A 72,089-nucleotide genomic window follows, 5' to 3' on the forward strand; every position below is an offset into this window, starting at 1 on the left:
TACCGCCCTATTATGAGTTCCCTTTGCGGGTCCTTCCTTAACGCTTGCTTTTAGCAGGCGTCAAGGACGGGACCCGCAAAGGCACTTTAGTGCTAATAACGGTGCCGTAATTTACAGTGCTATTATTAGCGCCTTCCCCACTCCCATTGAACCCTATGGGGGCTCAAATGGAAATGGGGAAGGGCCCTGGTGAATGGGGAATTACCGGTCCCTCCAACCTTGGAATGGACCAGTAATTACTCCATTCACCAGGGCGGGGTCGGAACGATTTTGGAGGCAGCCATGCCGCAAATAGCGGCGTGGTTACCTCCAAAGTCGGAATGAGGCCCATTGTCCTAGCAGGGCCACTTCCTTGAGACGTTGGACCATTGGAGGGCATGGGATTGGAGTCCATGGGATTGGAGACCACAGGAGGAAACCCCAGGGAAGCCCCCGGATGACTGAAAAATGGGGGTGAAGGCAAAGTTTACAGAAAGAAAGGCAGTGATGGCCAGACCTGAGAAATTAAAATCACAGTAGCACAAGTCATCATTGAGCCCAGCCCGGACCAGCATCTGGAATTGCAGTGAAAGAGGCACCTCGGTTTATCCTGGGAAACAGAAGGCTGGTATATCAGAACATGTATATTAATTTAAACCTGATAATATGGTTGATAAATGTATCAATAAATCAATAATTGTGTTCGGCCAGATAAAAGGATGGTTGGAGCTGCGAAAGGAGGATGCCCGGCAATCAGTCAGAGATATTGCCATGCAGTTTGAGAAAACGTTTGTGAATTCATCAGCTATAAAAAAAAAAGGAGGGGGAAGTGGGTGGCAGTGGTAATGACTATTATTGGGGCTGTAGTGGTCACCACTATGTCTACAACCAACGAAATTTCAGTGGGGACACTGAGTGCTAAAACACAAAAACTAATGATTTGGACATATTTCCAAAGGACCTTAGACGAAATTAGAGGCGGACTGGATGAACAGTTGAAGTTCATAAATGAGACTGCTATCATATTAAATAAGCAGGCTGAAATTATGCAACACAGCACAAGTGTTGTGGTTAAACATGACCAGATGTTAAGTGACATTATAAACATAGTCATTCATCTTGAAAGGTTATTGGAAAAGTATATGGTAGAGGTTCAAACTGCAATTTCGCAACTGATTCTGGGGCATACACCATTGTACTTTGTGTCAAATGAAATCATTAATCAAATGAGGTTGAGAATAACGCAAAGGGAGGTGGAAATGGTACAAATCAAATCGCGTTTGAGATGGGAAGCGCAATGCCATTATATGTGAATTTAGAGAGAATGGATTTGGGTTTTTGTTATGCGTTCCATATATTGCTCCTGAGCTCATATACCAGACTAAACTAGTACACACTGTGGGATTTTGGCAGAATGACAAATATGTAAAGATCAAAACACCAGAGTTGGTAGCATTTCAGTTTTGGGAACCTGATGTTTATTTGATTCCAAATTTGGAAACATTTATAAGGTTTAAAGAGCAAAATGACATGTGTCCAGGTAAACCATTTGCTCACCACGCAGCAGATGCTATCTGTGGGTTGAAACCTGATCCTGGGGTGTCTGGAGGATGTGAACTGGTCATTAGTAATTCAAGGAGTGAGGAAATATCACAGGCTAGGCTAATTAAAAACAGGTGTTTGGTAAGTACTTCTTTGAAAAATTACACAATCACATATCTGAATCATGGAACATTTGTAGTCAAACAGTTGAAATATAATGGCCCTCATTACGGCCCTGGCGGAAAGTGACTGACCGGACCGCCACAGCGTAAATAGCGTTTCCGCCATTGCACGAAGGAGCAAATTGCGGCCCATTCCGACCCATCGGGCACGAGCACCACGGCATGGCGGAAGTGCAAAGTCCGCGATGGCGGAAATGACCCCAAAACGGCCCACACCGCCGCCGTACGGCGCCCTAGGTGCAATACCGCCACCCATCACAGCTGGCACCGCAGAGTGCGCCTACCGGAAAGTACGGTGACCGGAAATATACGGAAACGGAAGTTAAAACATGGGCCCGGAACGGGAAACATCCCGCCGTGCACCCATAAAACCACTAAAACCACACAACCACTAAAATCACTACCCTGAGACACACCCCAACCCGTCATCCACCCTAGCGAAACCAAGAAAAATGGGAAAAGTAGCGAAGAAAGCGTGCGACCGCAAGCGGCAGGTCCACTTCTCCCGTGAGGAACTCACCGTGCTAACAGAGACCCTCCAGGAGAATGCCCCCGCCGTCTTCTCCACGCAAATGACCAGGACGGCACTTGCCAACAAGAAGGCCATATGGGCTCTGGTGGCACAGCGGGTAAGCGCGGTGGGGACCGCACCCCGCAACCCACAGCAATGCAGAAAGCGGTGGGACGACCTGCGGATACGCGTCCGCAGCATACTCTCTGCCAACCGCAACATTGCCACAGCCACCGGGGGAGGTCCTGAATCACCCATCAAGTTGACCCCCTGGGAAGAAATCTGTGCCTCCACCATCGGAATGGAGAGCATAGAGGGAGTCGGAGGGATGGAGAAAGGAGTGCAGACATCAGAAGAATCAGGTAGGTGGCCCAGATAAAACAATGCTAAATCCACAATGTCCAATCATGTGAAGTACCATGTGTCCACATAGTGCTACAGAAACACATGTCCAGGAGAACGTCCACACACATCGCCCTGATAGTGCACCTTAAAACCACAATAAATACATAAATAATTAAAAACCCCTAAAACACCCACCACACGTCCAGCAGGCACACCCTAACTGCAGGCTGCCAAACAACTGCACCCTCACCCCACACACAAATAAAAGCACCTCCAAGGCACCGACCCAAATCACCCTCATGTACCACCCCAATGCATGTGATACAATGCCATTCCAATACCCACAGACCCATTAATAACCCTCGCCCTCCTTTACTCCACCACAGGCTCCGATCCAAACGACGAGCATCAGGACACCCCTACCAGCACACCTGCAAAGAGGGCCAAGACCAACGGCCAAAGACCCTCCACCTCAGCTGCACGCATCAAGACACGGCAGCAGCACAAATCAGGTGGCAGCACAGAGGGGGGAACATCAACAGGCACCCCAGCAGCCAGCATGCCCACAACACCACCACCACAGGTCCCCCCAACGGATGCCACAGAAGGCACTGCCTCTGGTGGCAGCAGCACCATAGGTGACACCCCATTGATGGCAGCATGCTCCGACACAGAAGACGGGGATGTCGAAGTCAGATCCATCCATGACCTGTCCCATTCCCCCTGTCTGTCCCATCCCGTACAACATGAGGATACCACGCAGGGGCACCCACAAGACGACGACTGGCCATCCCCCCCAAGCCCTGTGGCAAGGCAACATGAGGTCAACAGCCCCTCTGTGACACCCCCGCAAATGGCCATGGCCCAGCAGAGGCAACAGTCCCTCGACCAGTTAATCGTGCAACAGCAGCAACTGGCCACGCTCCTCAAGGACCATGCCGATGAATGTGGGGGCACTAAGGCAGACATAGAAACATCAACTGAGACACTTAGGGCAGAAATGGAGAGAAGTACAGAGACACTAAGGGCACAAATGGAGAGTAGCACCGAGTGCCTGAGAGTCCAAATGGAGAGTAGCACCGAGAGCCTGAGAGTCCAAATGGAGAGAAGCACCGAGAGCCTGAGGGGGGAACTGCATGCGACGTCCAAAGACGTATGTGCCGAACTTGCCGCAGTGCGCCGTGTGCTCACTGAGCTCTCACAAACCCTTAGGGACATGCATGGACGTGAGCAGGCAGAGACGTCATCCGTTGCAAGTTCCGTCCAGGGCAGCCCCCAACGTAGATCTGGGAGGAACCTGCGCTCCACAGGCAGGGGTGCCCCTGATACCCGCAGAGGGGGCTTGCAATAGCGACAGCCCACTGACAATGAGCTTCTTTGGACACTGGTGTTCGGGGGGGAGGTAGGAGGGTGGAGGGCGTGTGTTGGGCTCACTTGGGTGGCGGGTCGATAGGGTGTTCTACATGATATCACATATGCCATAAACAGTGCACGATCAACCAATGAGATGTGTGGACAATGATCTTTGTGTACTAGGCCATCATAGGCGTACAGTCCATATTGTGCATGTCCCAGACACACACAGTGCCACGAGTCCCGTGTCCATGTATCAGCCACCAGGCGTGAGTGCTAGAAGCATACATCAATGAGATGCTGACGAATGTCACGGCCCTCCGGTGCCTCGCAGACTCCTTGAGGTGCTGCCACATCCCCACCCTCATCATGACCATCATCAGGTGCTTGCAGTTCAGCGTCAGGGGGCATGGGCACATTTCTACGTACGCACATGTTGTGGAGCATGACACATGCCATGACCATCTTTGCAACCTTCTCATGGCGGTACAGGAGTGCCCCGCCAGACCTGCTGAGGCAGCGGAAACGAGTCTTCAGTAGGCCGAATGCCTGTTCAATGACTACACGGGTACGTGGGTGGGCATGGTTGTAGTCCTCCTCATGCTGGTCCCGTGGGTTCCGGACTGGTGTGAGGAGCCATCTCTTCAGTGGATGCCCAGCATCACCTGTATGTGGACGAGAAACGTATGATGTGGAATGCCATTGCTACGTACGCACCCCCCCCCCCCTTCCTGGCAGTTCATTGCCGCATCACATACCCCACATCATCATGCATGAAATGAGACTCACCGAGTAGCCAGGATCTGTTCCCTGCGTGTCGCTCCATGTAGCGTGGTATAGTAGAGTTCCTCAAGACCATAGAATCATGGGTTGATCCAGGGAATCTGGCACAACAATGTGTAATGATCCTGTTGGAGTCACACACCATTTGTACATTCAGGGAATGAAATTGTTTTCGGTTGCGGTACTGGGCCTCCATGGCATGTGGAACGACCAATTCCACATGGGTGCAGTCGATGGCACCAATGCAACCCGGTATGCCGGCAAGTGCATGGAGTCCCACTTTTGTGTTGGTAATTTCCTGCTCCGAGCGTGGTAGAGAGATGTAGTCGTCTGCGTGCTGCAGGAGAGCATCGAGCACTTGCAATAGTGTCCGTGAGAACAGTGGCTGTGAAATGCCATGCAACTGTCCGACTGTGTGCTGGTAGGTGCCTGTGGCCAGGAAGTGGAGTACAGACACCACCTTCAGTAGGGGTGGGATGGCGGTTGGGCTATCTATCATGCTGACAAGGTCAGCCTGTGTCATGTCCACGATGGCGGCTATGGTGTCCCGGTCCAAACGGTAGAGGGTGTGGATCTGCTCATCAGTGAGGTTGAACGGATGTGCTCGGAGGCGTGGGATTGCGGGCTGCCTGCGTGGTGGTAGTGGCTGTGCTGGCGGCCCTTGCTGGCCCTGCCTTGCCCTCCTCCTGCGTCTCCTCCGTGCGGCCGGTTGTAGTTGGTGTTCGTCTTCTTCTTGGAGTTGGAGTACTTGCAGTGCTATCAGGTCCCCCAGGGCCAACATCGCGAGTCCTGCCGGTAGCATTTCGGAGTGGGTGTGGTTGTGGGAGGAGACTGGGTGTGCAATTCATGTGTTTTCAGGCTGTATGGCCTCCACCTGTGGTGATTCATTCCACCTGTGCAAGCTGCTCTCCCCTTTGGCCGAGCACGTCCCGCACACAACGCTGCAATGTGACGCATGGCATCTTGCTCTTGCATTCATGCATTTGTACCCGATGGACGTGTAACATTTGTTGATATGTACATTCGGCTATGGTCCCATTGTTTCACATACAATCTTTGCAGTCGCGAACAGACTTGTGATGGGTCAGTGGGACGTAGTACTCGAGTAACGGTGGGCCCTCATGCATCACTGTACCGAGTTGCAACGACGGGCGGGGCGTCCCATTCGTGGGTGAAGGCAGTTGCCATTTTCACACACAGCCGCACTCAATGGATTAATTAGTGATTTCAAACGGCCACAGATGCCTTTTCGACGTGATGTTGCAAATGAGGAATTCGAAGGCCGGCGCTTTCGGTTTTCAGCTAGCGCCGGGGAGATGCCCACAGGTCTGACTGCAAATATAACGTTCTTTTGTTCGATGTCCTTGAGACAGGGGCCATGGCGAGGAAGCAATGATTGATATGAATAGTTTTGGTTGCGCAATAGTGACGTGGGCGATGAGGCCGGACTTTCCCAAATACATGTAACTTCACAACACTGGAATTACGGGCTGGGGCACTGTGGATTTTGCAGGCTGCATAACGCACAGACTCAATGGAAAGTTCGAATGTTTTGTGAGTAAATATTCAGGCGTTCTTATGACAGGATGAGGGAATGATGAATGGATGCATGGGCAGGTGATTTGATACAGGGTTTGCCATGTACAGGGCTTCTTGGAATCTATCCGCCTCCCCTGCGCTATGTGATGCAGGGCTGCCATAGTGGGGCCATCGTCTATCTGGCCTTGTTGAGCCCTCCCTGTCTCGACGCGCCTTCAGACACTTGTGTCCATGCACGTTAACATTCCCATCAGATGGAATCTGTTCTGACAGACGCATGCACAGGTACACTCGTTTGTGATGGTGTTTACACCTCGATATAGATAGTTATGAGTCGCAAGTGGTTTCGGGGTGGTGATGATCCTTTGGAGTGGGCTAGCATGCATATGACTGTGGATTTAGTGTGATCATTGAAGTGAGTTGTTGGAATGTAGTTCTGATGGCCATTCTGTTCTTTTTCTTTTCTTTTGGTTGACAGGTATCTCCTCCCCTTTTGCCACTGCCATCTGTATGCCACTCCTGCAGATGGCGTTTACTCCCGACACCTGCTGCTTCGTGTTAATCAGTGGAGCAGCATTACGATCTTATGGGACGATCGCCAATGGGCCACATGCCCTTACGCAGTACTAGTGGCTCGGAGCAACATTTCGGCCTTTCAGCTGGACTAGTGCCTCCCCATTGGGACGGCCCTGCGGGTCTGTGCGCTTCCATGTTGCCTTTTCGTACGTGAATGTGGCTCTGTGTACCATGATGGAACAGGGCGTCACACAAGTAGTAGCTGGTAATTCCTTGCGGATGCAGCCCACAATGGTGATATGTGTTTTGGAGTTCATGGACTAATGGCTGTATGGGCTTGGTGATTTAGTTGTGCATTAAATTTCTATTCTGATATGGGCCGTGTAGCGTTCTTCTTTGCGAGTGATGTGGCATATTCCTATTTGGGGAGCGATGTATTGTGAGGAGATCTGCATTGGGTTACAGCTTCGGAGTTTAGTCGCGTGGTACTGTGCTGGGCGCGTTTGCCTACGGAGCCCAGTGAGGTCAGGGATGGGGGCTGCCAATGTGACTGTTTGCATGTTGTCATGCTCAGGGGCGGGGGAATGGGTTTTGTGTAACAGATGCCGGTCAGCCAGGTGGACTGGTGGCATGTTGTGATTTTCGGAATATTGCTGGTCACAGGTGCCTGTGTTTGCGTGCGTTTCGGGGGGGGGGACTGTGGTCATGTCCATTGGAATGGCTTCTGTATTCGTGCCATCTGTGCCCTGCAGCTCCCATTGGCCCCTCTTGTGTTTCTTTTGTTCGTTGGCATGCATGGGTGACTTGTACATTTCACTGGTTGCATTGTGACTTCATTGCACCTACGGGGAGTTGTACTTTGTGGGCAGGGAGCGGTGTACAGGCACTCAGTGGGGCCGTTTACGGTTGATTCGCGATGTCGTACTTCTCACCATGGCGGATTGGTGCTTTCCGCCATGCTTGATGGCGTTAGGTACATGTCCGCTGGGGTCGGAATTCGCGTACCCTTGCGCCATGGTGGTATTTACGGTTTGGCATGGCGCGCGCGCGCGTACTTGGTGCAGTTAGCGTTGGCGTTCACTACGGTGTCGCTAATGGCTTCGTACTTTGCGGTGACGGGTCATAGTCGCACCGAGCGGTATTCGATGGCGGTTTTGCATTTCCGCCATCGTTTTTCGGATTCCGCCAGGGTCGTAATGAGGGCCAATGTGTTTTACACATCTGTCCCGAAGGACACAATTTTATCAATAGGGGGATCAACTTCATTTCATGTTGCTAATGACATATGGGAAGGCCAAGTGGAACATATCGAGTTTTTTCAGAAGGACTCATTCCCGATTGACCCGGACGTTGAAGTTTTGTTTATCCACAAGAAAAGGTACACCATTAGGATGAATTTAAGAAAGAACAACATTACTTTGAATAGCCTGGGTGAGATGTAAATAAATACATCCAACTGGGGAACCTGGGTATAGAGGAGTATGGTGTGTTTGGCGATCTTGGTAGTTTTAATGGGGGGATGGTTGGTTACCCTGACCATTAAGATAAGTATGTTGATCTAGCTACTGAAAACAATGAGGAAGGAGAAACATCCTGTGACACATACATTTCAGTTGATGGTCTAGTCTCTCCAACGATGACATTGCGAGCAGTCATAATTGTCCGAAAAGGAGGGAATATATGTAGGGATATATGGCATTGATGTGTTATAATTTTAAAAGCAGCCAGTCAAATGGGTGTAAATGCAGATGACCGTGTTTTCAATGGAAGCAACAAAATGGGTGCAAATGCAGATGGCAGTGTTCTCAATGGAAGCAACACAATGGGTGTAAATGCTGATAACAGTGTTTTCAATAGAAGCAGCTAACAAAATGTGTGCAGATAACAGTCATTTAAAGTGCAAGTGGGAGCAGCAGATTAGGGATACATGTCCACACTTTAGTGGGATTAGTCTAAATGCAGAAAAGACATGGGGAATTATATGAAGCAGGTGAAGTGCCACAATGGTTCATTATAATAGTGCTTGTGAGTGACTGGGCAGTGGAATCATGAGTCTAGGGGGTGTTCAGACACGTCAGGGGGGGTCAGCTCTGCTCTTGATTGACAGGCATATTGATTAAATAGGGGTTGAACCGAAAGGCTGGGCTTTTTCTTCTCTGGCGCTGCAGTCTGCAGAAGGGAGTTTGGAGAGGGTCGCCGCCCTGGCGTCGAAGTTTGCCGGGATCCCACAGCTGACTCCGGGTCGCAAACAGGCAGTGTGGGGGTTGTAACACTTCAGCACAGATAAACCACAGCAAACAGAGATTGTGCCAGGCGAAGCGCAGGAGTCTCATAACTCATTGTAAGTAAAGTAAAACATGAGGAGCATGGTTCGAATGCGGTTCTTATCAGTTAGCCCAGGAGGTTATTTTTAAATACGAAAATGTTCTGTGTGTTCTTTTACATGAGCTAATTGAGAAAAGGAATGAATGACACGTTTATAAATGTTTTCCATGTACTGAAATGCTTGTTTATATTTCTTGTTTTTTTAGGTAACTCCAGCAGTGTTGATGTGGGTAAGATTTGGGTAATGCATTGTTGCCAATTGAAGTATGCTTTTATTGCAAATGACATGATATTTAACAGATTTATAAAGTGTATGAAGACTGACTCGGTGTAAGGATTTTTTTTATGTCTCCAATGCTTTTTATCTAACTGAGGGGAGATAAATAGGAGGCTCTGGTGTTTGCACCACAGTGATAAAATATTTACAACTTTATTTACCACAGAAGGTCAGAGAAAAAGGGGAAATATAAATATACAAGCTAGAAAATGTGTGTGTTGGTATGAATGTGTTCCATCCTGCATGCTAAGGGGAAACAGAGCCCTGCAAGGGCATAAGCTGGTGACGTAGATAAGTCATTGGCACAATCTATATGCAATTCTTGACATTATTTATGATCTTACTGGGTTCCTACCAATGTGCTAAATCTGTGTATATGCTTACAGTCAGCCCGAAGTGTATATTAGTTATAAATGGGAAAAGGTTTGTCTTATCCAATGGGGTAGTGTAAATCATTTGCTCACCACTAAGTTACCACCAAAATGAGGTAATGTCAATTTACCACCCAAAATACCACAATACTAAATTACCACCAAATGAGGTAATATCCCCAAAGACAAAACCTCTTACAGGTTACTAGCTGTTCTGTTTGAATGTTTTATATAAAATGATTTAAAGGCACAACTACATGGATTGTTTTTATTTTTATCTGCTCTAGATTTTCTTTTTCTATGGAGTAGGTTTTTAGTAGGCATTCTGTTGTGTCTGTTGGGAAAAAGAAAGGGTGTGTTTTAATGTTGTGAAATGTTTATGCATGTATTATTGTACGAAAATGATGGGCATGTGGGTGACATTGTACAGATGAAATGAGTGCTGTGTGATTGTGTAGTGGGATGATAGGTGTGGTTGGGAAGGTTGTAGAGTAAGATGCTGTACAGATTTGATGGGTTTGGGTAAATATGACATTGACATCGGTCGGTGATTACCCTTCATAGTCAAGTGATGGGGAATGGGTTCTAAAGTATTCAAAGTAGAATGTGTTGAGTAGTACTGCTGTTAGTAAGGGAGTGGTGCTGTGATTCAATAAGTGGAAATATTATGTGTTGAGGAAAACACTGATTGCTTTAATGGTTTTTCTTAGTATGCAGGTATGAGGGTTGTGTCAGTGTAATTGAAAGGGTGTGAGGAAGATTGTGTATGAGTAGTGCTATGTGTTAGTAATTTGGAATGCAATGAGTGTGAACATTGTTAGGTTGGAATTGAGGTTTCGAGGTGGATAGGGCTATGGAAAAATAAATAAATTAAATTGTAGTATAGAAGTTCATGAGAGATGGTTGTGTTGTTAGGCAATAAGAAATTGGTGGTATTTTGAATAAAAAGCAATGTTGGGATTTTATTAGAAAGAGTGTGACTGATGCAATAGAATGAGTAAGAGTGGAAATAAATATTGTTGAGTAGAATAGAATAATTTAGACTAATTTATAGTGAAAGTTTGTTATTACAATTAGAGAGATGCACATGCTATATCAATACACCTATCCTGTAGGATGGGAAGAGTTTTCATTGTTCGGTAGATGTCTTTGTGATCTTCTTTTTCCTGTAATTGTAAAAGAAGGTTCGCAGGTATATGTGCTTAATGGTGAAATTGTTTCAGTAGCAATTGTTGTTATTTGTAAAGGTAGGAGGAGTTATTGGAAAAAGGAGTACATTAAATGGTGTTATGTGTGAGGTGCTAACGTATGTTAGCTCTTTTGTTGGAGTGATTGCAGTATGTGAATTGCAATTTGCATATTATAAGCAGGTTACTCATTGGCATTGTGTGAAAAGGATGCATTTTTAGTGCTTTTCTGGAGCACATGAACGTTTGAAGTAGGGCTAATATAAAATTGGATTAGCTGTACAACAAAGTTTGCCTTGATGAAAAAAAGAAATTACAATTGCAGTAGGTCAATTTCTGTCCTGGTGCTTTTAATATGGAAAGTGCACTTGTTGTGGTGCAATGGATTTGTAATGTGTTGCAGTCTTTTTAATAAGTAGGGCAAACTCTGCGCTACTGTTAATACTGTGGAACTTTGTAGTTATTATCCAATGTGTTGTAGTATTGTTTGGAAAGGACTAGTCTTTTTTTATGCAAGGACATGTATTGCATTTAGGTTTCCATGTTTGTAGTAGGACTTTACTAAAAGGGGAAAATGTGTATATACATTTGCACTCTGCACATATGGTAGTTGGTGAATGGTGGCACTGTGAGGGATGTGATGGCAAAGGTTCGTAAACATGATATGTATTAATAAGGAAACATGCTAATGTATTAAACATGTTTTTTTAGGAGAAAATTGTTTTTTTAAAAGCATATGTGCATGGAGAGGTGCTGTGTTTGTAACTTTTTGGGTATAAGACACATGCAGTTGCAAACGATTTGTACACAACTGATAAATGGAAGCTGGCACGAAAAAGTCCAATATATATGTATGTAACTGCCACTTGTTGTGACCAGGTGTAGACTGTTGTAATGCATAGCATTTGATTGTGGTTAAAAAAGAGAACATACTTATTCAGATGCTTATTACAGGGTACATGGCAGCAATCCTGTATATATATATATTTACAGAGGTGTTGGAAAAAATTACTTAAAAAAAATATAAGCATACCTGTACAATGTGTCTTGTTAGATGTAGATATTGTTGATTCTGCATATAGAAAACTTGGAGAGTTTCACAGTAGTTTTTGATGCAGGAGGCTGTGACTGACAGGAGACATGTACTCTGAGAGTTAAAATGTGCATGTGAAGTGTCGAACTGATATGCCAGGGTTACATGTAGAGTGTTTAGATGTGATTGGTGGATGGATATGCGACTGTTTGAAAGTAGCCAATGAGGGAGTGTTACAAACATGAAACTAAAAAGGTTAAAAGGGCTGCCCTGTGCTACGGTGTGCGCAGACATCCGCAATAGTCCGTGTACTCGCACGTGCCATCCGGGTCTTTTAAGGATGCCCTGCCTGGAGAAGGCTGCAGAGCCTGCGGACAGTCACGAAAGTCCGTGGACTTGAGGGGATTAGCCAATCAGGTTTTGTGATATGATATGATATGGCATTTGTAAAGCGCCTATACACAAGTGTTTCAAGGAGGAGTTGAAGTGTGAAGCAACAGAGGGTAGAAAATGTTTTTGTGCTTGTGTGAATTGAAGTGGTGGAAGGATGGCTCTAGCTATGAAAATGCAGAGCGTTTGGATGCTGGAAGATTCATGGATCCATTCATTGAAGGTTTACACTGAGTGCTGTGGCATTTCTACTAATGTTGGATTGGAAAAAGTGGAGGTTTCCTGGTATGCAGATTGTGGGTTAAACTGGGCAACCATATTACTATTCTGTGAGAATATATTTCAGTTTAAATGTCCAGACATCATTATTATACATTGTGGAGGCAACATTTTGGGGCATGTGACTGCATTATCCTTGCAGTTTGCCATGAAGGATATGTTCAAAAGTCTAATGGAATTGTTTACAGCTTCAAAGATAATTTTCTCACAAACTAATCAAAGGCAAATGTGGAAACATTCAAACTTGTTTTGTCCACAAATGGCAAAAACATTAACAAGACAAAACGATTAAGGCCTTCACGTCACCCCCTTTTCCTTAGATCAGTTTCTCATGAACGACCTTTGGTTATTTAGACAAAATATATTTTTATTCATATAACAAAAAATACATTTTCTAAAACAATTCTTATATACACATTTTCCAAAATCACATTTAGACATTCAAACAGATTTATATAACAAACAATGGCATCTCATTTGATTTTCGGAAACAAAAGACTAAATTGTTCTAGTTGAGGTGCAAGTGGATCTAAGGCACCTGGCCTAAGCTCCAACCACCTGGCGCCTTCCAGGTTGCCATTCTTTTTCCCCACTCAGCAAGCTCCACCCACCTGGTGCCTTCCTGGTTGCCACTCTTTTTCACTACTTAACGAGCCCTCCAGCCTATTTCCTTTGCAGATGGGGAGCAGATACAAGTGGATCTAGGTTATCTGACCTTAGCCCCACTGACCCGGCACCTTCCAGTTTTTTCCCCACTTAGCAAGCCCTGACCAACTGTTGCCTTCCTGGTTGTTGCTCTTTTTCCCTACTTAAGGAGCCCTCCAGCCTCTTTTCTTTGCAGATGGGGAGCAGGTGCAAGTGGATCTAGGTCACCTGGCAAAAGCTCCACCCACCTGACGCCTTCCAGGTTGCCATGCCTTTTCCTCACTTAGCGAGCGCCACCCACCTGGTGCCTTCCTGCTTGCTGCTCTTTTTCCCTACTTAACGAGCCCTCCAGCCTCTTTTCTTTGCAGATGGGGAGCAGGTGCAAGTGGATCTAGGTCACCTGGCCAAAGCACCACCCACCATCTTAGCCCTGGCTCTTTCTGCACCCCTCTCCCTCACCTTTTGTTTTTCTTCGGCTCTACTAGAAATGTCGTCAGGCCTAGTATGACAGTCGCCTGTCTGTTTCCATTTCCTTCCCACTGTCCCCCTCCCTTCCTTATCTATGCCTTAGCTCTTGCACTATTTAAAATATTGTCAGGCTGAATATGATAGTTAATTTCACATCCTTACTGTTCTTGGCCTGTACAAATGTCATTGTATTTCCCCTTGTTCCCGCCCTTGTGTTGAAGTACTTTGAAACACATTGTGTATAGGCGCTATATAAATAAACTATCATATCATATCATATCATATATATCCAGCATACACCCAACATCTATATGCAATATGTTAACGAAAAACCCTGATTTGTTACAGGGTTGTTTCAATACTTGTTCGTGCTTGACCTGCCCTTTGTTTGACGTGTTATTATTGTTTCAAAGAATGTCAACACTGTGTTTTTCAGCCTTCTCAGGAAGCATAATTGTGGTTCCAGGCATTTGTGGCCTTCGTCCGGATGTGACCAATTTTCAATTACAGTAATGTGTATTCTGAGCCGACAATAAAACAACAAATATGTATTTGCATATTAGAGCGTGAGGAGTGACATGTAAATCCTAGAAAGACAACTAAATGCGTCTAGTGTAATTTAAAAAGTCAAAATGTGTACTGCTGCGCTTCCTACCTGAAGCAGTACCCAGACTGCAAGTGGGGGTCCAGCTAGCCCACTCGAATGAATTTGGGGTGAAGACGCAGTAGGCCCAAGCCTATAAATCAATATAGCATATGTGTTAGTAAACTAGAGGCTCTAGATTGTTACAAATGTCTGGATCCCCTTTTGAATCTCGGAGCTCTTACCTGCAACATGCAGGCTGTTCACTACAGTCGCTGACCTCTACTTCTAGGTATGTGCTCCTGCGGTTGTACAAGCAGGGACTTCTCAGTGCATTAATAATGTAAGCAGACACGCCTTTAGCCATGGGGAGACGGCCCAGCCGCACGCAGAATAAGATTGATATCTGTAGTTGCTAGGATACATTTCATTTGTGTAATTCTAAATGTGACCACTACTGAGCCGTTGTGAAATCCACATGGCCTCAAAAGTTATTCAAGGCTCTCAGGTCCCACATGTCTGGATAAACTAGTGTCTGGGACCCTGTGAATATACAAAATGAGATACCGGTCCTTAGAAAAGGCACATCTCCTGTTCCTTACTCTGTACTATACCACTGATGGACTAGTGTCCGGGAACTTGTAGAATTAAAAAGTAGTGAATACGCTTCTGTTGGAAAATGCTGCACATATCCCATTTTATACTGATCTAAACAGAATCATGTCCCACTCACCCAGGGAGCCCAGTATGTAGAAATTAGCAGTTTGGATCTCTAGTAACCTCTACGTATTGTGGGCAGTGGGAGAATGCTTAACTGATCACAGCTCCACCATTCACATTGTGAAAGCCGGCCGCGGCTCATAGACCGTTGCTAAGTAACAAAGGACCAACAAAGCGAGCAGGAGGAAAGGCTGGTCGCGGGGTGGCCATGTTGGAACAGGCAGTACCTAGATCTGAGGGCATGGATGCAATGTGCTGAGACCTAAATATACAATAGAAAACTCCTGCATAAGTCAACACCTCAAGGTAGTGCTCATGTCGCAAACGCTACACAATTAATTACAGCCCAACATCAGTGGGTTTTTAAGTTGTACTCAGAATGACTTGAAACAGTTTTTGTGAAGAAAATGAAAACAGAATATGTAAAACATAAAATATGTAACAAAGTATTTGTTAGTTGCTGCAGTACATAAAAGCAAAAAACAGAAAAAAAATGTGTAAAACTTATTTTTTTTTAAATTAAGTACAATGGAGTATTTATTAGTATATTATGTAAAACACCAAAAAACAAAAAAAAACAACGAAAAGTTTGTTTAAAGATCCACCAGTGCAGAACACCCCCTGTTATTCTCTAGGGAGTCTGCAGACTATTATACTGTCTGCGGACTACATTCTCTAGAAAAGGTGCTTAGGAAGTAATGGTACTTATATGGTACTTATTATATACTAGCGAAAAGTATTTAGGACAGAAAATAGTTTCTGTCCTTTTTTCTTTATTGCTAGTATACAAATCTCCATTATTTCTATCAGCATAGAACAAAATATGCTAGAGAAAATGTTGGAGAAACGTATTGGGTCTAAAAATGTAAAGTAGATGGAGTCTATACGATTACTTTTTCTAGTTCTATTTGTTAACTATAAAAGGTGGCTACCAATGGAACCATTTTTATTTATTTATTTTGTAGCTTTTTTTGTTTTTTCTGGAGAGAGGAAAGGAAGCAAGGTGGGGGAGGGAAAGGAGGGAAGGGGCACCAACCACTGATAAGGAGGGACCGCTGGATAGAGGAAGATGTTGTGCCTGCCTTAAATTTAAGGTAGGGGCAGTGTTTCTCAGGCTCCTTGACTGTAGCCTCAAAGGCACTTCGACAATGCTATGACCTGCAGGTGGGTGTGTCGCAGTACATGCAGAGAACTTTTGTCCTAGGAAGTAAAGGATCAACGGCCTCTTATATGGCCTGCGAGGCGGCCGCTGGAATCCTCTGCCCCACATGATTGGACTGTGTCATGGCCGGAGCGGTTGAGGAAGATGGGGTAGGGGAGGTAAAGCCTACTCCTTGAGAAAGGAACAGCCTTTCTCAGAGCACCCGGGTGGTTTGAGCAGGAGGGACAGTGCATAGAGGTAGTACCAAAGGAGTACTGGCCATGTGACAGCACACTCATTACATTTAACATGGGGAGCCCAAGCCTTTGGAACTCGTCCTACAGTGGTAAAAAAGCCACACCCATGATTCATTATGGGATCTGGAGGTAGGTACCTCCTTTACCACTTTTTCGCCTTCCTCTTGTTTCTCCTCTGCATCAGTGCACTTGTTCCCCTGTCCAGGTCCACAAGGTTGTGGTCGTTAGGTGGTGGTGGCCGCTGGGGAGGGAGGAGAGCCATGATGGATGCCATTGCTTCAGAGAAACAGTTTTCCTGAATCTCCCAAATGTCAGAACCTCTCAGGTTCCCTGCCATATTGAGAATTACTCAAAGTAATCGCTGGGTCCCTCTAGAGAAACTGTCCATGGACTTTTCTCCTGTTGGAAGACTCAGGAGTTCAAAATTGACCTTGGAAAGTTGTGAAAAGTTTAGAGATCAACTAAGAATGGCACTAGGCGCTCTGACAGAGTACACTTTCAACTTCAAACTTCCTAGATCGGCCGGAAATACAGTTTTAAAATGTCTGCGAAGCACGGACACCGTTCATGTATACGTGATTATGCCGCACAGGCACGGTCACATGATGACGTACGGGACATCCGCAATCCGCAATGCCGCAGTAACATCCGTGGACCACGGCGGTAAAAGCCAGGGACGAATGCGCAGAGTCATTCACGATCGGGTGAATACCTTCACAGACTAATTAGAAGTGCATCATTGGCGACTGAACATGTCCGGACTAGGCGTGACGTCCGCGAATGTCGGCCATTGTGTATGCGGACATGAACATTCTTATAGTCTGTACACTATCTATTTTTTTGTACGGAGACAATAATATACAAGGTATTCATGGTTTAAAAAATAAATGTATTTACAAAAGGGATGGGGATTCAGAATGGGAAACATAAGAGTATTTGGAGGTTCTATAAAGTCATCATCAGGGGAGAGAGGGGGGAGAGAAGTTTCATCAAACCGTCTGTCAATTATGTTTACTGGATTTGATTGAGGTGCTTGCTGAGGGCCGGGGGACAGGAACAAGCAGGGCAGCGATAATCAAGATTTCTAATAACATGATTTTTTCATACATTACACATTCTTTAAAGTCATTGCTAGATTCATCTTTTTTTAAAGACGGATCCGGATTTCATTCTGTACAGTTGGGGAATGGGATTGTGTTTGTGGTTCTTGAGGTTCTCCATTTGGTGTGTTTTGTACTATAAAAACAATAATACATTAATATGTCAATAATCTCTTTATACGTTGCATTATGTGTTTACATTCAGGCATATACTGTTTAACATTAGACATTTCATCATCAATCATTTCTAATTTCAGAAAGTACTCTTCTACCCAATCAAGTGTGCTTGACATTTCTCTCAAAATAAAGAACGGTTATATTTTCTTATGATCATTTCTTATATAATAAAGGGTAATAATAGAGAAATAAATCAAGTGTACTTACTGCTTGATAAAATATTGTTTTCTAATGTGCTGTTGCTGTATTTTAGTCCATATTAACAGTTGTACTAAACTGATAATATGAGGTTTGCAGTTGTGTTTTGTGTATGGTACAATCCATAATATTGTGTGCTACATGAAAAAATAATGTTTGCATTTGGAAATGTTGCATTGAATGAGGATACATATTTGTGTGTAGTAAATGTTAGTGATGTTAGTTTATATATAAGTTTGTTTGTTGGTTTGTTTGTTTTTAATGTGCACAAAACCCGTAGGTAACAGGGCGCAGCAGTAAGAAGGTGCACAGCTTACAAAGTTACACATTTGTGCAGGTTACAAGATAATACATAGAAACATTGAATAACAGAATACATTACAAATAACATTACAGGGCAGTGTAGCATGTAAACAACTGCAGTTCTAGGGATTCAGAATATATACAGTTAAGGTAAATGGGGCTAGTGGGCACAGGCATCGTTAGTAACTGGGTGACTAGATGTCATTAGAGTTACTGTGTTTAATAACATTCTTTCTAAGGTGTAGGTAGGGTTGGTCTATTTTCAAGCTATGTGGCAAGGAGTTCCGGAGTTTGGTAGCCTTCACAGGGAAACTGTTGCTACCGATCGTGGTAAGCTTGAATCTAGGTACTGCAATGCAATTGGCATTGCCGGCTCTGGTTGGTCTTAGGGATGTTCTTCTATTTAGTTTATCCGTAAGGTAGCTCTGGGCAGCATTGTTTAGGACTTTGTGGGTCAGGGAGATAATTTTTAGCTGTATTTTGTGGTGGGTGGAGAGCCATTTGTGTTGGTGTCTAATAGAGGAGATATGTACTCATTTGTTTATGCCAAGCACCGCTCTTAAGGCGTTGTTTTGTAAAGTTTGTAACCTCTGGATGGTGACTTTGTTAGCACCACTGTAGAGGGCATTGCAGTAATCAAGTCTGGAGAGTATTAGAGCTCTAGCCAGAATCATGCAGCTGTCATTGGAAAAGAAGGGCTTGCCAGCTCTTATCAGCTTGCAAGTGTAGGCACTGGTTGAAGCCAGGGATTTTACCTGTTTGCTAAAGGACATAGTGGAATCAAGGTAAAAGCCAAAGGTTTTTACTTTCTTGGAAACCTTGATAATGTTGCCATCGATATTAAACGAGGAATATTCCTGGATTAGTTTATTAATGTTAGAGTTCATGCCCAGGATTAACAACTCTGTCTTATCATCATTCAAGCATAGACCATGGGTGGCCATCCATGCCTGGATGATAAAATATGCTCTATTCACCAACTCCAGGTCCTTGCTATGATCCCCAGAAAGCAGGAGGAGAATCTGTGTATCCTCTGCATAGTTAGTGTAGGTGATACCCAGATGGTCCAGATCATCGAACAAGGGTTTGATGAAAATATTGTATAGAGTCGGGGAAACACATGAACCCTGAGGAACGCTGCACAGGATAGGTGTGGGGTCCGCCGCTGCCAAGGGGGAGAATACGCTCATAGTTCTCTCGCTCAGAAATGATTCTATCCATCTGATAGCCTCGGATGAGAAATGAGCTGCAGAGTCCAGGTGTCTGCAAAGGACCTTGTGGTCCACCAAATCGAATGCAGCTGAGAGATCAAGTAAGAGGAGTAGTGCTGTCTTTCCTTTATCTCTCAGCTCATTGAATAGGGTTTTTAGATCAATTAGGGCAGTTTCCGTCCAGGGTAGTGGACGGAAGCCAGATTGTCTAGCTCCTAGAAGTTCATACAGTTCAAGGTGTTTTTGAATCTGGATGTATGCCACTTTATCTAGTATTTCGAGTAGAAATGGTACCATGGTAATAATTAGTGGGGATGAGAGGATCTAGTGTCTGCTTCTTGAAGAGTGGGAGCACCCAGGATTCTTTTAGTTTAGTAGGAATAGTACCTGAGGAGAAGGAAGCAGTGATCAATTTGGAGATGAATGGTGATAGGTCTCTGGCAGCTTCTTTTATTAGTTGTGCTGGGCAGATGTCACCTTTGCAATTGGAAGGTTTACGCAATAGGATGATTTTCTCTACCTCTAGGGTAGAGATTTTGGAGAAGTGAAATTTGTTAGTTTGGACCATTCGTATATCACTAGGTGGTGGGATATTGTACAGATGCTGTAGGTTCAGAGTGTCTTTCTTTTGCTGTATTTTATTCTGGAGCATATTTATTTGGTTTGCTTGCAGATGTTGGATGTCTGCGCACCAGGTCTTATCCTTGGTACATATATCAGGTGTATTTATCGGTGACTCTAGTTCTTTCAATATGGAGAAAAGTTCCTTCATACTGGAATTAGAATTGGCAATACGTTTGTCATAGGAGTTCCGTTTTGCCAGGCAAACTTCATGTTTGTAATGCAGAGAGATGGAGATTAAGTTTACTTTGTTCTCATTGGATGGGCATAGTCTCCAAGTAGTTTCACATTTTCTTTTCATAAGGCGAAGGTCCTTTAATTGTGGCGTAAACCATTTCTTTAGATGGGCTTTTGGTTTACTTGTTCTAAGTTTAAGTGGGGTGATTTTGTCCATTGTAGTGAGCATGATTTTATTATATTTATACACTAGAGTGCTAGGGTCTAGATTATCTGGCAGTGCATTTAGAGTTGGGAGGATAGCAGCGATTACTTTATCCACTGTAATGCACTTTTTGTTTCTGGTTAAGCATGGTTGTGCCATTAGCGGGGGCATAGGAAGTGGTCTTGTGGTTAATATGTTAAAGGACACAAGTGAATGGTCTGTCCAAGGTTGAGGTGAGATGGAGGAGATAGTAGCTGTACAGTTATAATGAGCTATCCAATCTAATATTCTCCCACCTTCATATGAGTAGGTTTATTGACTGTTTGAGACAATCCTAGCGCATTATATTATATAGCTATATCCAAGGCGTGCTTATCCGCTGGATCATTAAAGCCTCGATTAATATGCCCTAGTAAGAGTAATTGTGAAGTCGATTTGAGGTTATTGCTTAGTGTACTATGCAGGTCCTCCTCAAAGGTCCCAAGAGGGCCTGGTGGTCTGTATATTAGATGTGTGGTAAGTGATTGGGAGTTGTTTATCTGGAATTTAGCAGTAAGGATTTCAAATGATGGCAAAGTTTGAGTAGGGGCTAATTTTAGAGATAGGCTCGCTCTAGATATAATAGCGATTCCACCACCTCGGGAGCCATCTCGGTCTTGTCTGGATATTGTGTATATGTCTGGGATAGCTAGCATAAGCGATGGTCCTACAGCATTATGTAGCCAAGTCTCTGTTAATGCAAGGAAATCCAGATTACCTTCTGTAATTAGGTCAGCTATATCTAGTGCGTGGGCCACGAGTGATCTCACATTAAGGAGTGTTCCTTTGAAGGAATATGCCTCCGTTTCAACTTTAACCTGGACAGGGGTAGAGGTATTTGTAGCAGTGGGCTCGGGCTTGTGTCTTAGGTTTTGGAAGGCATTAGTGTTAAAAACTTTTGGTAAGGAGGGCAGGTTATTGTAGTTAGGTTTAGTACTATGCTGGCAATGTGTATTCAGGTTAATTGGAGGTAGTGATCTTCTGAGTGGCTCATGCAATTTACTAAGTCTGGCGCGGAGTTTAGCATTTCTGTCAGTCGTGGTGCATGGAAGAAAGACATGAGCTATTACACTATGACATTCCTGACTACTAGTATCAAGTAGTGTACTGGCAGCCATTATACAGCAAATAATAAATAAACTTAGCATCTTTTGCTTTATTATTGGAAGGGTACAAAATGTTCTGTTGTCCCCTGTGTTTCTGAGTTTTGTTGATGCAACCTGTTGTCCGCTGAGTTTTATAATGTCTGCGGACTCTAGAGCTGGTACAGCGGAGGTGAGTGTGATTTGATGTTTAGGTGTAATCACTAAAAACAACTTGTAAGAAATTAGGGTGCACTGGTAAAAACCTATGAAATTCAGTGAACAAAGGGACATTATTTCCACAAGTAAAATCAAAACTCCCCAGAAATGTGCCAGTTATGTAAGCTAAGCAAACATAACTCGCACCACAACTGTGCACTGCGTGGTGGGCTTCTCTGTATTTCACTGCGTCTCTTCTCTGGATAGATGTCCTGCTTTGCTTTCTTGCTTTCTTGCTTGTGTCCTGTGTTTCTGAAAACAACAGGAAAACATTTGCGAGTATCTGATATTGAAGGTAAAGCTTGAAATAACAGTGGTATGCACATGAAACATGGTGGCACAAGGGGGGGCAGGAATTGGGGCCCTCTCAACTGCCACCGTGCACCTCAGGGGTAGGACTGGCTCTGGATCTCTCCCTGGGAGGCCTCACACCCCCAGCTAAGAGAAGCCTCCACCCCCTCTTTACAAGGCCGGATGTCTGGCCTTCTCACAACATACATATGGATTTTTTATCCAATCATTTTTTAATTTCAGCATTATTTCGACAAATGTGATTAGAGCAACACAAAAATAGAAATACAATAATTGCGAAGCTAGGCTTTATGTACAAAGTGAGCAACAGGTAGAAACATCTTAGCTTCATTTGATGTTTGACAAAAATGTAATGCCTCACTGATACCCTTGATACCATGGATTTTTAACAGGGGAAACAAATAAAAAGCTCTCAAGTCCTTATAAAAGGAACACAAAGATAAGAAAAGATGAAGCAACACTGAAACATCAACACAAATAAGCTACTAAAACTACATACAGTGTTACAGGTAATTTGCACACATCCCAGCCTATCCTCTATCCTATTTATAGATAACTTGCAAAGTGTGGATGTGTGAGGTGTAGATAGGGCTCAAAACAAGGGTGCTTGTCCATAGACCAATACGCACGCGTGAGCCCTGGCTGTTGACAATCTGCAATAATGTGTTTCGAGGCTTTCTCCCACTAAAGGGATTTGATCAAATGTTTTGTTTTACTATTAATACTAGCTAGATTCTTCCAAAGATCAATTTGTTCTAATTTACCCAAATGTGTATAGACCAGGGCAAGGATGGACTTCCATCTTGGTTTATTGTTTGATAATTGTATTTGATCAGCTTTATTCAATGTTATGTACTCATTGTGCATGTATTTAATATCTAAATGTAATAAATACATGTTGTAAAAACAAATATGTATTACATAACACAATATATCACATACTGTAATATATCATACTATGTAGTTCTACATAAAACATTATTTTATGCATAGTAAGTGTATAGACAAACCTTTCTGCCAAACTTCACAGAAGTTTTTAAAGATTTTCCATGAACGTCACGAAGTGTGGAAAGGCAAGGTCTGCACCTGACACAGCTCTAATATACATTGAATGCCACACATTGTTAGATACTCTGTCACATCAATATGCATCTGAAGAAAACGATGTATTTATGAGGCATTGCCGACCTAATTGTGTATGGTCTATAAAGATTACATCGTCTGCATAGGTGAGCCAGCAGACTTTACATCTGGCTATTAGAGAAGAAATGAAAAAGTCCCTTTCACGTCCATTCTGACCCTAACATTAGTATTGTTGTGCAATTGGATCAGGATATTTAGTAAGTTGACAGGGAACTGCCAGTTTTTCAACTTCACCCGTAAACGAGATTGGTTGACCAATCCAACCAAGAATTCATGAAAATACATTGAACCCAAATAGGGACTCAGTATGTGCTCAAATAAAGTAAGCAGCCAGCAGACATGAATGAACGCACACCATAGAAGCCCCTCCCTACTTGCCTCCAAGCACACTTTTGGATCCATCCTCCATATATTGTGGACTACGCACAAACCCCACACCACCCAAATGACCACCTTAGAAAAAAAACTATTCAAAAATTAGAAGGCCACAGCCTATTTCTGACATCTTGTTTCTCTCATATGAGCACACAATAATTAAACAATAACCGACAAAACAAAAAAATAAAACATCAACATGACTCAGCAGCATGACTTAGACTGCAGTGAATACATTGCAATGTGAGACTACCAGCAACTAATTACAACCGGTCACATGCCAATCAATATCTGTGGAACAAACACCACCGCCAACACAGCAATATCTGTTCACATATCTTCAAAAACAACTTCAACAGATCCCAAAAAATGTATGGTCTTAGCTACTTGGATTCAGGCTTCGTTTGAACTGTTAATAGTACACATATTGAAAATAAGTTGCTAAAATAATCTTTATAAATTAAGCGCAATGTATGCATTTGTGTATGTTTGTCCGGCTATACAAATGCACATTGTTGAACTCACGTCTACCAAATTTTTCATGGACTCCTCTTTTGTCTTGGTAAAGATTATAGTCTATGCTTGGATGCAAAAATCTTAAATCCAAACATTTTGGGGGATGTGTGTGTGTGTATATGTTTGTCCGGCTATAAGAATCCACACCGTTGAACCCACGTCTACCAAATTTTGCATGGATTCCTCATTTGTCTGGGGCAAGATTGTACTCTATGTATGGATGCAAAAAATGCACTCCGTCAACACCCTCATTTACTGATGCTCACCCCGATTTAGTACAGTAGGTACTAGAAGGAGGCAACGTTTGGGAAAGTGTATGAAGCAAAATGTTCGGTGTGTTGGTTATTACTACTGTATACAGTTTGAAAGTGTTTATTAAAGCATTTTTAAAGGGAATAAAACATAAATATATATTTGATCACACCCTCCAAATATGGGAAATGGCAAGGTTACAGTTTACTTAAGTTCATTCACCAGAAGACAGCACAATTAATCAATCTTTCTTGGACACTTTCTAAAATGTGCTGAAGCCATTGAGTGACTGAAAGATGCCACACAAAAAACAAACATCACTTGGAAAAGCTCCATCTGATGCAAAGCGAAAATCAATATCAAGAGCTTCTGAAACACAACAACAAACAGCACCGCGACTTGCCAAGCAGAGGACAAGAGCAACTTTGTCCCGGGCACATGAGACACCAGAGCAAACTGAAGCAATACTTGCTGACGTGAGGACACAAGCAAGATCTTGCAGGGCACATGAGACACCAGAGCAAACTGAAACAAGACTTGCCGACTAGAGGACAAGAGCAGCAATCTCCAGGGCACATGAGACACCACTCGATCAGGACATGGGCAACACACGGTACCCCAACTAGTAAGTCCTAAACATATGTTACTAAAACCGTTGCAATGTAATATTATTTAAATGTCACGAGTATCAAAACAATTGAGGACAGTGGGGCATGTAAAAGACATTACATAGATCAGTAGCTGTCAAGAACGGGGTGAGGGGTTCACCTCTGGGAATCTGAATGCCATCACAGGAAATTCCAGACCAACACTGAGACCTATCAGATGTTATAAGTGGCACCTCTATGGTATGTTATGTTATGTGAGCGTAACTGATACAGTGCACCGTTAACCGAAAAAGCATCTTGGCGCTGCTACCCTTATACATCCTCATAGTTGATCGAAACCCATGGGCCATTCTTTAAGTTGCCCATTCAGGCCTGACGGAGGCAGCGACTTAGCAGAAATCTAGTAATATCTTTATATGCCAGTCGACAGGCCTGTGCTAGGGTTTAAAACTGGCATGAAGTTGCCCATAGCTGCAGATGCAATTGGAAGAATGTATGCTTATTTGGAAGCCACTTAAAAAGAAATTGGTTCAAACACAATCTCTCTCGGGCACAGGGGCAGCTAGTTAGAGCCGAACCTATGAACGTGCCTAAGGCGCTGGGAGCAAAACACCTGTGTGAGCTGATAAATGGTGGAAAGGAGTGGGCACCCTGCATGTGTGCCCCACCTTCCGGTATATCTGACGCCACAGCCATGCTGACTATCTTAAATGACACTTGATGTTAAGTGCATTTGGCTGGAGGAAGGCTTTGAAGATCACAGGGGGGAATGAGTAATGATTGCGTTAAGAAAAGGAGGGAAACATAGAAGTTAAACAAGGGGTGCTGTTCTTACTGTTGCAGTGTTGCTTGTTTCATTACAAATGCAGAAATAATATTAGTATAAAAGTCCTAAACTGTGACCCAATGTCATTTGGGATTTTTCCCCTCATGGTTACAAACCTCTTTTCAGCTTTGCGGGAACATGCAGGGCGTCACTGGCAATGCAGCCAAGTAGATGTGCCCGTGGGAGCCCCTATGACACTCAGGCAGGGGAACTGACTTATGAATTTCCCGGGGGGAGGGCCCAAATACAGGAAGTAACATCACTGGCAGTTATATGACCGCAAATTTGCATGTAGTCGCCCACCTGGTGCTACGGCGCGCGAGGGGTTGGAGGGGCGCACGCAGCGCAGAACAGTGGAAACATTGGCTAGCATGCACTGCATACACTAAAGTCAAGTAAGAAGGAGATTTAAGCCATCGAGTTGCATTCCAGTAAGACATCACTGCCCCTACTCCACCGCTCTATAATCGTCCAGGTTGTAGTAGCCCTCCCTCAAAAGGCAGAGCAACACAACTAGGATGGGAGAATGAAATGCTTGCTAAACAGAAGGTACAGCTGCGAGGTGGAGTACCACCACCACCACCAAAAACAAGTTCCCAATTCAAGGGAAACGAGAAGTAAAGACGTTTCCCGATTAAAAACTACCAAGCAAGACGTGTGTGGTGCCAGAGTTCAGCTGTAGATTGGCCAGCCACAAGTGACATTTGCTAAGATGTTACCTCTGGGTAACCAGATAGAGTTAGGGATGTAGCTTAATCTTAAACCTTTCAGTGGACACATCAGATGTGCTGCTGAAGTATAATGCAATCCTGGCTGAAGTATAATGCAATCCTGGCTGAAGTATAATGCAATCAAGTGTGGTTTCAGACGTGGGGGGAAGAGTGTTAACTGCTTTTAACATTGTAGTTTACCAGAAATTCTGGTAAAGTAGTGTACAATGTTAAAAAGCAGTTACCCATGCTCACCCTGCACCCAAGTGATGTTTGGGACTGATGGAAGCACTCGCATCTAAATGTTGTAGCCATGGTTGTCTCTATGTTTTAAAAACTCCCACTTTCCTGGTTTTCAACATTCATTTGAAACACCCCTTATTAAAAAAATGAAGGAGTCAGTAAAAAAAGTACACCCTACTTATGCTTAGTACCGTCTTACCTTCCACGAAACGAGCATACACCTCATTTGTCAGGCACTGCTATTAAAGGCCCTGGTACTCGCACCATTTTGCACCTGCTACAATCAATGGCCAGTTAATACCATTATGGCTGTGCCTGGCAAGTGCCTTTCCCCTGCCTGCACAAAAGCCCAAACGGTTGTCATTGTCAATGCTTTTTTGAGGTTACTGTAGACGGATGAAGAGAGAATTAAAGTGTGCAAAATAAAAAACAGCATTCACTGAAATATTCCAAATTGCGAACACTTGGGCAGTTCCACAGCACTGCTGCCACCCAGGCCCGTTTCTTGGCCCGGGCAAGGTGGGCAGCTGCCCGGGTGGCAATTGCCCCGGGGGCACAATTGCCCCAGTCCCTGCCCTTGGCTGGAGGGGTTCACTTGTCTGGGTTTGTGGCGGCGATTGCCGAGGGCAGAGAGTTGGACAGCGCCGTAGCAGGTGCTGGCGCTGCCTCTTCTGACTGTAATGTCACGTAGTACAGAAGTACTACGTGACATTATGGAAGTCAGAGCAGGCTCCCAGCCCACCCCCACTGGTCCCTGTGCCACAATGTGTGCCCCCACTGGTCCCCGTGCCACAATGTGTGCCCCCACTGGTCCCCATGTCCCACTGTGTCCCAATGTGTGCCCCACTGGTCCCTGTGTCCCAATGTGTGCCCCCACTGGTCCCCATGTCCCACTGTGTCCCAATGTGTGCCCCACTGGTCCATGTGTCCCAATGTGTACCCCCACTGGTCCCCGTCTCCCACTGTGTCCCAATGCGTGTCCCACTGGTCCCTGTGTCCCAATGTGTACCCCCACTGGTCCCCGTCTCCCACTGTGTCCCAATGTGTGCCCCCACTGGTCCCCGTCTCCCACTGTGTCCCAATGTGTGCCCCCACTGGTCCCCGTGTTCCAATGTTGTGCCCCCACTGGTCCCCGTGTCCCACTGTTGTGCCCCCACTGGTCCCTGTGTCCCACTGTTATGCCCCCACTGGTCCCTGTGTCCCAATGTGTGCCCCCACTGGTCCCCATGTCCCAATGTTGTGCAGTGTTATTTTGAGGAGTGGCGCGCGGGGTGCGGTGGTAGTGGGGTGCAGGGGGAGTGGGGCGCGAGATGGGGGAGCTCATTCCTAGTGTTTCACCCTGGGCACCAAATGGGCTAGAAACTACTCTGCTGCCACCACCCATAGTGCGACAGAGGCCGGGCCTTTGTGGGGCCTCAGGCGCCATTAGGAGCCTATTCATGAAGAAAATAAAAAGCACACACCTTCTTTTGTCTTCATAAATAAGCTGTTAATGGAGCCCGAGGCCTCACAAAGGCCCGGCCCCCGTCCCACTAAGCATGTGTGACAGGGGCCGTGGATCGGGCTGCTACTTGTTGATGAAGCAACAGCCCGATCCTTTGGTAATTTATCCTCTTTTTTTTTTCTTTTTTCAAACTCTGGATGCGCGCCCCCAAGGGCATGAGGCTGCGACCCACCAGAGAAGCGTGCCCCACAGTTTGAATACCGCTGCCTAAGCCCTCCCCTCCAGGACCATATACACCAATATGAGTCCTAGAGGGGAGGGCTTAATCGGACATGTTCGCACTTTTACCCGATGGAAAGGGCCATCGATGCTGCATCACTTCTCTCCGGCGGGGGGACTTGATTTGCCAGGGGGGGCTCGGGTGCCGGAGCCCCCCGTACTACACGCCCCTGCACTCAGGTCGGGGCGCCCCAGAATGGCCTACTTCCCTGAATAGACGGCCACACTCCCCGACTCCTAGTGTGCAGTCACTGGCTGAATGCAGCGCAGTTGCTGAACGGTGTTGCAGGTATTTCATGATAAGGGAACAACTGCGTTTGTCCTGCCTCTGTACTTAAATACCCACTTTCAAAAATCATAGAAATCCAGTTATATCAGAAGGCCGCCACATAACGCCACTTTCTACATTAACGCCTCTTTCTACATTAACCATTTTCATTATCGATAGGCTGTATTTCAGATGCAAGGCAGATGGGCATATGTAGTAATAAACTGCTGAACATTTACTTTTAATGTCAACTGTAAAAATGCTTTAAAAAGCCTGATTCATACTGAACAAAGGCAGAGAGGAGAGAGGGGCAGTCCTTGTGTCTGATCAAATCCTACATGGATACTAGTGGACATTGAAAGAGTAAAAAGGACTGGTTCCCAACGATGCCTGCTGGTATCCACACAGTGCACCAGATGAAATGTTGAAGAGGGTGTACTTTACTCTCTATTTTTTAAACTTGGGAGTACATTATTTTTTTAGGGAGTAAAAATGTAAGTCCAGTTCCAAATGGGAGTATTTTATTTCTTCAAAGCGAGTAAAATATCCTTTTACTATATAACACGAATGTTCTTGTAATAATTATTCCTTCGCACCGAGCTGTTCAGGCACATTAAAATATACATGTTTATTTCCAATCAGGCAGTCATAATACTACTTTCTTCCTGCACTACTGCTCCAAACATATCCATGGAGCTGTGTGGGTGAAATAAAGGGTAGAACGTCCTACGTGTTTGTTTCCTATTTTTTCTGGAGTGATTCTACTCCCTATTTTATTTTTTGGGACTATTTGCCTTTTTTTAGGGAGTGAAAGTGGCTGATACACCCCTGATCCATAGGGCTGTATCCACCCAACTTCCTTCATTGTGAACATGCCCTTGGATAGAGTGTGATACGCGTCATAGGCACTTTCATGTTTTGCCTTTTCTAATTATTTTTGTATTCACGACATGGAAGGCCTGGATTTTTTGAGTGCCACCGCACGGTACTGCACTGTGGAGATTTTGGAAATATTGGTTAGCGTTTTGTTGTGCAATGTAGGTCAGCACTCGTTATACAGAGCAGAGTGCAGAACCCCACAAAAAAAGACAGTGGATGATACCTTTGTTGAGCTAACAAAGTCATTTATTTACAAGCTTTTGTAATCTTCAAATTATTTCCTGAGGTAAAGTTAGAATGAAGCTCTTAGAGTAGCAGGAAAGCTACTGGTAGGTCGACTCAAAATTGCCATTCAAATACATAAAAGTCAACGAAAGCACCATTCACAGACTCATATCAAGTATGCCACCGACTAAGAAGGTTCATTATTTCAAAAATATCATGTTAACTTAGAACCATCTTCCATCACAGTGACATCCTGAAGACCTTCGAGGCAATCGTGGCAAACATCCAAACCTCACCCTAACTACCTGCTAATGGCAAGCCCATTGGTCATCCTTCATTCTTTTTATCCAAACAAAGGGAGACCAGCGCACAGGAATCATTCAAAGTGCCTACACTTCAAACAAAAGAATGCCATAAGGACCGCATCTTTGCACAGGCTCCAGATATAAAAATAAAAGTCCTTACACATCTCGCAGACAATTGAAATGGGGCAGAAGGCCTCCAAACAGGCTGCAATTATCCCTTCCTCAAGAAGCCAACAGCTGCCACGAAAGAGTCCACTAACTACTGGCGCATTTCAATCCTCCCTTACAGAAAAACAATTCTGAAAGAAAAGGTTGAATAGCAATTCCATGTGTATGTGGAAACACACCATATGCTTCCATTCACTCAGCTGCTTTTAGTCCTAAAAGAGGAACAGAATCATCCCTAAGCCTGCGTACGCCACAGGTCCACAGAAGACGCAGAATACCAGACCACCACATAACGCGTGTTTGACCCGCCTCCTGCTTAAAAGCAGAGGACTAGACCTTCTGTGGCAAAACCTGTGTAGGCCAAGTGCATGGTGTTGTGCACCGCAGGTGTTAGGTGCTGTTGGTTTGACGATTACCATCTACCATCGCATCCAGGAAACTGAAGTACAACTTCATCGATCTTCGTCAAACTGCATCGCCGTTCCGCCTGTACTGGCCAATGGCCAGTCTGATCTCTCTGGTATACACTTACATCTGCATGCACCTGTACTTTGACTCTCCCCAAGACTCGCTTTGTGATCCTACTCCCTCTTCCACCGGACCCTGCCCAGAGAGCGACGTTGCTTCACCCGTTTCATGCATCGTGGGTCATGCTCATTCCTTAACACTATTATCGCGCACCCCTGACATAGCCCCTGGCCTAACCGGGTGCTGCTTTACCGGCATGTGCCTTGAGACTTTTTACCTTTTTTGTGCTCCTGTTGCTGACTTATCCATTGAAAATGTGTGTCCGTAATATACCTTCATCTTGCTGCGACTGCGTAACCTGCTTTCGTAACTCTGTATCTTTCCGTATTCTTGTAAGCTGCGTATCTGTTGAATTTGTGATGAAATCGAAATTAGCATCTTGCTGAGACTGCGCAACCGTTCTCGCAACACTATATTTTCCGTTAATCTTATACACAGCATATCTGTTGACAATGCGTGATCGTATCCCAAATTACCATCTTGCCGTGACTACACAACCCGCTCTCGCAATACTGTATTTCCGTAATCCTGTACACTACGTATATGTTGTTAATATGTGATCGTAGTTTACCATGATTGCCTAATTCGCTCTCGCATCACTGTACCTTTCCAACCTACAACAGTGTGCATACATTGACATCTGATGTTCTTGTTCCTGCATATTGATGTAGCCACCCCGCACCATTGGCAAGGCTTTTTCATTGTTGCATTCCACAGACGGTACCTGCACTCTTGATGTTGCTCCCTGCACCACAGGGTGAGGCTTTCCCAAATTGTGCACCAATTCCTATGACATTCCTCACGCTAAGCTTTGCGTGGGAATCTGTTTACTTGAACTTATGTATCCTTCTCGTCCCCCCTTTTTCTGTTACTGCACTTGCACGCTCCAAATTGGCGCAAGGCTTAGTAAGAACATTACTGTTTGTCCTCTGCCCTGTTCTTCCTCCTTCACTTCCCCGCCTTTTTTCTGTTACTGCACTTGCACGGTGCAAATTGTTGCAAGACCTACTAAGAACTTTATTGTTAGTCCTCCTCCCTGTTCATGCCCTTCCACTCTCTGCCACCCCCCCTGCATTATTGTATGGCACTTGCACGTTCTGAATGTTTTCAAGACCTAGTAAGAAGGTTATTGTTTTTTCTCCCATGTACCCTCTCTCCTTTGTCTTGATATGCTTTGAAACACCACGTGATGTATGGCCGCATTATAAATGACCAATACTGAATGCCTGATCCAATCATTAGACCAGGGGACTGGAGCAGTACCAATCCTTTGCAACTCATTCACCGCCTATGACACAGCAGATGACGGCCTCATGCTGAATGATCGAAAGCCAGGGTCTCCAACCATTAGATAGCGAGCCACTGGTCCGGGGCTTCCCAGTAGCTCCTTGCATCAGTTACCAACAAGAGGCGTAGCCAGGAGTGTCTCACATGTGGGGCCTGAAGCTAATGTAGTTGGGCCCACCACAGTGACATTAACATCTGTTAATGCCCACACAGCACTGCTGAGTGGGCATTTAAAGATTGTTGTTGGGCCTTGCTCCTCAGCCCTACTCTGTCTACGCCTGAAGTCCCTGTGCCTCTTCCCCTTGCATCTCCCTGCCCTCTTCCTGCAAAGCAGTCAAAGGATATGTTCACAGTGAGAGGAGCTGCTGCAACTGGGCTCATGGCAGTGTCCTGAAGTGGGAGAATGGAAGACCAGGCTCCCGTCCTTCGCCTCTCGCGCTTGGCCTAGAGGGTCACGACCCAAACACCCGCCACGAGAAGAGTTTGTCCATTTGCCAGACGACCAGATACCCTGGTACAGGAACATACGGATGTGTCCATCTGCCTGCCCAGCAGCCCGCACTGGCCATGCCGACACCTGCGGCACGGATCAACTAGACTAAAATCTACACGTCGTTAGAGATGCCATGACGACCTAGACAACGGGAAGCACATCTGTACAAATGTACACACTGGACATTCCCACACCAACCTACACGAAGAATATACTCAGTGCTATGACGTAGGCGACAGGCATATTCACGGACGTGCATCTTTATTATTTTTACATAGGCTTTCAGAATGCAGAAACGCAAGACGCGTCATGAACTCTTCTACTAGCTTGCTCACGCTTCTCTTGAAACCAGTTACCGCCATGAGAAGTATAATGAAGACAATACTGGTCATGAAATTATATGCTCCTATAACCTAAAGCACCTGTGCACCAAACTGACAACTTATGCACCAGGCCCAAGGAGGCCTCAAACAAGAGCTCCCGTGGACATTAACAAGGCAAGAGTCAGTTGCTGATCCTGCAGAATGAGCTCGGCGAAGCAACCAGCCAAGGTCGCAATGTTGCAAACCTACGTTCCAAGAGCAAATCATCAAAGGCACGATGTTGCAACCTCGTACTCCGCGCACCAACGTTAAAGTCACCCCGACAAATTAAACCAGACGCGCAGTAGAAAAACAATATTAATTGTGCAGAATTCTGCCTCTTTCACGGTCCCTCCCCACGTGACCAAGCCGAACCTGACGAGATGCCAAACCCAGGAGAACAGAGGCGTCTGGATCCCTCGCTACGAGACACTGGCAGATACACTTGAAAGGCTCAATGGACATCTGCAACAGTGGGAGCGGTCCCCCGTCCAGCTATGAATAAGTCCTCACATTGTCTGCATGTACCCATAGTGAAACATTGTTACAACTTACAGGTACACCGAGAGCTGGGAACGACGGTGGTCCCAGGCTGGGAAGCTCACGGGCGCACCAATCAGAACATGGGGCTCTTATCACTGACGCCAGCAAATTTAGCCAATCCTCAGGAGTCTTCATGTAACAATTCTCATGTATCTAATTGTAGGGACAACCCAGATATACCACCTGACTACACCTTGTCCACTAATATCATTTTCTATATGTGTGCTATACTAACCCTACCACTCGAACACCCAATTAAGAGTGGCGATAGGTTTTTTGTTAACTTTCTGAAGTGACGCAAGTAGCGCGTCATAATACCGTAAAAAGGGCCTGCGAGCCCCACGATTGTGTGTGTGTCAGGACGAACGCGTACGCTCCTTGACCCATCCCTGCCGTTTTGTCTAATAAACAGCAGAGTCACCTTGCTCCTTGTGTGCGTCTCATACTCTATCTCATCTCATCTGGGATATACACGGGAGGAGTTGGGGCCTCCCTGCCTGGAGGTCCGCGGACGGCCCGGCCGACGTAGGCAGAATTTCCCCCCGACAAGTTGGAGGCACTGCTGAGATCTGTTTAAGATCGACTTTTTATTTTTACTTTTTCCAGGCACTCCCATTGCGAGGAGGCCCGGCGGCGCGGCCCCCTCTGCCGTTGCCCCCTTCTGAGGACTACAGGACCATCGCGGAGCTGCGAGAAGACCGGACAGCGCAATCCGGATATTGGCCCTCGGGAGCCGGTTGAGAAGTATCCCGCCCGCGGTTGGCGAGTGTCCAGACGTGGTCCAGACGAGGGGAGGTGGCGAGCCGCTTGGAGGGGTGCACGCAGTCGAGCGGCCCTGCATCGAGAGAACTTGGTGAGCATGACACGCACAACGAGCAATGCGAAATTGTGAGGGAGGGCGAGGAAGTAAATAAGGGAGGAGGGAGGTATTGTACAGATGCGCGGCGAAGGTTTAACAACTGAGTGTTGCTAATGGAATGAATAGGTGACGAGACAAGTGCGAGAGCAGTCGGCTACGTCACGCAAAAGAGGGGGGCGGAGCACGAAAACATCACGTGTGGCCGCTCGTAGACACTGATTGGCCTAAATCGCGACTAACGTGTAGGGGTGGGTGTGTGTGGTTTCCTACGATTTGACATTTATTGATCAATGAGTAGATGAGGTTCCCTATTGTTCGAGCAAGAAACTCGATAGGTAGATGACGAGGTTCCCTATTGTTCGAGCAAGAAACTCGATAGGTAGATGACGTTTCCCTGTAGGCGGTAGCTAGTTACATAGTTGCCCAATACGGAAGATAATTGGCTGGTTAAGCCCTCCTGTTGAGGGACGTATCACACGCGAGGCGACGCAGCGTGCGCAGTCCGATTATATTATTGATGAGATTACCTTGTTCCAGGAGAGACAGGAAGACAGCTGTAGGGTTAGCGGGGTAGATTGCAAGTGTATTTTGAACTTAAAGAACATAATAAGAATGTACCAGTAGCTCGAAGAAATCGGTGACGTCACCAGTAGGGATTTAATAGGATATCGCGAGCACAAGGAACTTTGGGTTTGAGAGTGGTGGGGAAGAGAAACATGATAAAGGAGCGGATACGGAGATAAACGATAAACGAGTGGATCGAAAGAGGAGAAGGGGAAAGGGGCGTGGCTGCGCACGGAGAACGCCGGCCACGGCAAGTGTAAAAGAGGGAGGAGAACGGGGAAACAGGACGACTGTATAAGATCGTCGTAAGGGGTACGCAGCCGCGGGGGGCTGCGTGCGCTTCGGCCGCAGGGGGCCGTAGGGGAAGGAATATAATATAACATCATACATATATACATATATATTTGTTTTTATTATTATTTTTTTTATTATTATTGCATAAGTTGTCAAAGGATTGTCGTAAGTCCCCACACTTGCGGGGCAAGGTAAGCTATACAAGGTTGTATATTGTAAACTGCTAGTAAAGGGAAGGGTAACAAGGGGAGTGCCACTATGTCATACGGGAGAGGGTCGGGAGGGTGGGGGAACACCCTCACTACCCCACTACAACACATATGCACCACACTGCCACCACATAGGGAGAAATTAATTAAGTACAGCATAGAGTGGACCCAGGGGACGGACAACAAAATGTTAACACCATGGCCGCCTAATGGTAGTTTCGATCCATATGCCCAACATTCACTGCTAAACCATCTGCACAATACATACAAGGGGAAGAAGTTGGCAAACCATGTGGAGGTGTTTAACTTATGGAGGATGTTCCAGGGGTCCCGACCAGGACCAAATGGAATGTTCACTATGGGGGAAACACCGGAAGAAAAGGAGATTAAGAAAGAAGGAACGGATGGGGAAAAGGGGTGTGAAAGGACAAAGAATACGGGGAATGAAGGAGAGGGAGGAGAAAAGATTGATAAATTAGACAACATAAAAAAGGAACCGAGCAACGAGATACCCATAACACCGGGAGTGAAAACAGGGGGAGATGGGTTGTACCCTTTAAGAGAATTAGGAGAAATAGAAGGACAGTTAAGGGCGGCTGAAGGATACTCGAACCCGGCATACAGCCCTCCACCATATGTGGCTCATAGGAAGATGACAGTGGGGGAGGGGAGGATTGGAGAAGAGCAGATTGTAGAGATAGGACATGATGAGTGGGTAGCTGCACAGATATTATTAAAATTACGGGGCTCACTAACGGGAGAAGAGAGGGAGGCAGTAAAGAGAACAGACGAGGATAGTACAAGGGAGAGTGAGATGAAGGGGGAGGAGCTATTACGACAAAGAGAAGAGATTTTGGAGGAAAAATTGGCAAAGCTAAGGGATGAGCAGAATGAATTAATAAAACAGCTTGAGAAGGAGGAAAAAGAGAGAGTGAGGAAAAGGAAAGAGGGTAAAGACGAATTGGACAAATTAAGGGAACGAAATGAGGAGCAAAGGATAGAAGCTGAAAGGGTAAAAGCAGCAGCAGACAGGGTGTCAAGAGTAGTGTTGAGAGAAAAAAAGAAGGAAGAAGAAGATAAAGAAAGGGAAATGGAAATATGGAGGAGGAGGGTAGTATCAGAGGCAGCTAAGAAATATGAAGAGGGGAAAGCACTAGAAAGAGAAAGGGTGAAATGGGAAAGGAAGAAAGAGGATGAAAGAATATTGGAACAGATGAGCAACGAAGTAATGGAGGAACTAAAAAGGAAAAGAGAGGAAAATAGTAGGGAGATGGAGGAGAGGAGTGAAGGGGAAAGAGAAGGGAGTAATAGGGAGAGTGAAAAATGGGGGGATGTATATAGAAGTAGAGAAGTAGCAACAACATCGGGGGGGAGCAGTTGGTAACAAAGGAAGAGGAGAAATGGAGCTAATAGACTTAGAAACAGTAACAGTAAAAGGGAAAAAGGCAGAGTGGGGGATACCATTTATGACTGATTTTTGCAGTGAGGAGGAAGAAGGAGTAGAGAGGGGAGGAAGAAAGAGTGAAAGGGAAAGCTTAGATAAGCTGTACCTCACTAGAACAAACATAGACTCGCCATGGATCAGTAAGAGAAGGGAGGAGCTAGAACGAAGTGAGGAGAGGGTGCACCAACTAGTGGAAAAACAAACCCATGAAGCCACACTATCGCCATCTCCATCACGCCCTCCCCCATCGCACCCTACATGCTCAACCGCCACACGCTCGCTGCGCACAATAAAGCTTGCGCCCTTCATGGACAAATTGACTCCCTATGCATGTCGGCTTAGAGACCTCCCTAGCCGCAGGCAAGACAGACAAATAAACATACCCATATTAAACACAGGAAATGACGAAAAAAGGGGAAAGGAAGAAGAGGGAGGTAGGAGCAGGGGTAGTAAGGAAGAATTTGAAGTGGTAAAGGAAACGGGGGAAGAGGAGGGGTGTGAGGACTCAATATTATGGAGCGTAAAGGGTGACACAAGACACAACTTAATGCCACTGTTGGAGAGAGGAGGGGTTAGACCGCAGTATGTACCTTGGAAGCATACGGATAAAGAAAATATAAAATGTAGGCTCCCATCACTAAGTGGAGGTGCGGGTAAGTGGATATATGAAATGGAAAAACACACCGCAGGACAGAAACTAGCAGTAGGAGATGTGAAGGGCCTGTTAATATCAATATTAGGGGATAGAGCGGACGACATCTGGAAGAGAGCGGGATTCCATGGGGTAACAATAACGAACACATCGCATGATGGGGCGCCATTTGCAAACTGCAGACATGCGCTATGGCAGGCACTGAGAGTACAGTACCCAGACACATCAGACATAGGAGCAATTACTTCCCGTAAGATGCGTGAGAATGAGGATCCTGTTGATTATATCCAGGATATTCAAGAGAAGTGGCGCATGGAAACTAGAGAACAATGGGATAAAACACCAGCCATATTTTATCATATACTAGTACAAGGGCTCCCAGAAGGAGTTCAGAAACAACTAAAGAAAGTAGTGGGAATGGAAGCAAAACCGTGGCCAGAAATACAGCTGACTATAGTACATCACTGCAGGATATGGCAAGGAAAAATGAAACAAAAGGAAGAGGACAGGAAAACAGAAGAGGCCAAACTAGTACAGAAAAAACTTACTAAATACACAATGGAAGGGGCACTAATAACTACGCCCACACCAATGGCCCAAAGCCCCACACAAGTAGTGGCTGCACAAGATCCAGCTCAAATAGCACCCCCACAAAGTATAATACAGCAAGTGCCGCCACTGCAATTACACGCACCAAACGTGGGAGGAGGGTACCCAATGCAAGGAGCTGGGTATTATAGTTATAACAGAGGGAGAGGAGGATTTATGAGAGGGAGAGGATACGGATATAATACCCAACAGCAGGTGGGGGGACGAAATTCCTACCCCACAGGGCAACCGGTATACCAGGACAACACAGGGAGCTTCCCATGGCAGAGCAGGGAACCACCCGTGTGTTGGAGTTGTGGATTATTAGGACACATGTCACGTACGTGTAGGGTCAGGCCAGGAACACCAGCATGGAATGAACAGGCACAACCTAGGCCATCACAAGAACAGCAGGGCATACAACAACAACAAATAACGCAACAACAGCCACAAACATATTCACTGCCACAACAACAAGTAGCGCTAACACAACAACCCCAAACTGAACAAACGCAATTGGGTAGGGTGACGGTCTTGGGACACAACCCTTACACAGGGAATGGCCAATCATTGTACCCCCAATAGGACAGCCCACAGACGGCCTTGGTGTGTCCCATCCCGTCAGTAACACCTAATAGTGCGGAGGAGCCACGCATAGAGGTAACGATAGGTGACAAAAAGTTATCATTCCTTGTTGACACCGGGGCAACCCGGTCTTGCATAAGGGAAGGTAAATTTAAGATGTCAGGCGAAGCCATGAACACCCAAGGATTTTCTGGGGCTAAAGGGTTGGTTCCTTTTACTGATAACGTTCCTTTATCTATCGGAGATTATGATCTGTCAGTTCCACTTTTGTATTATAGTGCCTCACCAGTAAATATACTGGGGAGGGACATAATGAATAGGTTAAATATGACAATCTCCTTTACAGAGGATGGTATAATTTGCTCTACTCCAGGGATTAACATGCTAGCAGCACGACAGATTATGCAAGCATACTGCGGACAGACAGCGATTAGGGCGGAACCAGTAGATGGCGAGCTATTCCAGTATGGAACAGACATGGCATTTGCATGGATGCCAGGGATAGAAGGGAAAATATGGAGGAGGCCAGCAGCTTATCTGTTCCGACCAGAAACACCTGTTAATGAACAAGAAGGAAAGGTGTTTGTAATGGACATTGAGAGCATTATTGCAACAGCTGAGTATATTGCTGTGCACGCCCAAGACAAAGAAGGAAGAGCATGGAGGGCAGTGATAGCACTAGCAGAAGGATGTAGGTTGACCCAGGTGTCAGATGAGGAGCTGTTCTCAGAAGAAAAGGAGGAGGGGGAAATGGTGTTCATGATGAGTGTAGAAATATGGCTAAGAGTGGCTCACAAACAAATAGCACAGAAAATTGCGATGGCACTTGAGGCACCTGCATGCACCCCAGTCCCTTTCTTTAAGGAGGATATGTCAAAGGTGCCCAAATCATTATGGACCATTAGCCCTTATGACGTAGGATGCATAAAAAGCATAGGGGGTGTACGGATAAAATTGAAAAAAGGTGCCATACTACCAAGAGTAAAGCAGTACCCACTGTCAAAAGAGGCAGATGAGGGCATATATGAAACTATAACGGCCCTTATAAACAATGGCATATTGGTCCCCTCAGAATCACCATGTAACACGGCTGTGTACCCAGTGCGCAAGGCTAAAGGAGGGTCTTGGTGCTTCATACAGGACCTCAGGCCCTTGAACAACATAGTAGAAGCAGAATATCCAGTAACAGCAAACCCGGCCACAATATTGTGTGGCATCCCAGCAGAAGCATCACGATTTACAGTAATAGACCTTAAAAATGCATTTTTCTCAATACCATTACACCCCGACTCACAAGATTTGACAAGTTTCACTTACCGAAATACAAAATGGAAACATACCAGGTTACCACAGGGGTATTGTGAATCACCCTCAATTTTCAATAGAGTAATACAGATGGATTTGGGTAACGTTGAGGTGGAAAGCACAGTGTTACAGTATGTGGATGACATAATAATTTGCAGTATAAATGAAAGTAAATGTAGAGAGGACTCCTTAAAAATGTTGACTATATTGGCTGAAAAGGGGTACAAGGTAGACATGGAAAAAATACAATACTGTCAGGAACAGGTACTTTACATTGGCCAACTGATATCCCAACATGGAAGAAAGATTGCACCACAAAGAGCACAGGCCATCTCAAGCACTCCCATGCCACAGACTGTGAGAGAACTGCAGCAATTTCTGGGGCTGTGCAACTACTGTAGAGCATGGGTATTTGATTACAGTTCATACATAGGACCCCTGCTTGAGGGTTTGAAGGAAGCAAATAAAGGGGAGAAAAAGTTGGGGTGGACTATGGAAATGAGGGAGGCATTTGACGAATTGAAGGACGCGATATCAACAGCTCCAGTACTGGCATCCCCAGACTATGAGCGACGCTTTTTTATATTTTCACATTGCGACTCAGCAGTAATGAAAGCAGTATTGGCCCAAAAAACAAGCATGGGTTATAAACCAGTAGCATTTTACAGCGGTCACTTAGACCCCGTGATGTTAGGCCACTTCCCTTGCGAACAAGGTCTCGCTGCAGCTGCTTTTGCAGTAGAAAAAGCATCAGCGATAACCATGGGGTGTCCAACTACACTGTTTGTGGAACATGCACTATTTGCAATATTGAATAAACCCAAGTCCACACTAACGACACAAAGGGCATCAGGTTATGAGATCATTTTGTCTAGGGCTGAACTAGCGATTGTTAGATGTAGCACTGTTAACCCTGCAAGGTTCCTAGCAGAAATAATTGAGGAGGGAGATTACGCCCACGACTGCACCAAACTAAATGAAATATATTCATGTACTAGAAAAGTTGAAGAAAATGCACTAGAGGGAGGTGAGCTTTTGTTTATTGATGGGTCATCAACTATTGATCAAGGAGATGGGATACGGAGGACTGGGGCAGCAGTGGTAAAAATGATGGAGGCGCCGGTGTGTGTGGCTATGAAGTGTGTACAGTTACCACAGCATTACTCTGCTCAAGCCGCAGAACTAGTTGCACTAATATTAGCATTAAAGGAAAGTTTTAACAAATGTGTAACAATATATTCCGACAGTGCATATGTTACATCCACTGTCCACTCAGGGCTATCAAAATGGAGAAGAAGAGGGTTTAGGAGAGCTGATGGCACTCCAGTGCAACATGCCCTCTTGTTGGCTGAATTAATTGAAGTAATAAACGACCCCCAAGAGCTAGCCCTAGTAAAATGCACCGCACACACCAATGGTGAAGACCACGTCTCAAAAGGGAATGCAGCAGCAGACGCACATGCGAAATATGCTGCATACTTTGGTGAGATATGGAACCCCACAGACTCACAGAGAGGGAGAGGGAGGGGAATGGCTAGGGAGATGTTAATAAGAGAAGGGTACACCCATCTCCCAGCCACACAGATTATGGAATTACAAGCGGCTGCACCAATGGCCGAAAAGGAAATATGGGTAAAAAGAGGATGTACAATGTCACCAACCGACGCACTATGGCGCCAGGGTGGTACTGGGAAAGTTGTAATACCGTTGGCACTTTTAAATACCGCCCTGAGCCAATTACATCACCCAGCCCATACAGGCAAGGAAATAATTGCAGCACGAATTAGAGAAGATTGGTTCTGTCCCGAGTTAAATTCTCATGTGTCAAATCTTATCAGCAATTGTCTCACATGTCAACAGTTTACGGCCGGTCATACCCTAAAAGTGATAAGAGGTACCATACCCCGGCCAGAAGGACCTTTTCGGCACCTTCACATTGACTATGTTGATATGATCAACATATGTCAAGGTAATAGGTATATGATTGTAGTAGTATGCCCATTTTCTAGGTGGATTGAAGCAGGGCCCTGTTCACACCCAGATGCATTTAGAGCAGCCAAATTCCTAGTAAGGGAGGTCTTCCCCAGGTGGGGAGTGTGCGAGGTGTTAAGATCAGACAATGGCCCGCATTTCGCAAACGAAATGTTCCAACATATCACAGCCCTGCTGAGCATAAAGCACAAATTTGCATGTGCATATCACCCACAGGCTAACGGTGTATGTGAACGCCTGAATGGCTTATTGAAGGAGGCAGTTGCAAAGATACAACAAACAACAAAGAAAAGTTGGTTGTATTGCCTTCCGTTAGCCCTATTCGAATTAAGGAACAGGCCAGGGTCCGACCACCACCTCACCCCACACGAGGTGGTTACTGGACGTCAAATGCGCCTTCCCCTAACGCCAACGTCAAGGGCATTCACTGACCACGAAAGTTCAGCGAGTGTACTAGGTGATGAAATGTATCAATATGTGTCGTCTTTGATTACTAGTGTTGTGTTTGTGTCTCAACAGCTCGAGCGCACGCGGGGCGGGTCCACCAGAAATCAAGAAGAAGGCGCCAGTACAGAATTAGAAAAAGAGAACTTGTGCAAACTTGCCAAAGGTGACCACGTGCTACTTCGCAATTTCAATAGGAAGTGGAACGACAAAAGGTTCACCGGCCCACATCTGGTAGAAGACGTATCACCAAGAGCAGTAAAACTAAAGGACAAGCGTGCCTGGAACCACCTACATGATGTAAAGATATATAAACTGCAGACCCGCCCCAGCGCCAACGACAGGTCCATTGGAAGAACAGCAACAACATCCCCGACGGCGGAAGGAAGTTCTACCACAGACAACGACCCAATTCACTACCCAGCTACCCCAGAGACAACAACTGACGAAGAAAGGGGTGATCCCTACACTGCCCACCCCATGGTCACACGTTCAAAGAGTAAAAATACTTCAGCCATCTGAGCGCAAAAAACCCCCCCCCGCCCATTGACTCCCAAGGACAGTTGTAACTTAAACTGAAAGCCACTGGCCGCACAAATACACATGTAAACACGTGAATGTTCTCTTTTTCTCTCGCACATACAGGAACTGCGTATTATTGTATAATTGCAATTTAAACTGAATGTTCTCTCGCACAAATACACATGTAAACACGTGAATGTTCTCTTTTTCTCTCGCACATACAGGAACTGCGTATTATTGTATTGTTAAGTAGAGAGCTAATTAACAAGTCCACTGTCCAGGCGTAGATGGTACTCCCAGACGATAATTACCCAGAAGAATTGTCACACCAATTTGTATACGAAATAAAAAGGCCAACATACCTAAAAAGAAGAAGGGTACGTGTCTACTACACAGCCTTCCTCCTGGCCATAGAATATTACATGCCCCACCTCCGCCCATACTTGCCGGTCCTAAGAGACCGATCACTTAGAGTAGCGTGGGAGCAGCTCTTCGCCTGGGCACTGAATGACTATTTGATAGGGAGAGCTTAAATAAAACAAAACTAACATCTAAAAACGAGCATTTCTGAGAATTTTTAGGCGGGCAACTTTAACGTCGCAAGAATACGCTGCCAGGACTGCAGCAAGGTAAGAGCAAAATGCCGGTGAAATTAGCAGTTGTAATAAAAATAATAGGGATTTTGATGATCACCGGATTTTTGGCTGCCTCTGTCTGGCAGTACAGCTGTGCTATCAATTTTATTGCTGCACCCAAACCTAATATACCCCCGTTCCTTGCTGCAACAGGTGTTACGTCAGGTGGTAGTAGTAACATTGCACCCAAGCAAAATAGAGTTAAACGCAGCACATACTCAGACAATAAAGGTATTGATAATTATGTACAAGATTCAGCACACGTCACAAACAACATATGGTACCAACACATGACCCGCATTGGTAAGCAGACAACTGAGGATAGCTGCTACGTCTGCTCATTAATACCATACGCCATGAGTGCTTCACGAACATTTGTTGCCACAGAAATAAATGAGAAGATAGCGCAGTGCATAATATACTTGGCACTGTTCCAGACGAAAGGAAGATTCCAAGGAACTGTAGTGCACATGACATGGAAAACACGAGACTCATACCCATATGAAAACAACTTCCTCAAGACCTACTTGAGTTATCACAAGACCAGTTTACATGCTGAAGCATTCAAATATATAACAAGTGGCCCTGCAAAAGGAGAAACACAGAAAGTAACACTGCAGTATTTACCATGTGATTGGTACGCCACTGAAGTTCCGGGTAAACAAGGATGCTGGGAGAGGCCGCTACTGACGATAACAGGAAAGGTGTATCTGGACAACAGCTGGGAGATAGGAGTGATTGGCAGCAACATGGTAACAAAAGAAACTATCTCAACCATCGAGACACACAATCACCGATGTTGGACGACGTGGATCAAGTATGTACCAATGCTCACGTGGGTAGAAGAAGATGAAGACCCAATAACGATACTACCGTTGACTGCGCCCAAGGTATGCTACCAGCATAAAGGAGAGGTGGACGTAGGATATAACACCAATTGTGCAAGTGTGACGGAGTTACCTGAGGGGGGAGCGGGAACAGCAGTAATAATGGACCATTATTGGGCCTGTGGAGAAAAGGCATACCATACGCTGCCTCCCCTGTGGAATGGTGTGTGAACAATGGTACACGTCAATGTGCCATCACTAGTGGTACCTAAGAAGCATGTCAATGTGGCGAAATTTCCTAGAATGGATGAAGGGGATAAGAGAAGAAAGAGATCTGCACCACTTCAGGAGGAGCAAGGGAACAGGACCAACAGCAATGACACTGTCCTAAATAGAAGAAAAAGACAAGGAGAGCCGCTGACAGGAAATTACCTGTGGGGAAGGTCGGAAACGGCACTAACATCAATACCGCCAGAACACAGACTATTTAGCAGAGCAGCAATGTTCTTCTCCTCAATAATACACCCGGGACTACAGGCTTACGCAAACGCAAAATGGCTCCAAATAACTAGATGGGAACTAATGATGACCATCAATTCTACAGTAAATGGGTTCAACGCAATAAAAGAGGAGCTGCGAGCTGTAAGGATGGTAGCACTCCAGAACAGATATGTATTGGACCTTCTCACAGCAATGGAAGGAGGAGTTTGTGCAAAGATAGGACAATCATGCTGCACGTTCATACCTGCCAATGATGCTGACAATGGTACACTGACAGAAGCAGTTTCGCAATTGGCCCAGATGCACTCCAAAATGATGGATGAAAGCAACGGTGTGAACAAGGATAAGAGCTGGTTTTCACTATTATGGTCATGGATGCCATCTTGGCTGTCAGATGGACTGAAAATAATAGTGGGCTGTACTATATTGGCTGGAGCTACCCTGATCATAATTAGATTTTGGAAGGCACGGAAGGCACGCACTACTGACGAGTTGCTGGAAATGGTGGGAATGCACCCCTTGATGCCAGCAGATGACGGCCAGCATACAGGTGTAATAATACAGGAGAGGGAGAAGCTGCGCACCCAAATAATCACCAACCATCTAGACCCACCATCAGTGAAGATCGAGAACCCAAGAAACCCCAGGAGCTACATAGGAAGATGGGTATACTGTACTCCTGGAGGTACCTGTGAATATATGTATTGGTCCTTTGAAGATCATGTAAACCACTATGGACATCTCGGAGGAATAACTAAGATATGGCGAGTAAGAGGAGATAACGAGAAGGATATGTTTGTGGTCGACAAGTCGACCAGAGGGGGGACTGAAGTGGGAGAATGGAAGACCAGGCTCCCGTCCTTCGCCTCTCGCGCTTGGCCTAGAGGGTCACGACCCAAACCCCCGCCACGAGAAGAGTTTGTCCATTTGCCAGACGACCAGATACCCTGGTACAGGAACATACGGATGTGTCCATCTGCCTGCCCAGCAGCCCGCACTGGCCATGCCGACACCTGCGGCACGGATCAACTAGACTAAAATCTACACGTCGTTAGAGATGCCATGACGACCTAGACAACGGGAAGCACATCTGTACAAATGTACACACTGGACATTCCCACACCAACCTACACGAAGAATATACTCAGTGCTATGACGTAGGCGACAGGCATATTCACGGACGTGCATCTTTATTATTTTTACATAGGCTTTCAGAATGCAGAAACGCAAGACGCGTCATGAAATCTTCTACTAGCTTGCTCACGCTTCTCTTGAAACCAGTTACCGCCATGAGAAGTATAATGAAGACAATACTGGTCATGAAATTATATGCTCCTATAACCTAAAGCACCTGTGCACCAAACGGACAACTTATGCACCAGGCCCAAGGAGGCCTCAAACAAGAGCTCCCGTAGACATTAACAAGGCAAGAGTCAGTTGCTGATCCTGCAGAATGAGCTCGGCGAAGCAACCAGCCAAGGTCGCAATGTTGCAAACCTACGTTCCAAGAGCAAATCATCAAAGGCACGATGTTGCAACCTCGTACTCCGCGCACCAACGTTAAAGTCACCCCGACAAATTAAACCAGACGCGCAGTAGAAAAACAATATTAATTGTGCAGAATTCTGCCTCTTTCACGGTCCCTCCCCACGTGACCAAGCCGAACCTGACGAGATGCCAAACCCAGGAGAACAGAGGCGTCTGGATCCCTCGCTACGAGACACTGGCAGATACACTTGAAAGGCTCAATGGACATCTGCAACAGTGGGAGCGGTCCCCCGTCCAGCTATGAATAAGTCCTCACATTGTCTGCATGTACCCATAGTGAAACATTGTTACAACTTACAGGTACACCGAGAGCTGGGAACGACGGTGGTCCCAGGCTGGGAAGCTCACGGGCGCACCAATCAGAACATGGGGCTCTTATCACTGACGCCAGCAAATTTAGCCAATCCTCAGGAGTCTTCATGTAACAATTCTCATGTATCTAATTGTAGGGACAACCCAGATATACCACCTGACTACACCTTGTCCACTAATATCATTTTCTATATGTGTGCTATACTAACCCTACCACTCGAACACCCAATTAAGAGTGGCGATAGGTTTTTTGTTAACTTTCTGAAGTGACGCAAGTAGCGCGTCATAATACCGTAAAAAGGGCCTGCGAGCCCCACGATTGTGTGTGTGTCAGGACGAACGCGTACGCTCCTTGACCCATCCCTGCCGTTTTGTCTAATAAACAGCAGAGTCACCTTGCTCCTTGTGTGCGTCTCATACTCTATCTCATCTCATCTGGGATATACACGGGAGGAGTTGGGGCCTCCCTGCCTGGAGGTCCGCGGACGGCCCGGCCGACCCCGGCAGAATTTCCCCCCGACAGTCCCAACAAGGGGTTAATTAATTATAACAAAAGTGAATGGAACATGTGTGTTGTGGCCATTGTCAGACAGTGCTGCAAATGATAGGAGATTGGAAAGGGCAGGGGTGCATAAATCTTCATGCCATGTGAACAAAGCTGGGGCTACGATCGTTTCAGTTTCACTGTGTTCAGCATTATTTCAGTGAGCCTTACTTTGCATGCTGGTAATTGTAGGCTTTCAACCAGAATGGGGAAAAAAAAGCTGCTGCTGTAATCATTTTTTACTCAGAGTGTGTAGAAAAAAAGAGAATCCGTGGGAGACCCAGCTTGCAAGGAAACAAGCTGCATCAAGGAGTTATGTGTTGCTGTTTATGATAAAACTGATATTATTTTTATTTGAAGATACTGAATCCTCTATTTTAAGGCAGTGGTACCTCAAGTGTATTAAAGGTTGGGATTGAATTTACCGTGATATGCAGTATCCCACATCTATGTGTGTCCCAAATCAGCAATTCAAGCGCTAATGGCAATTTTAATTTTACAGGTAAGTAAATGTGGAAAAGTACTTGCTGCACTTCATTCTGGCACTTTTCCATTTACATTTATAAAATTAAACAGGAATGCAAAATGCAATATCAATGCCAGAACTCCCAAAACATGATTTGAGAGTTATGTTTCAGCCTATTTTTTACAAAACAAGAGTATGAATGAAGTAATTAGGTGAAAACAGTGAGAAGTGGTTTGTATGTATATATTTTGATATGTATAGTATTAATATAGCTTCAGCCAAGATACTAAGTAACAGAGCACTGTACAAAACAGGGTGCGGAACACAGGGAGAGAACATTGAGGAGATCCATGGGATGGGAGAACAATGAATAGTGTTGATACCCATTGGCTCTATACACAAACCCGGGACGTCTACAGAGATCTGTGGGGAACCTGTGAGCATTTGTTCAAATTCTGGCAGGGACTTTCAACCTTTCAATATAATTTGTTGATATGGGGCAATTTATGAACACTATTTTTGGAAAAAATTGGGCAAAACGCCTTACAATTTACGGGTAATTCACTAACAAATTGAAAATTCCAATAGATACCTTGTCACTAACAGTACGAAGGATAGTCTGACAATGCTACTGTAACACACATGTTCTGCCATTGCAAACAAAAGTTCCCAATAGTAATTTTAAACCAGGTGTCGGAGGCGACCCTGGATTATTTGTGGCGTTGTAGCTTGTCATATGTGCTACAAGCTATGTAGCAAGGTCCTTTCCTCCACGGTTTTCCTCACTGTGGAATGTAGAGATCGCGGTTGGCAGTACAGGAGAGCTTGGTGCCGGCAGGGGGATGAGGGTGCGGGGGAGGGTGGCAGTCATCTGTGGAGCTGAGTTGGTGAATTGTGGGGGGCTGTGGTCCTACGAGCAGGGAGAGGGGTTAGGGGAATGGGAGACACCATGGGCCTCATTACGACCCAGGCGGTAATCTTCCGTCATTACCGCCATGGCGTAATGAGCGTTTACGCCGTGGGCCGATGGCGTAAAGAGCGCCACATTACGACCCATCGCGCACGAGCATTACGCCATGGCGGTAATGCAATTAACGCCATGGCGGAAAAGGCCCCTACCGGCATCGTAAAGCGAGCAAGGTGCACTTCCGCCACCGTAAGTATCGGCCACCGTAATTAGGGGCCACTGTAATTAGCGGCCACCGTAATTTGCGGTGGCTGTAAAAAGCAGAACCGGAAATAGCGTCATCGCGCCGGAACGGGAAACAGCACGTCGGCCATCTTTAAAAACACAATCCATTGCCATCCTACCGAACAACACCAGATCCAACCCTGACACCTGTCCCAACCAATCACCCACCCATCCAACTACCCAAAAATGCATAAAGCTGTTAAGAAGGCATGTGACTGCCAGCGCCAGGAAAGATTCAGCCGGGAGGAACTCTGCATGCTTGCGGAGACCCTGCAAGTCAACGCAGCTGTCGTTTTCTCCCCGGAAATGACCAGGACAGCGATAGGGAAAAAGAAGGCCATCTGGGCCCTGGTGGCCGAGCTCGTCAGCGCGGTGGGGACCGTACCCCGCACCCCACAGCAGTGCAGGAAGCGCTGGGACGACCTTCGCATACGGGTCAGAGCCGTCATCTCTGCGAACTGCAACCTTGCCCTGGGTACCGGTGGAGGGTCGGAATCCCCACTAAAACTCCAACCGTGGGAGGAGATTTGTGCAACCACGATTGGCATGGAAGCCATTGAAGGCGTCGGAGGGATGGAAAGGGGAGCTCCGACATCAGGCGATGAAGGTAGGTGCCTCAAACAAGACATGCCATAGTCACTGCAGTCCATTCATGTGTAGCACAAGTTTGCCCTAGAGTGTAAATGCAACACATTTCCACACTGCCCATAGCCACATGCGAGCACCACCCTATATACACTGCTGGCACCCGCATACCTGCATCCACATTCCACACTAAAAGGAGACAACCTGCATGGCCCTGCCTGAAATCTGCCTCATCTACTGATCAGAATAATGTCTATCATTGTCATTCCAAAGTCCGCAGACCCATCAATAACGCCCTCCCTCCTTTTCTCCACCACAGGCACAGATTCACACCCCGAGGACCAGGACACCCCTGCAACGAAGAGAGCCAAGAAGGCCAATAATACCGTCCCCGCACCCTCAACTTCAGCTGCAGTGAGGCAGACCCCACAACAAGCAGGACCCACTGCAAGCATACCGGACGTCCCACCGGCAAGCACCCCTGTAGTCAGCAGGCCAGCAGCAGCTGCTCCACCTCTACCAACATTGCCTGCCACAGAAGGCACCGGATCAGCGGCCAGCAGCAACATGGGTGAGACAGCTGCAATAGCTGCATGTTCAGACTCAGACATTGAGGAGCACGAAGTCAGAAGCCCCACTGACCTACTACATTCCCCCTGTTTGTCAGACGCCAGCCCCCATGAGGATCACACACAGGGGCACACAGAGGTAGAGGAGTGGCCTTCTACCCCATGCCCAGTCCTCAGTCCACGGGAGGGGAGCAGCCCCTCCATCACACCACCAGCACTGGCCATGGGCCAGCAGGGGCAGCAGTCCCTCGAGGACATCACAGAACGGCAGCAACAACTGTCCACGATGCTGGCTGAGCATGCCGCGGAATGTGTGGGGGCTAGGGCAACCATTGAACAGGCCACGGAGACCCTAAGGGCCGAAGTAGCGCAGAGCACTGCCACCCTGAGGGATGCCATGCAGGCCATGTCCAGGGACATCTGTGCTGAACTTGCCGGCTTGCGTCGTGCGCTCACTGAGCTCACCCACACCCTACAGGACGTGCATGCACGGGGGCAGGCAGGGACATCCTCCACTGCCAGTTCTGCACAGAGCAGCCCCGTCCGACGTTCCGGACGTAACCTGCGCTCCACAGCCAGGGGTGCCCCGGGGGCCGGGAGAGGGGGCTTGTAACAGCCTGTGGCCACTGTCACAGGCATCTGTTGACACCTACATGGGGTGTGTTGGGGTGTGCAGGGGGGAGGGGGGTGGGGGTGTGTTGGGGTGTGCAGGGGGGAGGGGGGAGGAGGTGTGTTGGGGTGTGCAGGAGGGAGGGGAGAGGGGGTGTGTTGGGTTGTGCAGGGGGGAGGGGGTGTGTTGGGGTGTGGAGGGGGGAGGGTAGAGGGGGTGTGTCACAACGTTTCATAGTTTAAATACACTTTTTTCTTTCCCAAAATGAAATGTGTGGACATTTTCATTGCGTATGTGTGCTTTATTGGTGTACAGTCCACAGTGTGCATGTCCCAGAGACACACAGTGCCCCAAGTGCAGTCTCCATGTGATTCACACCAGCCGTGTGTGCTAGAAGCAGTGGTCGATGATACTTTGGCGCATTGCACGCCCCTCCTGTGCGTCGCCTCCTCCATGGGGTGCCGCCCCATCTGCACCCTCCTCATCCTCATCGTCAGGTGGTTGCAGTTCTGCGTCAGGGGGCAGGGGCACATTCCGTCTGACGCACATATTGTGTAGCATGACACATGCCATGACGATCTTTGCCGCCTTCTCATGGTGGTACAGGAGTGCCCCACCAGACCTGCTGAGGCTTCGGAACCGTGCCTTCAATAGGCCGAATGTCTGCTCTATGACCACACGAGTACGTGTATGTGCACGGTTGAAGTCCTCCTCGTGCTGATTCTGCGGGTTCCGGACTGGTGTAAGGAGCCACCTCTTCAGGGGATAGCCTGCATCACCTGTATGTAGGCGAGAATGTATGTGTCAGTCATGTCGTCTGATCAAGAACATGATGTGCCACCATGGCTTGCATCCGACTGTTACTTCGGCTCACTTCTACATGCACTAATTGATTCACACAATGCAACCAGTATATGCTCATGGCTCCCATGGCCTGTTTTGCATGCCATCACCCAATGTATGCAGAGGGGTTGAGTGCATTGTGAGTGCCCATCCTCTGTCTCCGTTCTCTGTGTTACTCCCAGCCAGGTGGAGTATGCATCATTCCCCCCCCTATCAGCCAGGTGGAGTATGCATCACCCCCCCCCCTATCAGCCAGGTGGAGTATGCATCATTCTGCCCCCCTTTCAGCCAGGTGGAGTATGCATCATTCCCCCCCCTATCAGCCAGGTGGAGTATGCATCATTCCCCCCCCCTTTCAGCCAGGTGGAGTATGCATCATTCCGCCCCCCCCTTTCAGCCAGGTGGAGTATGCATCATCCCCCCCCTTTCAGCCAAGTGGAGTATGCATCGGTGCGTCATTCACCTGCCCACTTACATGACATTGGACTCACCGAGTAGCCAGGATCTTGGGCCTGCATGTCGCTCCACGTAGCGTGGTATTGTGGAGTTCCTCAGGACCATAGAATCATGGGTTGATCCGGGGAATCGGGCACAACAATGTGTGATGATCTTGTTGGAGTCACAGACCATTTGCACGTTGATTGAGTGGAACTGTTTCCGGTTGCGGTACGGTACCTCCATGGCACGTGGAACCACCAATTCCACATGGGTGCAGTCGATGGCACCAATGCAACTGGGTATGCCGGCTAGTGCATGGAAACCCACTTTGGTGTTTGCAATGTCCTGGGCAGTCCATGGTAATGAGATGTGGTCGTCTGTGTGCTTGAGGAGGGCATCGAGCACTTGGATGAGTGTTCGTGAGAATAATGGTTGTGAAATGCCATGCAAGTGCCCCACTGTGTGCTGGTAGGTGCCTGTGGCCAGGAAGTGGAGTACAGACACTACCTTCAGTAGGGGGGGGGGTGGCGGTTGGAGTTTCTATCATGCTGACAATGTGTTGTGTATCATGTCTACGATGGCGGTGATGGTGTCCCGGTCCAAACGGTACAGGGTGTGGATCTGCTCAGCAGTGAGGTTGAATGGATTGGCTCTGATGCGTGGGATTGGGGGCTGCCTGCGTGGTGGCACTGGCTGTGCTGGTGGGGCTTGCTGGGCCTGCCTTGCCCTCCTTCTCTCCTTCTCCTCCTGCATCTCCTCTGTGCTGCCTGTTGTTGTTGTTGCTGTTGTAGCACATGCATTGCTATCAGGTCCTCCAGCCCCAACATTGCTAGTCGTATTGGTATCATTGTGGAGTGTGACTGGGTGTGGGAAGGGGTGGGGTGTGCTCTTTTTGTACTTCCTGAGTCTGTATTGCCTTCACCTGTGCTGTTTCTGTGCACCTGTGGCAGCTGCATTCACTTTACATGGCCCTTTACGGTTGGTTCGCGATGGCGTAATTAGCACCATGGCGGTAAGGTACTTAACGGGCTGGGTGATGGCGTTAGGTGCATGTCCGCTTGGGTCGGCATTTGCGTACCTTTCCGCCATGGCGCTAAGTACGGTGTGGCCGGTCGCGTGCGCGCACCTTTAGCGCAGTTAGCGGCAGCGTTAACTACGATGCCGCTAATGGCATCGTAGTTAACGGTCACGGGTCATGATCGGACCTGGCGGAAAACAATGGCGGTAACCATTTACCGCCATCGTTTTTCACTTAGCACCAGGGTCGTAATGAGGCCCCATGTGTTTTTCACTGGTGGGGACTGCCACTCCATTGTTACTTTATTGGTTTTGTCTGCCCCTCCCTTGCTCTGTTATCAGTTTTGCCTTGAGGCCCCCGCTCTTGTCTACCTGTAGCCCTATCTCTTATTCCATGCTGCCTGTTGCTATTGTGGTACCGCAATAGTCGGCGGTTGGCCAAGAGCTGTTTAGGAGTTGATAGGACCTTCATTCTCTTTTGCTCGTGTTGTTGCTCCGTGACCGAGTTGCTGTTGCGCGACACAGACTGCATGAGCCTTTGCATTTCTTTGGGCAACATAGTGAATGGCTGGCTACTTCGGAAACGTATTGGTGCCTGACTTGGCTCCTTTTTACACATTGTTTACAGCAATTGACATAATTCTTTCGTAAAGAGGAGCATTGGGCAGTGTGTAGTCGTAAGAGGGTGTAAACACGCTGCCAAGTGCAGCCCGGTTGGGCCGCTGGGGCTGCGAGAACAAGGGCTACCTATTTGAAGTGCCTGCCAACCTTTAACGCGAGGAGGAGGGACAGGATTATAACAATCTTTTGGGAGATGTGAATAGCACTCCACCGTAAAGTAGGGTGCCCTTAGTCAAATGGGGAAAATGACAAGCAAAACCTCAAAGGGCAGCTGTAACTTGTGGAGTAAAAATGGTAGGGCGTGGGATAAATCACTTCCCCTTCTGCAAACAACAATGGAGATGTGCTTATAACGACGGGTAGAGCAAACAGGAAGAGCATGGGGGCAGAACAGCCAAAAAATAAAATCACAAGCTACTTTGGGGTGTCCCGAATTCCGGCGGCATACTGGCAAACAGACCGACATTATTGGTCCAGATGCCAGCAACGGTGGTCATTCCCCATTCGATGGAGTCCTACAGGACCCAATAGGGAGAATTGCCAGTATTAATATGACATGATATTGCATTTATAACATGCCTGTACACAAGTGTTTCCGGTGCTGGTAATTACCAGAGCTGGAGGTAAATTGGGCCCCTACCGGCAAACTTGTAGTTTGGCGGTGCAGGAAAAGTGGCAGTAATACAATTGCTGCCCCTTTCATTGCCACATACCCCGCAACTCCAAACTCATAATGACCCCCTGTGAATGTAATCACTGAAGTACAAGGGATCCCTTCAACGGAGAAATCACAAAATAACAACACTCTAACTTCCTTCCCAATAGATAATAACTCTCTATTGAACCTTTGGTATTCTTTCCAAAACGAAGGCCTCTTCCATTCTGCAGCTTCGGGAGGGGTGGGTGTAAGTGAGAACAGTAGGCGGTATCTCCTGGCAGTTTCGGTACTTCCCTGAACCTGTTGGGCTTGCTGACTGGGGACTCCATTAATACGTCAAATCAGGAGGATGGAGCGAGCAATGCCTCGGCCCACAGCGTAGTGGTGAATTTTGCATTAAAAAAATGTCTTAAGGACGGTGGCTTGCCCGCTGTGCGGTTGGGATGCATTGTTTATGTGCTCCTGCTCTGGCAGCAGAATATATACTTTAAAATATATTCTGACTTCATAAAACTAGGCGGAAACTCCTACATCAAGCTCCTCTTGGGATTTGGCAACCTCCCTGCATGTTTTCTTGGAGCTTCTGAAGGCGTCACGAAGCCTGCCGGCAGGGCCTCACGCAGCGGGGTGCCGTGATTTCTCTGCCGACATTCCTGTCAGCCATTCCGGCTCCAGTGAGTCGCGCGGTGTGGCTGAGCTGAAGGAAGCACATTGTATCCACAACACTGGTCTCACAACAAATAAACACCTGAAATAAACCAAAGGAAGAATACAAAAGGTGCTTCTTAAAAAGCTGCATTTTATTTAAGAAGCTTCTGAGTTGCTTACGTATATTATAATTCTCTAATATAGCAAATTAAATTAAATTAAAAGGCAGCTAAATTCATACAGGCACATGCTATACTCATCAAACATGTCCCTAATATTCTAGTAAACATTTCAACTTATATCAGCACATTTTGTGATTGTTATACAGTTTCTCCGTGACATCCAGTATATGGAATGGTGCTTGAATTCAATGTCATGTATCCAACATATAGCAAGCAGGCCATGCAATGTATCAATAATTTAATTTTGATTCTTCTAAAATTCTTCAAGTTGGAACTGTGCTTTCATTATTAAAGTACCACTATGTTGCTGCTTCACAGGACATTAAATTGTAGAGTACTACAGTAGCGCACTGATGCCTCATTATAGACGCTTTAACCAATTGCCAACAACCTCTGCATACTCTATTTTGCCCAGAAGATTACATTAATAACATCATATTGCAGGGCCTGCGGTAGCAGCCATTCAGTTATGGTTAAGTTGCTCAACCCATATGAAGAGCACTTTATTGGGTGTCTTATAACGTTGCAAGTATATGGCCCCTCGGATTGATTCTGCTAAGTTTGGTGAGTTTCGTACAGGGGAGGTGGGGGCAAAGTTCTAGGGGGTCCGTAAATGTTTGTCAAATCCCATAGATGCAATGGAAAGAAAAATGTGTTCATGCCTACAGCCCAAACCACTGAATGGATTTCACCAAATTTGCACCAGGAGCCGCGGGCTTGGTCCTGAAAGCGTTCTTTGGTGCAAGCGGGGTACGTGTATTTTTGGGGTGCAAGGGGAGTTTCACACGCGATTTTTCTTGCAGAGCGGGGTATGTGTATTCTGAAGGGTGCGCGGGGAGTTTCACACGTGATAGGGCTTGTGCGAGCGGTGTACGTGTATTTTATGGGGTGCGCGGGAAGTTTCACACACGATAGGCCTTGGGCGAGTGGGGTACGTGTATTCTGTGGGGTGCACAGGGAGTTTCACATGCGATTTCGCTGTCTGAGCGGGGTACATGTATTCTGTGGGGTGCGCAGGGAGTTTCACACACGATTTCCCTTGCAGAGCAGGGTACATGTATTCTGAGGGGTGCGCAGGGAGTTTCACATGCGATTTTGCTGTCTGAGCGGGGTACGTGTATTCTGAGGGGTGCGCGGGGAGTTTCACACGCGATTTTGCTGTCTGAGCGGGGTACGTGTATTCTGTGGGGTGCACGGGGAGTTTTACACGCGATTTCGCTGTCTGAGCGGTGTACGTGTATTCTGTGGGGTGCGCAGGGAGTTTCACATATGATTTAGCTTTGTAGAGCGGGGTACGTGTATCCTGAGGGGTGCGCGGGGAGTTTCAAACGTGAATTGGCAGCGTGGGTCCACCCAGGTGTGCCCTCTATCCCCTCACCAGCCCCTGCAGGCAGCCCACACCACCGGGGACTACCCTGCATCCCTGGTCATGTCCCATAGGCAGCCCATCCACCATGGGCATGCCCCGCAGGAAGCCCATCCACCCCGGGCATGCCCCCCAGCCAGCCCACATGTCACCATGCACTAGTGAGCACCGACTCATGTCCCCCTGCACCCCCACCCACCCAACATTGACGGACACCTGCCAGCAGGCCCAGACTCATGTCCCCCTGCACCCCCACCCACCCAGCATTGACGGGTACCTGCCAGCAGGCCCCGACTCATGTCCTCCTGCTTCCTCACCCATCCAGCATTGACGGGCACCTGCCAGAAGGCCCCGACTCATGTCCCCCTGCACCCGCACCCACCCAGCATTGACGGGCACCTGCCAGCAGGCCCGACTCATGTCCCCCTGCACCCCAACCCATCCAGCATTGACGGGCACCTGCCAGCAGGCCCCGACTCATGTCCCCTTGCACCCCCACCCATCCAGCATTGACTGGCACCTGCCAGCAGGCCCCGACTCATGTCCCCCTGGACCCCCACCCACCCAGCAGTGACGGGCACCTGCCAGCAGGCCCTGACTCATGTCCCCCTGCACCCCCACCCATCCAGCATTGACGGGCACCTGCCAGCAGGACCCGACTCATGTCCCCCTGTACCCGCACCCACCCAGCATTGACGGGCACCTGCCAGCAGGCCCCGACTCATGTCCCCTGCACCCGCACCCATCCAGCATTGACGGGCACCTGCCAGCAGGCCCCGACTCATGTCCCCCTCTACCCCCACCCATCCAGCATTGACGGGCACCTGCCAGCAGGCCTCGACTCATGTCCCCCCAACATGTCATAAAGATGCACATTCATGGGCCTCATGTCCACAAAAATCCCACTGCACGCTACCTCAGTCTTGAGACCCAATCAAGTTTCCCATCCACCCCACACTGAAAGGCCTATTTCATGACACAAACCAAAAGTCAACTATGTACATCAACACATGTCCGTCACACACACACACTGGGTGCCAGTGATTGTGTAAACCCACATTGTGATATGCAGTAAACCAATGAGCAAATACCAAACATGGAAGTAATAAATCAAAATGTATTTTGCACAAAATGAAGCTAATGGAATGAAAACATGAAAAATATTCCAAACTCCCATCCACCAAAGCAAATCCAAAGGAAACGTAAATTGTAAAATCCATTGATCCATGGTGATTAAAAAAAATGTTTTCATAAATCCACAGTTCAACTATGTACAACGATTCAATCCAGGGTCCATGAGCCCAACGAATGAAATTAAACCTATAAAAAAACGACCGAAGAAATAACTATATACAAAAGGGTGGGGCATTGTCCAAGCGCCCCAAAAGCAAAACGAAAATGAAACCTAACACTACAAACTATTTACAATGGCGGCGGGCTAGTCCGACGGCTCACTTTTTGATTTCCCGGGCCAAGGCATCATCGAATTCCTCGTCTATGTCCTGGAGGCGGGCCTCTTCCATGTCCCAGAGGTTTCGCAGGGATGATGCCATGTTCAACTCCAACTCCCTGCGAATTGCCTCAAGGCACTTGGTCCACCTCAGCGACCTGTGCATGGCATTCTCCCACCTGACCTTTGTGAGCCGTGCCTCTTCCGCCCACCGCCGCTCCGCATCTATCCGCTGGCCCAACCGCTGCCACACAGAAGACACTCCCAATCCAGGGTCCTCCTGCCCTCCGGCCGATGACTGCCCCTCTGATGTTGTTGGCCCTGAGCCATCATCGCTCCCACCTTCAGCCTGCTGCTGTTGTGCATGTGCCCTGCCCTTTGTTGCTTGCACGTCATCCTCCCGCTGGGGTCCAGTTGTTGGGGTGGCCACCCGTGCTGGACCTCCGACTCCCGACTGTGGCAGGGATGTGTCCTCCACCAGCCTGGCCGCTGGGTCAAGGCCAGCTCCACAGGGTGCCCGGGTGACACTTGGGCAGGAAGATGGCACGAAGGATGACTGACGCATAGGGGGTTCAGTTGAGGAGGGGGTCGGTAGAAGCTCCAGCACATGGAGGAACCCAGCACCGGTGATCCCTCCTAGCCAGTCGACGTGGTCTTCGAGGCATTCAAAATGACGTGCATTGTCCTCACGAGAACCCTGCATGTCACCCCGAATGTCACGAACACACAACGCCACCCCAGGCAGGACAGGCTGAACACGGTCCCGGATTGCCACATCCGCAGGGAGAGGAAGGCCAGTTATTGTGCAGCTATCCCCCCCCTGAAAATGGGTCTGGATGAAGGCATCCCTGCTGGCGCCGGATGATGCAGTCACAGGATCGGGGACAGGACTACACACAGGCACCTCCGCGGCGGCCTGTGCCGCCTCCTGTCCCTGCCCCTGGACTGCACCACTGGCACCAATGGAATCCCCCCTTCAAGGCCCTGTGTGTGTGACTTCCACAACCTCCTCCTCAACCAAACCCCTCACCAACCTGGATGACTCTGTGCCATCTTCCTCCGTAGGTCCCTGTGGGGTCTCAGCTGACCCTTCTGCTGCCGAGGAGTCCACCTCTGACCTCTGCCTCTTGGACCTACCCATGGCAGCTGCGGCCATGGACGCGGCACCAGACTCCTCACTCCCCGAAGAGATGTCAACCTGGGAGTGGAGCTGGGCCTTGCGTCTCCGGCTGGCGGTGGGATCCCTGCCACCCTCTTTATCAGTTGACGCTGCAGACAGGGAGAGACAGAACACAGGCATCAGGGCAGTGTACAATTGTCTGATACACACATGACAGTTGCAGATGAGTGGCAGTCGCAGACTTCAGACATGGCATCACACACCCCAACAGACATGTCATTTCAACTCACACACATGAGCAAAACAACAGGAATGTTGCACCAGGCAGCACCATCCACACACAAACAATAGCATGAATAGCGGAAGCTGAGCCTGACGTCACATGCAACACGGGGAGTGCAGAACACATGCACAGATGCCACCAGACATACATGCATCTGTACATCTCCACCACCTATTGCAGTGATAACATCACCATCCATGTCACATCTGGCAATCAGCCTCCTACATGTCAGTGTCACATGCATCCATGGTGTATCACAGTTGCACGCTTGTCATATACACACACATGCACATGTACATAGTGCAGATACATGCAGGTGGAACCAGCATCCATGTGTGACACCACAACCATGCCACAGTACATACACAGAAATTCACAAATGTGTGCACCCACACCTGCATTTGGCCAGCATGCTTACCAACACATACACCATTGATGTGTCTCACACATGAGAGGACTCACATGTGGCAGGTTCACGTCCCTGTACATACACATCCATGCATGGCCCTACAAAGACATATGTGCAACCTGCACACTCCCGCCATGCCTCAACACGCACAGTGTCCAATCAGTACGCATGTACACTTACCGCTCGACTCCAGACGGGTCTGCCTATCAAGGACCTGGACGTGGAGCGCTGGGCGTATACGTTCCAGGACCCTCATTTGATTGTTGGTTAGGCGGACCCCTCAGCATCCATTGCCTCCAAGAGGCGCTGGGCCTTGTTGAGGGTCCTGGACCTGAAGTCCTCCCAGCACTTCCGGACGTGTTTGATGTCACGGGCTGCCACCTCCTCCACGTTGATGGCAGCCACGATGTCCATCCAGATCCTCTTTCATTCTTCATAGTCGGCATGCAAACTTCCAAAGAGGGCATCATACTGTCCCAGGACTTGCTCCACCAGGATACCAACTTAATTGGCACTGAAGCTGGTAGCCCTCTGCCTCCCTGCTGGGGGGTTGCCACTGGTGCCATATGGTGTTGTGTCTGACATGGCAACCCCCAAGGCAGCTGTGGGTGGGCAATTGGGTCCTGGGGCTGGGCTGTGGAGCGATGGTATCCCAGTCGGGTCTTCTGTTCCAGCAGGGGTGGTCACAGCAACTGGACCCCTGCAGATGGCTGACGTGCAGGCACCAAAGAGCAGGGGAGGTGTTTTGCAGGCAGGCAGGCAGCAGCAGATGGCAGGTGGGAGCGTGCTCGGGACTCTGGGGGGGGCAGGAAAATGGCCTTCTGGGCAGGAGCGTGGTCTTCCATGTGTTGACGCGTGGCCAGCTTGATACGGAGTGGTTTGGCATGTGAAAAAAGTGCATGTCAGTGTGAAATTCGAGGAAAGGCCCTTAGCGCGGAAGCGCATCTGTGAAGTTACACGCACCAGCGTTTCCCACAACACGGGTGCATGTTTATTGTACACGTGAAAAAACTGCACGTCCGGGTGTCACTGCGTGTAATTGGAGGAAAGGCCCTTAGCGCGTACACGCGTAAGTGACGTCGCACGTGTGGGCTGGCTTAAAAGGTACGCGTAGGACGCCATTTTCTTGTACGTACTTTTTGTGGAGAGCAAGCAGGTGATTCTTGTACTTCTTGTCGGTTCACATGCGATTACTTCACAACGGTTTCAGTTCGTATTCCCTGTTTACTCAGACAGCGTTCAATTCTTCTTTTGGCAGGGGTGTTGCCAACGCGCACACGCGTGTCTTTTTCACGTTCTATTTCCAGGCAGACGGTGAGTCGCGCATGTATTTTCCAACTGTGGTTGCCCCCGTGTGTCATGTACCCCTTCAGAGGTCATTGTAGGCTGCGTATATCACGTGTACGCTTATTTTTGTGTTTCTGGGTGCCACAGCGTACAGTGGGTCGATTTTACCATGCACGTGGTCTACCAGGGGTTGCGTGCACGTTTAATATTGTTTTCGGGGTGACTGTGCATTGCATGACCCGTCATCTTCCCCCAGGGATCACAGACAGCCTTGCTCGAGCACTAGGGTACAAATTCCATCTAGTACCCTACCACTTTCATCCCAATTGCCCAGGACAATTGTTTACTGCAACTCCCATACACTCAACAACATCAGTGCCATGGCTGGGAGGCGACCAAGCAGTAAGGGAGGCAAAGGTGCTCGAGCTCAAAGAGGTGGGCGCGGTAGGGGACGTGGCCAGAATGTGCAGCGTGGCCAAAGAGACCAGTGTGTGGAGGACCAATCGGGGCCACCTATGCCCCCACGACCCCCCAATGGTTGGGGGAAATGTAGCTGACACCATCCCAGTTCTTCCCTTGTTAAACCGGCCCATATTGTCAACTAAACCAGCACAGGATGACTCCCAGGCTGACTTCCGTGTCACCAAGTCTAAGCCACGTGTGGTGGTGAAAGTTGCTGTCACCAGGCCGCGTGGATCTGGGGCAGCAATGTCATCTGCTGCCCCAAGTAGCCAGGGTGAGGAGGCTGCAAGGGCAGCTGCAGCTCAATCTACCCCAGCTCCGAGTCTCCCAGCCGGGACAGTGTCGGTCCAAGTCCATCACACCAAGGTTGGTCTTGCCAATATCACCCTGCAGCTAATGCCTGCATTGAGAACTTTGGTCATTGTGCCTTTGGAAACTTCCAGTACCCAGTCCAACTGCGCTTCTGCCCCCACAAACCAGAGCGGCGTAAGCCACTCAGGATCCGCACCACTTTCCAAGAAGAAGAAGGGTGCTCTTGCACTACATTCTGGGACCCCAGACATGGCTACACACTCCGGCACGTCAAGGAAGCCTAGCTTCAATGACACTGAACTAGATGCACTTGTGGCCTATGTGTTGGCACATAGCCGCAAAATGGTGGTGACTGCAGGGTGCAAGACTACGCCTGCTCAACATAGGGCCCACTGGCAGACCATCACGGACCACATTAGTGCCCTTGGATTTGTGAGGCGCACAGCTGATGATTGCTATAAGCGGTGGAATGACCTGAAACGCAGAGCAAATAACAAGCTGGCTTCCAATCATGCCTCTACTCTGGTAACTGGCGGTGGGTCTCCACCAGAGGACAACTAACTCACTGAACATGAGTCTGTCGCTGGAGGCTTCATCACAGAGGAACAGATCCGAGGCGTGGGAAACCTACCAGATCTAGAAGCATTGTCCGGTGAGTGCCCATGCGTGTGTGTGCAATCCATGTCTATATTGCTTGTGTGATGTGTTCTGATTGAGTGCCAGGTGAGGCTGTGTAGTCATGACTGGTATGGGTCACCCACGTGGTCCCTCCTAACCATTCCCCGGCCTTGTGTTTGCGTATGACAGTATCCCTTCTGACGACAGTTGCCAATTTGGACCAGATTACTGCAGTTGCCCTTCAACTGTCATCTTGCAACAACATTGTTCAAAATGTTTGCCTGATAGTTTCAATCCTTGCCATTTTTAGGACACATTTCTTTGCCATACTGCCACAAATGTAACATACTTCTGTCATAGATTACATCCCACAATGGCCCACATGTATTACCTTGTTATGGGAATGATTTAACCATTCAGGCTGATTGAGTAATGGCCTGCACACAATCATGTTTGGGCCCTGTTTGAATTTTGAACATGTCTGTTGTCTTCTGTCATGTTGAAGTGACCAACCATTGATGTATTCATCTACCTGCCATCACTGTATTAGTGAACACTGGATCTGTTGCAGCGTGTGGCAGATGCGTGTTTTGTCACACTATTTTGCATGTTTTATCTCATGATGTCCATCTCATATGGATGGGTGACAGTACTGATTTCCTACCATATGGCTGTACTTGTCAAATGTACCATGGCTATGCTACGTGCCATCTGTGTGCTGGCATGTGTCATGTATGTGTATTGGACATGCCACTCACAGGCTAATGTGTGATGCCAGTGCTATCCAGCATGCAGCACACATGTTGCTTTTCCATCTTGGAGTCCTCAGTCTCTTCTTTTTGCCTCCCCTTCCAACTCATGGACAGTCCATGCATGCCAGGGTTCTAGTCATGGGGGACATGTGTATTTTATGTACTGGATCTCTGCCTTGCCAGGCCTATGTGTGTGCTATGGTGCTCATGCCTGTTTCCATTTGTTATCTTTCATGTTTTTGCAGGTGATGATGCACTTGATGCTGTTGAGGAGGAGGATATGTTGCAGACCCAGGAGGAATCACAGCCACAACCAGGCACTACTGGAGGACGTGGGGTGGTGGTGGGTGAAAACCCATTTGTCCTACAGACCATGCTGTCCATGGGTGTCTCTGGGTACACTTCCACAGACCTCTACGAATCAGGTGCTGAATCGGACAGTGAGACAAATGTGCCGTTGCAGGTGAGTGTTTCTGGCAGGGATGCTGTTCTGTCCAACCCACCTGCACCGGGAGTAGACCCCTCTATGGGGATTTCAGTGTTGGTAAGTCCTCCTTTGGCGGTTACGGATGCAGGGTCACACTCCACAATATTTGCTCCTGTTCCTGGGCCAGCAGATCAAAGGAGGAATGCAGTACTGCAGCCTCAGGCAGTGCCAGCACAGCAAGGTGCAGATCGCCTTGCCCCAAACAGGTGTGGTGCCCGCCAACACGGTGGCCGTGCGCCACCAGGCTATACTGTGTGGGAGAACTCCATGTACAGTATAGCAGCACAACAGGGGGCATCATGTGAAATGATGGCTCAGGCAATGGATAGGGTGGCCACTTCCATTCTCCCCCCTGAAAGGCAGATGGAGCTCCAGCAGCAGGCAACAGACTCCATTTGCCACTCACACAGGGAGGACATGTTGGCATCCAACAGGGACCAATGGGCTGGACTAGAGACTCTTCACGCAGCCATATCTGTAGAGTCACAGGCCCACAGGGAAGCCCTCAGGTTAGAGCACAGGTCCCTCAGAGATACTCTGGGTGACCCTGAGGTTTCCCAGAATTTTAGGTCAGAACAGCAGCTGGAGCAGCTCACAAGTTCACTCTCAGCTCAGCTCCAGGTAACCCGTGCGGAGATCCGGGCATCACGTGAGGCCATGCAGGCAGAAATGCATGCTACCTGTGAGGTGCTGCATTGGGATCTCCGTACCATCATCCTGCAGAACCAAACATTCCAGACCTGCATGCTTGCTGCCATGGAGGACCATACCAGGGCTTTGCGTGGGCTGCCTCCCATATCACGGCCACCTCCTGATGTAGCAGCAGAGGGTGATGACAGTGACGGCAGTTCTCCCACTGTAGCGTAGCCGTGCAGGCCATGAGCCCATGGATGTATTTTTTTTCTCAACATCCACGCATGTGGGTGTTGGGGTGCACCCTGTACCTCGTCCCTCCTGGGTGGTTACCCCCCCCGGTCCACACATGGCCATTTTAGATTTTTTTTTTATTTTTGTTATTTTTTTTACAGTGTGTTGCTTTGTGTGGCACCCGTGGGCATCCACTGTGTATTCCAGCTGGGCACATGCAGGCTTGTCCTGTCTTTGGGTTAGATGCTTGGTTTCCTGACACACACACCCCTCCTGCTTCCCCTTACCATGGCCTTGCAAAGGGTGTGACCAAGTGACAGTAACTTACATAGTGAAATTGGGCTCCCATGAGTTGTGTGGGCAGTCTGTAGTCAAAACTGTGTGTACATCCCTAGTGGGGATTGTTGTTGGATTCTACACTGCATGGTGTATTGATATGTTCTTGTGCATCCATGTCTTCCTCCTTATATACATGTATGTTCTCCATGTCTTCACAAGGCCATCTCCTTTGCAGATGCAGTTCATGTTGTATGCAGTACACTGAGACATTTGCCTGACAGCAACACTCTGCAGTTGGAAGGGGTCGATGTGCTGCCTGTCAGGTTGTGAGACTTGCACTACTTTATTTTTTTGCTGTCATACTTTGCCACGGTTTCATCCTTTACTAATGTTTTGTGTTGCTGGTAAGTATTTGTTCATGTGTGCTGTTTCTTATTGATTACTGAGAGCATATTGTCTGTGGCCTGTTTACATTAGGGACAGTGCACTTTGTGACAGTTGTGCCATGTGTTGTGCATTCATTTGGTTGCTTTCACATTGCATGCCATGGTGTGTTGGGTAGCTGAGATGGGGAGGGTTGGGTGACATGGCACTATTTTGATGTGGTATTTTGCAAGGGGGTAGTCATTCCTGCTGCATGAATGTGTGTCTTTTTGTGACACAGCATTGTGTGTCTTTAAGTAGGTAGGGATGCACACAATGTAACACTTCCAGGTGAACAATCTCAGCTGGTATGGTTGTGACAGTTGACTGTCCCTTTTGTCATCATCATTGATTGTCAGCTGGTATGTGCCAGGCCTGTGTGCACTCCGCAGGGGTGGGATTTTAGGTGAAGTAATTTGCCACAAGCTTGGTACGGGCTGCCTCACCACGTGCCCTTTCACCTCCCATGCGCAGCGGCCATGCATGCGGTTGGGGATGTGGGGGCACCACCATGTCCACCGGCACGCCCCGGTAGGTTGCAGCGTTGTGCAGGTCACATGCTGCCACTATGATCCTGCACACTACTGCGGGCGCATATAGCAGCTGCCCACCAGATGGTTCAAGGGAACGAAAGAGTGACTTGAGCACTCCGAATGTGCGCTCCCCTATGCCCCGGGTTGCAATATGGGCAGTGTTGTATCTTACCTCGGGTGGTGTGGTGGGCTTCTGAATTGGCGTCATCATGTAGGTGCTCAGAGGGTAGGCACTGTCCCCTAGGGAGGTGATGATGGCTATCATTAGTGGGGTTGTCACATTACTCAGTATCTGACATGCATGCATATGCAGAGGCATTTATACTGACCAATCAGCCATGTGTCGCCATGCCGCCCAGCTTCCAGGTCCCGGTTTAGGGCTGACATTCTGAAAATGAAACTATCATGGCTTGACCCTGGATAGTTGGCATATACTGAAGTGATGATTCCCTTGGCATCACATACCACCTGCACGTTGATTGAATGCCAGGGCTTGTGGTTTCGATATATGTGCTCAGTGGCCCTGGGAGGACGTAGAGCCATATCGGTGCAATCAATGGCACCTAGCACTTTGGGGAAGTGTGCCACCCCGTAAAAGTCCTGGACCACGGCCTGCCTTTCTGCAGGTGTTCTGGGCATGTATATGTGCCTGTGGACTGAGGAGCGTGCAGTCATGATGGCCAACACCTGGTGTAGGCAGCGTGACTGCGTGGCCTGTAACACACCCCCCACTATGGCACTTGTCCGCTGAAATGAACCAGTAGCCAAGAAGTGCAGTACATTGAGCACCTTTTCCAAGGGGCTCAGTGCTTGCGAGCACAGGGTGGGTGATGTGAGGTCATCCTCCCACTCACTCACCAGGTCGAGGATTATTTGTGGTGGAAACCTGTACCTCCCATACACCTGGTCATCAGGCATCCCAAAAAGGCTGGTCCTGGGTAAAAAAATGCGGGGCCTGGCTATCCTCATCCTCCTGCGGTGTCCCACGACCACTGCTGCAAGGAACGGTATATTCATCGTAGAGTCTGAGCTTGTTTGTTGTTTGCGCGCAGTTTTGTTCTGCGCATGGCCGCATATGCCTGCTTCCTGCTGACGTACGTGTTTCCAGATTGGCGCATCTTTTTTGGCGCACGCCTTTCCCCTGTTCGATTCCATTAATACGTGTTGTTGGCGCGCGGGTGGGCATTGTGAGCATTTACCTCCTGTACTTCCCCGTAACGCCCACATTTTCACGCATTGTTCCCCATTCCGCGTGTTTCGTCCGTGTTACGCCCACTTTTGTTGTGTGCACTGCGCTATGTGCGCTTTCCCTGTGCACATAGCACACGCAGTTTAATGATGTGTGCACCCGCGAGCGCCACCCACGATTTTAGCACACATCCCAGGATTTACACGCGCACTGAATTCCATGAATTCATGGCTTTGGCATGCGTGCGCTGCGATTTTCATGCTTGCGCTGCGATTTTCACGCTTGCGCTCCCCTTTCCGGCACACATTTATTCCATGAATCGGCCTGCATGTTGGATGGTGCAAACAATTTTCGTGTGCATTTTACTGATATGGGCAATCAGATGTTTCTTGTAAATATTAATAATGCACTGAGAAAGCTTATGAAAACCTTTTAAGCAGTTCTAGGAAATAAAATTCATAAAAGCAACAACATAAATTCTAAACTGAAAAAAAAGAAAATGGCTCTTTTAAGAGCCACCATTGTACAATGAAATGCTTACATTAACTCTAAACCTTCCCACCCCCAAATTGGACTGTTAGTCCATGAATGCTGCAATAGTCCGCGGACGGCACGTGCCACTTCCGGGTCTTTTGTGAATGCCTGGCATGGAAATGGGGAAGCAGTGACTACGGACATCTGTTGTATCCACAGACTTTGGGAGATCAGCCAATCAGATTTCTTGGGTGTGGTGTACAGGAAGAGAGGGTGGCAGGAGTTTTTATGTGTGAGAGCACAGAAGAAGATGGCGATGTAAATCAGAGTGAGCATAAGGCCCTTGTTAGGTAGCGTGTCATGCAGGTGGATGGGAAACAGAATAACTCTGTACACCAAATAATCAACCAACTCAGTAAGATGGTGTTGGGAAGGAAACAATCATTGCCCCCACCCCTTGCATCACTCCAGGTACATAACATATTTAATAACCAAGAGGGGAGGCACAGCCTCCCCTGGTGGCATTGTGTTGCACCACATCCCATGGAAAATAACACTACACTATAGCACCCAGCTCCACAATAAGAAGCCATTTTGAACTAGGCCCAACGCCATCTTTTTCTGGGCCTAAAAACCTATCACTCTGTAGAAATGCAGCTCTCCAATCCCCAGCGCCTCACACAGCCAGCCCACACCATCGCCTCCCCATGCCAGCTCTTTGCGAGCCCTGACCCCCAGTTCCTTTCACGCTGATACCCATCTGACCCTCCCATGCTCCGACCACTCCAGAACGCCCACCACAGCCCTAATCCTGTGTAGCAGTATTTTCTCCCTAAAGCAACACACATCCATCTATATCACTAGGACCCAAGCAGGACAGATGGTAGATCAAACCTTTGGGGTGGGCACCTGGGTGCGGGGATTGCGGTATCAAAGATAATTCAAAGTGTAGAGGTTGGAATGCCAATATATTAGCTTATTTGACCTAAGTACCCCTATTCATGCAAGATTGTTTGTGTGCCATTATTTCTGCATTATGAGTTCCTGTTGTTTAGTTTAGTTAGATAGTTATGTTGCACCCTCGACATGACCTTCACACTGCCGCGGATATGAGCGCAGCAGACCCACGTGTGCCAAGAGTAACGGAGAGATGGCAGCCAATTAACATCTTGTATCCCTTAAGTATCAACTGTTCTATAGGCACCTCTCCAATCTGATGCAAGAATGCGTACACTATGCATGTCATCATCAGTGGTCCTTTTAATGTGCTGCCTGTGTAATGTGTCGGCAGAGCACTCTCGGGCAGCAGAGTTCTTCGCTGGCAAGTTTTATGATTATATAAACTTTGTTATCTTTGCAACTCATCTCCTGTTCTCACTCCCCTGATGGGGAATCTATCTTATTTTTGCATATTATTGGGGCACGTGCATCTAGGGCGCCTTCATTGGCAAAGTCCTTTTACTGTTTTATTATCAATTATCTAAAATGGGGAGTTAAAACACATTTATAGTAAAAACCCGTCATATGTGACATACTATGTGGAAAATAAGAAAAACCGACGGGGATTGTGATTGGTTCAAGGGGAACATCTAAGTATACTTTCTATAAGGGGTCGGGTTGTGATTGGGTCTCTATAGTCAGGTGGACAACCCATGCCCAACCCTAGTGCAAGTCATATTTAACAGTTATTAGAAACACGGTACCTCATTAGCTCTCAAAGTATAAGGCCCTTCGTTATATGTCTGTCTACAAATGGTTGGCATGCTCGTGGCCTTCTGGAATATTTGGTTCACTTAGCAACATGTGAGCTCAGACCAAGGTGTTAGGGGGTAGACTGGACTGCACCTCCCCACTCAATTAGCCCAACATCTCTCATCACCCATGCCTTCTGCCATGCATATTTTCTTTGAACTTTGCCTTCCAATGTATTCTCGTCTCCGGGAATATAAGGGTGTATGAGCACATGCTTATCATAGTTTTAGAACTGCGTGCCTAACTCTATTTCCATCCTGGGCTCATGTGACAGGAGACTGCAATTTGGCACATTTTGCAGCATTTAATTGGCTTGAATGAATAATCCTTGGCACTGATAGTGCTCTTTCCTTGCACCTTAACAAGGGATGAATCAGCTTCTCACGTTCTCTGCCTTAAAGAATAGATAACCGGTCTTGGCTGCTTTCATTCTTGACACCAGGTCAGACAGCCCTTCTCGATTCTTAAATGCTCCCAGCTACTTCTCTCCTGTGACACAGCTTTCAGCCCTTCTTTTCATGGGTTTGAACGTACTAAAATTGTGACACTGATGTCCAGCTTCTATATGATGGCGGCTTCGCCAACTGTCTATTCTCTGCGTACAGCCAGCTTCTATGATCACTTAGTCTACTTGCATTGCTGCATCTGTACAGTTATCGAATGATTTACATTTTCTGCAATGCTCTTCACAAGTGTAATCTTCAGTTCGCACATGAAAGTTTACTCGATTCTTTACTTTGCCATCAGTTTCTATAAGGTCCATACATTATCTTCTTCAGCCAGTCTTCTCTGTGCCTCACGCTCGTTTCTTGTGATGTCACCAACTTCTCTGTCTCTCTTTTTCATATTCCTTTGGGTAGCTCCTCCAAGAGATTGTCATCTCTTCTGGAATGCATCTGATAGGGATTTATTACTGGATACATTTTCTCAAAGACTCGACACGGAATAGTCATCACTGCTGGTGTCACGCGTGGCACTATTTCAGACTGCCAGCATTCAGGTAGTAGGGGGGCGGGACTTCCTGCAGGTGCAGTTGGCTGCTCCGTTACAATAGTGTCTACATTTTGGGAGATTTTTCGATCCAGTCACTGAAGGTGTATGCTGAAAATCATGGTATCTATAGAAGTATAGGATTGCAAGAAGTGGAAGTTTTGTGGCATGCAGTTTGTGGGTTAAACTGGGCAATCTTCAAATGTTCAGTCATTATAGTTGTGCATTGTGGGTGGAACAGTTTGAGGTATGTGACTGTAATGTATTTGAAGTTTGCCCTCAATTATTTTTCAGAAGTCTAATGGAACTGTTTCATGCTGCAAAGATATTTTTTTCTGAAATAAATCAGAGACAAACATGGAGATGTACACACTTTTTCAGTGTACAAATGGAAGAATCTTCTTTTGAGTATAAGGTCTGATGGTGTGAATCTTTTTTGTGAAGATGGAGTTCATTTCACAAATGTCGAAAATGCAATTTGTCTATACAATGTTAGGAATGCATTAAAACAGTTCCTGTAAAAAAAAAGTGGAAGCAAAGATGTGCAGGGTACACTACCACTGTACATAAAAGCAAGAAAGAGAACATAAAAGGTTCTTTTCAGAGCCAACACTAAAGACTAAATAAGTGAAATTGAGGTAAAACTGCCCCCACCCCTTTAATTGGCTGCAAGTCCGCAGACTAGTCGGTAGTCCGCAGACATCGGGGGGAGTCAGGAAGGGTAGTAGGAGTTTTTGAACTTTTTTTAATATTTTCTATTTTTTGTGCTTTTCTAAATTATTTGGAAAAGGGATGGTAAGGTGGGGGAATGAAGGGAGGGAAGGGCCAACAACTACAGCAACAGAGGGGCAGGTGGACAGATGAATATGATGGACGGGCCTTAAATCTAAGGTGGGGGCAGTGTTTCTTGTGTTCCTTGACCATAGCCCTTTGATTGGTCCAGGGGGCAATGTGATGTCCATGGATATCATACAAGTACTCTGATTGGTTGGTGAAAAGTGTGCAGTGCGTTAGATTTTCTGAAATGGTCTGCTTGTTTGATTTGTGAACAGCAACCGTAGTCTGCAGACATTGTGGTAAAAAAAAATATAAAAAAGACAATATTGTACTTGTGAAACTAATTAAAAATCTTTGGGGAAGTGAGAGGTGATGAGGATGGGATGGGATATGGCCATGAATAGCCAAAAATAGGGTGCTTTTTCTTACTTCGATGTCCATTAAAATCCCCAATGTCCTGGGACATCCATGCTTATTTCTGCATTATATGGTTGGTGAAAGGGAGTGTTAGGATGGCCCATAACTTTGGCGCCACTGAATGAAATTGAATGACATGTTTGCATTTTAGACCCAATCCTGAATGGGTGTGTCAAGTTTGATGCTGTTTCGTAAAGAGGGGGCTAAATTGGAGGGGGTAGAAAATATTTGAGAGTCTTGTAAATTTGGTGCTGCTTGAGAAATGTACACATAAGTTTGCAAAAATATTTTAGATGTAGATTTGGATGTTGATGTAAAGTTTGGTGGAAGTTACTGAAGAGGGAGCAAAATGAAAGGGTAGGTTTGAACATTTTTTGATGTCTTGTAAGTTTGTTGCTGTTTGATGAATCTGTAGAAATGTTAGCTGAAACAGTATGGACCCAACCTTGAATGTTTGTGCAAAGATATGGTTAATTTTGATGACTTTGTTTTGCAAGTACGTACATTTTGACACTTTTGCAAATATGAAACATGGATGGATTTGTAGTGAACCTGCGGAAGGAGCATTGGCAAGGATCCAAAAGCATGGTTTTGTAAATTTGTGTGTTGAGTTTTATTTTTTGAAAGTGTTAAAGTACACAACACAGTGATGTAAGTTTGATGC

Source organism: Ambystoma mexicanum, chromosome 10, assembly GCF_040938575.1.
Source record: "Ambystoma mexicanum isolate Mex_15411 chromosome 10, UKY_AmexF1_1, whole genome shotgun sequence".
Lineage (NCBI taxonomy): Eukaryota > Metazoa > Chordata > Amphibia > Caudata > Ambystomatidae > Ambystoma > Ambystoma mexicanum.